Genomic DNA, 72089 nt, shown 5'->3' with positions numbered 1-72089 from the left:
ACTATTTACAGGTTACGTTACTACAATAATTACTATTTACAGAATTTGTAACATTGCCCCCTTCCAAAGGACTGCACGTCCCGGGCAGTACAATCCCCAGAAAGGGTACAAACTTCTATCACAAGTTCACAAATACACACATTAAATAATAACCAATAATGCATAGGAAACACAATAATAACAAGAAATATTACTAAACATTAAAAGCAAAAAAAAAAAAAAAAATATCTACAACTTTTATGTTATCAACCATGGTTGTTTACGTAATACTCATGAACTATGGCCATAGTATGGGGCTAACCGATCATAATGTACAACCCCAGGTTTTGCATTAGGTGATTTTTGGATCCTCACTACGACGTCATTTAGTCGGTTAAGGACTTTGTAGGGTCCATCCCAATGCGACTGCAACTTGGGTGACAGACCTTTCCGTCGGATGGGATTCCATAACCAAACCTTGTCGCCTTCGTTGAATTCATGTCCAGTAGACCTTGTGTCGTATCGGGTCTTCATCTTCTCCGCCGCGATGTTGATTCACTCTCGTGCGAAGTTATGAACGTCTTCCAATCGGGCCTGGAAATCCTGGATGTACTCCTCAGGCGATGCAGGCGCATCCGGAGGACGACCGAAGACGAGATCACAAAGTAGCCTTAGCTCTCGTCCGAAGAGCATCTGAGATGGAGCATATCCGGTAGTCTCGTGGACAGCACTGCGGTAGGCCAGCAGGAACAAAGGTAGCTTCCTGTCCCAATCCTGTTGATTTCTGGATACCATAAGCGAGAGATTATTTAGGATTGTGCGGTTAAATCTCTCCACCATGCCGTCCGATTGTGGGTGTAATGGTGTTGTCCTAGTTTTCTCAATTCCGAAAATTTGACATAGGCCCTTAAACACAGCAGAGATGAAATTCCTCCCTTGATCGGAATGAATCTGCAAAGGTGTTCCATATCTCGAGATCCAGTGTTGGACTAGAGTCTCTGCTACGGTGGTAGCTTCTTGATCTGGAATGGGATACGCTTCGGGCCATTTGGTGAAGTAGTCGATGGAAACAAGAATGTATTTGTTCTCATCAGCAGTTCTTGGTAGAGGACCCAGGATGTCGATCCCAATTCGTTCGAAAGGAGCTCCAACGTTGTACAGATGTAGCTTCCCTCCGCTTCTCTTCTTCGGTCCTTTACGAGCAGCACAGGCGTCACAAGAATGGCACCACTTCTCCACGTCATCCTTCGCCTTGCTCCAGAAGAAGCGCTCCCGAACTTTATTGAGGGTTTTCAAGACACCAAAATGTCCTCCAGTCGCACTACTATGTATTTCTTTCAGAACATCTGAAATCCTTGATCGGGGAAGTAGTAACTGCCACCTAGATGTTTTGCCGTCGTCAGATTCCCATTTTCGGTGTAGTACGCCGTTCCGTAAGTGGAGCGAGTTCCATAAAGCCCAGTATCTTTTTGTTGCAGGACTGAAAATGGAAACGTCCTGCCAGCTAGGTCGCCGACTGTCACTTTCCATGAACTCCAAAATTGGTTTTATGTCGGGGTCTTCAAGTTGATCTTTTCGAACTTGGTCGTCACTCCATGGATCACGTTCTGATGATATTGGAGTCACTGTCACCTGATAGGCGGTAGGGCTAGTAGTTCCATACTGTTTCTCGATTCGGGAACAATAGTGGCAGTTCTCAGGACAGGGTCTTCTTGATAAAGCGTCAGCATTACCGTGAGATAACCCTTTTCGATGCTTGATCTCCATGTCATATTCCTGGAGCCGCTGTATCCACCTGGCTATCTGGCCTTCTGGATTCCTGAAGTTCAAAAGCCAAGTTAACGAGGCATGATCTGTCCGAGGCAGAAATTTTCGGCCGTAGAGGTAATGATGGAAGTGTTCTACAGCTTTCACTATGGCCAGTAACTCCTTTCTGGTGACGCAGTAATTTCGCTCCGACTTTGATAAGCATTTGCTCCAGTAAGCGATGACATGTTCATTGCCGTCAATTTCTTTGGGATAAAAGAGCTCCGATGCCCTCGTGGCTCGCATCAGTGTCCAGGATGAAGGATTTTTCAGGCTGAGGATAGGCGAGGATAGGCGTTGATGTTAAAGCCTCCTTCAGTCGTAGAAATGCATCTTCGCATTCTTTGGACCATTCAAACTTTTGCTTGCTCTCCGTCAGCTTATACAAAGGTCGTGCAATGTTGGAAAAACCCTTTACAAACTTCCTGTAGTACGTGCAAAGCCACAGGAAACTTCGCAGCTGATGAATGTTTTCGGGACGACTCCAACTCTTGATCGCAGATACCTTTTCTGGATCGGTTTGTACACCTTCAGAAGAGATTATGTGACCAAGGTAGTTCACTTCTCGGCGGAACAAATTACATTTGGACGGGCTTAACTTCAGATTGGCTTCCTTAAGCTTCTGCAGCACCTTCCTAAGATTTGCCAGATGTTCTTCGAAACTGCGTCCCACGATGATGATATCGTCTAAGTAGACCAGACAGGATTCGTAGGAAAGTCCTCTTAACACTGTAAAACGCTCGAGTAACGCTCCTAAGACGCTCGAACGTAGCTGGTGCATTGCAGAGGCCGAAGGGCATCACTTTAAACTGCCATAAGCCTTGTCCAGTTGTAAACGCTGTCTTCCCTCGGTCATCAGGGTGTATCTCAACCTGCCAGTAACCGCTCTTCAAGTCCAGGGTCGAAAACCACTTGTGTCCGGAAAGAGTATCCAAGGTGTCGTCTATCCGTGGAAGAGGGTAACTGTCTTTCTTGGTGATTTCATTCAGTCGTCGGTAATCGACACAAAATCTGGTGGAGCCATCTTTCTTTCGGACCAAGACGATGGGAGAGGCCCAAGGACTGGATGAAGGTTCGATTACATCATTCTCCTTCATCTCTTTCAGGAGGGTCTCAACCTCTTCCTTCTTGGCGATCGGTAGTCGTCTTGGATGCTGTTTAATCGGGGAGTGTTCTCCAGTGTAAATCCTATGCTGCGTTAAATTCGTACGGCCAACATCCTCCGATGTAGATGAAAACAGATGCTTGAAGTCGTCCACCAATTGTTCCGCAGCAGTTCTTTGATCTTTCGATAATGACGCACTCCCAATTAACTTCGATGTCAAGGACCCAGAAGACACAGTCTCGGGGAAATTGATTCTTCTAATGATGCAGTTTACTGGAGTACAAGTTGCCAACACTTCACCCTTTCGGATATTCCTTGGCCTTTCACTCACGTTGGTGACTCTCACAGGAATTACATCCTTAGAAAGGTTCACAAGCATCGATGCTACCAGCACTCCTTTTAGGTTATTGTTTAGGTTAGGGTATTCAATGAGGCCGAATCTAAAGCTGTTGTTTTCTTCAATGGAGCCAGGTATCAATGATTCTGACCTTGAGGGAACCGATAAATCTGTTTGGGCTATTATTTGATGAGCGGACTTTACATCACTTTCTGCGGGGAAAACGGCTATGTCTTCTCTCGTCGAGTGCAGCTCATTAGTCTTGAAGTCGAGGTTGAAGTCATACTTCTTTAAAAAGTCCAATCCGAGAATGAAGGGGTCCGTGATATCAGCAACGAATGCCGTATGATGGTAAGTGGCATTTCCAAACACAATTTCTAAGTTTACTTTACCTTCAATCTCGATCTTGTCACCTGTCACACTTTGGAGGGTAACACAGGGCGGCGTCCATAGAATGTTGAGTCCAAATTGACAAGCCACATCTGTTCTAATGATTGTAACATTGGCTACAGTGTCAATAATCAGTTCGCAGGGAAACCCGTTTACATATGCGTAAACAAACAGTCCATTACTGCCGCCACTCGTCGATGAAAGCTGGAAAACTTTAAGATGGGGCTCATTCCAATTTGGCGACCTCCGCCCCGCGAGATTGCCATGGCTTAGTTTTCCTGGACCTGAGAGGGAGAGGTGCTCCTCCCTCTGGTTTCTTGGCGAGCTTCACAGTTTCTTCGTAAGTGACCCTCGCCGCCGCATTTCCAGCACTTAAGTGGTTGTCGATTTTGGTCCTTGGGAGCCGAAATCCTTTTGAGGGTTCCTGCAATTTCTTTCATTTGCTTTTCAAGTTCATCAAAACGTGACGAAACCGGATCAAGCTCATCAGTTTTCACGCCGCGGATTGAATGGCGATCCTTGCGGGTTGCTTTCTGAGCGGCCTCCAACTTCATCACATACACAACAGCAGAATTCGGGTCTTTGACATCCGCCATCCGTAGCGCTTTCTGGATTTCCGGATCTCGAACCCCGTCGATGTAGTAATTGAGTGCCAGGTTGTCTCGAACATCCGCAGGGCAGTCGCAAAACGCAAGATGAGACAGTCTCTCGATGTCCGCCGCAAGCTCTTGCAGGGTTTCCCCGGTTTTCTGGAAACGGGACTTCAACTGGAGTCGGCCGAAATCTTTCTGGCACTTCTCACCGAAGCAAAGCTCCAACGCAGATGTGAGGGCGGCGAAATCCAGGCGCTGACCGTCCGGAAGCAGGGGCGGCAAATAGAGGGGTCAAGAGGGGGCGGTCGCACCCCCAAATTTTTTGAGAGGAGTGATAAAAAACGAGCAACTTCAATTTATGTAAATCGCAAAACAATGTTCATAAAAATAGAATCTTGCTGGTTCTCCATAATTATTGATGAAACTTGACCCATTTCCAAACATGAGCAAGTGTTTTCCGTTTTTTGAATGATTTATTAGAAACACATCAATCCTTTATCGGCCTTCTCAGAACAGAAAAAACTGATGAAGAATCACGGTTAATTTTTAACTAAAGACGTAATTTCCTCATATAGGCTAAATATTTCATTCTTGTGTGCTCTGTGCAATTATGATTATGAGGCCCGTGCAGTGGTGCGACTGCATGATTTTCACTATAAAATGCCTTGGTGTCTTACATTCATTGTTACGCTCATATTTTAAGTGTGTCTATTTAATGAGTGTTCACCACTATTTTCTTTTTCCAGAAACACATTTCAGCTACTCAATGCATAGTATGATTTCATATTATACTTCTTAAAAATACATACTAATGTTGAAAAAAATATCTCACATCAACAAATATCTTTCCTGCGGGCTCTTTGAATATGCAATCTCGAAGTGACACAAGAGGGTCTTCAAGAGACAACACAAAAATTCCGAAACGTTGCTGGTTATTTCCGTGGAACGTCTCGGGATTTCACACGTTTTCACCTATTTCCCTGTAAAAACAAGTATCATCACAAAAAGGTTTCCTGAATCGCTACTAGTTTCACGCGTGCAGACTTTTCACTGTTGTGGAAAATATTTTTAGCAACCAGTTTAAAGATTGAATGAGCGTGTTTATTAAGTGTATCGGCCTAAGGTTGCTTACGACTTGCCCAGATTGACTAAAACTCCCAATGAGAGCGAAAATGTCAATGGATAGCTACAGCTTTGCAAGGCAGGAATTGCAGGCAAGAGGTATGCTTGGTTCCTTCTTGCATAGCTTTGGCCGTGGTCGCTCTGATTTTTATGGAGCCTTCTTAGTAAATCAGGAAGGTTCTAATCAATTACACTAAACCTACTTAATTTTTCCAGAAGGTTCTGGAGATATGACTGACTTAAACAGGAGAGATTCGGCACTTCTTCAGAAAGTTTCAAGGTTAATTTCGGAGAGGTTACTGACTTTTAGCGGAAAACGTTCCTGATTTTTCCAAGATATGTTACTGGTTGAAATTGGGCACATCAGCTGCCTTATTATCTTACAGGAACGTTTCTGAATCGTTTTTACAGTGAAGATGGTCTTTTAAACTATAAAGATCCTCCTCGATAATTTCAAAGCAGTGATTTTGGAAAACGACTTTTTCAGTAATGAAAAAGTTACTATCCTTTAACACGTCTTCGTTTGAATGCTTATTCGCTTTTGAACAATGCCTTACTCTATCAAAACATCTTCGATCAGCTAAAATTAATTTTTGGAATGTTGAAGCTACACTGTAAAAACGATTCAGAAACGTTCCTGGAAAATAATGGGCAGCTGATGTGCCCAATTTCTTCCAGTAACATATCTTGGAAAAATCAGGAACGCTTTCCGCTAAAAGTCAGTAACCTTTCGGAAATTAACCTTGAAACTTTATGAACACGTGCGAAATCTGCCCTGTTAAAGCCAGGAACCTTCTAGAAAAATTAAGTAGGCTTAGTGTAATTGATTAGAACCTTCCTAATTTACCAAGAAGGCTCCATAAAAATCAGAGCGACCACGGCCAAAGCTATGCAAGAAGGAGTCTTGCATATCTCTTGCCTGCATTTCCTGCCTTGCAAAGCTGTAGCTATCCATTGATATTTTCGCTCTCATTGGGAGCTTAGTCAATCTGGGAAAGCCGTAAGCAACCTTAGGCCGATACACTTAATAAACACACTCATTCAATCTTTAAACTGGTTGCTAAAAATATTTTCCACAACAGTGAAAAAAGTCTGCACGCGTGAAACTAGTAGCGATTCAGGAAACTTTTTTGTGATGATACTTGTTTTTGCAGGGAAATAGTTGAAAACGTGTGAAATCCCGAGACGTTCCACGGAAATAACCAGCAACGTTTCAGAATTTTTTTACAGTGTACAATTGAAACTATTAATAAATTTCACGCAGATGTACATTTCATCCAAGTGTGTGGATCATTTCAACAAAATTCTTACTCCAAGATAATTTTTTAAAAACGCAAAAAATATTCAAATGACTTGAGAAGAGGTGATCAAAATGCATATTTATTTAAAATATTGTATAAAATAACAGAATCAGTTTCTAATAAAATTAGCACAAGATTTGATGATAAATATTTTCCTGTATTGTTAGCTCCCTGTTATCTGAGTTGGATATTGAAAACAAAAAATAAAATGTTTCAATTATGAGTAAAATTTATAGCATGAGGCAAGAAGAATTGTTTAAAGACTAGACTAGACTAGACTGTTCAATGATGAAAAATGAAGACCATAACAATTTTTAAAGTTACCAGGGTGATTTTGACGAGCAAGATGTGAAACGTATGTTTTCATACGTAACTTCGTTTTAATTATTTTTCAACTATTCCAATCAGTTCAGCTAGTAGAAAATTAGTAACCAGATTTCCTGTTCTTCCGTATTTTAAAGATCAGGCATCAAAACTTTATTAAAAGATTGAAACTGTAGTATCAAGATACTTTGTATGATAACATATTACAAAATAAATTACAAATTTTGTCACAAAAATTTAAATTGTTTTTTAACACTAATTTTTATTAATTCTAAGCCCATATCATGATTGCCAATTGCTGTTAATCTTGCTGTTAGCCAATATGTGTTTTGTTCCATACTGAGGTAATTCATACTTAAGAAACTCGACCCTCCAAATGAAATGCTGGAATGCCGCCCCTGTCCGGAAGGGTCTGAAGAATGTCCGCTGCGTCACCTCTCAGGGATGCTGCAAGATGGCAGGCCTTGGTAGCAGAGTCCCATCCGTTCGCTTCCGCCACTATCATGCATTGAGTTTTGTAAACCTGCCACGAAGTTTTCCCATCATATGTGGCAAGTTTAATGGACGGTCGAGCAACCGATGTGGGAGCGCCAAACTGTACAGAGCAGCTTTCCGCGGTCGCCAATCTCCTTTCCAGGTCTTTAAAGATGTCTTCTTTAAGTTGATGAAATTTTCTATCTTCTTCTTCCAATTCATTTTCTACAGCATTGTATCGGCCTTCAACGGTACTCAATTTTTCTTCAAATTTCTCTTCGATTTTATTTTCCACTGCGATGAATCGGCCTTCAACTGCTTCAAACTTCTCTTCAATAGCATCAACTCGATGCTCTATCTCATTAAATTTATTTTCCATCACAGTCTTTACCGAAGTAAGGTCGTTTTTAATTTCCTCTTGGTTAGAAGCTAAATCATTTTTCAGCACCATTAAATCACTTTTCAATTGTTCTTGATTAGCCGCAATGTCATTTTTTAATTGTTCTTGATTAGCCGCCATATCATTTTTTAATTGCTCTTGATTTGCAGTGAAACTTGCAGTCAAATCACTTTTTAATTGTTCTTGATTAGCCACCATATCATTTTTTAATTGTTCTTGATTAGCCGCCATATCACCCTTCACAGAGTTGATTGCGTCAAGAAGTTGTTTTAATTGTTCATCCATTGCGCGAGTAATCACCATAAAAATAAAGTCCAAATTCAAAAAGTTTTTATGAAAAAAATGTCCAAAGTCACACTTACTCCAAGAAAGTCAAGAAGAAGCCCCGCGTTGGGCGCCAAATTGTAACGGATTCGGTACGGCTTCCAATTTTCTTGAAAGGATGACACAGTTCTTGATTAAAAAAAATACAGGAAATTTATTTACACTATGTACAGGAAAGAGCGTCAACAACTGCTAAATTATTCATCAGCAATTAAACCAATACTAGCTGCGTGCCCGGCGTTGCACGGGCTACCTAAAAAATGTAAGAGCAGTCCAGTTGATGCTTTTGTAGTACACTGACACTAGTTTCTAGACAAATGTGTCAGGGGCTGTAATAAATGCACTGAGAATCCTACTGGTCAGAAAACAAATTGCAGTAAAATTATAAGCTTGTCATTATTTTCCGTTAAAACACAAAATATGATGTCTTAATTGAATATTTATGACTTGAATTTCTCAATGAGGTTGTTTCCTTTAGTCAAAAGTAATTAATTTGCAGATTACGGCAAAATAATCGAAAAGTAAGCAACTTAAACACCCTAATTACAGGAAAAGCCTCAAAACAAAAACAAGAATTTTACCTGTTCATATTCGAGAAAAAGAAATGGCAACAGATCTTTCATCTCAATGATTTTCTTCACGCTGTAAATTTTAATAAAAGCGTTGTTGCGGAAAGTTGAGATGAAGCACTGAATAATCATTTGAATGGAGGAAAGCCTTCGAAAAATAGGGATTTGATTTTGTAATCTAAGAGTCATAATTAATAGTTTTTAATTGATATCTCCGCTAATTATTATCGGAGGATTATGTTAAATAGCCAAACATGAAGACGGGAAGATGACGAATCCATCGATACCTGGTTCGATGGTCAGTTCACTGTCGTTCGGGAGAAGAAGCTTGGACATAGATAGATAGATAGATAGATACTCAGATTTTATATGTATAAGAGCACTCAACACCGTAAACTCAATGTTTACACACGTATTTACTTCCAAATACGAAAACAACACAGCGAAATGCCTCGCTATAAACAGAGCTAATACACACTCTCAGTACAAATTCTCAATCGAAACTAACTCTTTATCCATCGCTAACGGCTTATATACACACCGAAAAGAAATCTCAGATTCCAGAAAATGCTACAACGTTCTACAACTACACTTTCATTGATAGAATCAGTGAATGAAATAAGAAAAAAAAGAATAGGGGGTTATATACTTTAGCCATATGTTAAGGGGTTGTATATTCATTACGGGAAACTATTTACAGGTTACGTTACTACAATAATTACTATTTACAGAATTTGTAACAATATAATTCTAGATGGAAACGTGTTGTTTTGAGATTTGGATAGCAGCCAAAAAAAATCCCTTTTAAAACAATTATTAGAATTTTATTATTTGCTCACCCATATGCAAAATGGCAACAGGAAAGAAATAAAAATTCCTGAATAACGTAATGTTAATTAACATTTTGATTAATATCTCCGCTAATTAAAGTCGTATAATTACGAGATTGGTCCTATTGTTTTCCGTGAAAATTTTCGAATTGATCGGTATCTCGTTCAACTATCGACTCGCATCGATTCTCGAGAAGATCTACATATCTTCAGATGGACAGACAGACCATGGCTTTCTCCGATCAGTCGGAGAAAGTCATGGACAGACAGACGGACGCGAACAGATTTTAATAGTATGGATTAGAATACTCTAAATTTTAATGATCCATGAATTCACTTTCTTTTAACATGCATATTTTAACACAAATTCCAAGTATGATTAATAAAAAAATGATTAAATAATTTTTTAAGTATACGGATTTTTTCCTTAAAATTTGTTTTATGTTTCTAAGGGCAATTTTTGCTTTTTGTACTAAAACGTTTTAGGACATGAAAATTCGAATTTTCGGTAATGCATTTGATGCCATGATTATGTATTTGTGATTCGTGCTGGTACGTTGTTGGCTGATAAAAAATATCCTTGACTGTTATGACTTCTGAAATTTCACCACTCTAGTTTCGGTTCATCATTAAGTTCAACAGTATTCACAGCACTGGGTTTTGTGAATTGTTTTATGTTGTTTTTGAAACTAATAAATATTAATTATAAATGCTTAGCTTTAACATTGAAGTACAGTAAAACCAGCGTAAGTTGATCACTTGCGGTGCAGTTCTTTGGTGGCCAACTCAGACAGGTGGTTAACTTATAAATTGCGGCAATGAATTTTTTTTTTTTTTTTTTGTCATTTCTTGCACCATGCATTTATTTTTCAACTATTTGAAATATTTTAAACTCACTTTCATTGTTTAACATTACTTAAAAAACAATTAGTACAAATGTTATTTACATATTTTTTGAGATTTTTAACCAGAATGACATATGAAGTATCATACAAATTCAAAATTTCTGTAAATCTATTTTTTTTTTTTTAATGTCTTATTGTGTATGAAAAACTACTTACTTGATATTAATAATTCCTAAATAATCATAACCAGATGAAAAGTTACTTGAATTCTTTGTTTTATTTTTTTTTATATACATTTGTTGCCATGGTAATCTACTTTTCAACAAAATAGCTCCTTATCCCAGGTGTTTGGCGCATTCAGGGGCGTCGGGGCACTTGCCAACGGATCCAAGTACAAGGGCGCCAAGTGCAAGGGCAAGCAGTGATAAAATAAATAAATAAATAAACAAAGAAAGGAATGGAGAATTTTTTTTTTTTGGGGGGGGGGGGAGGCGGTCACGAAATGCATGTTTCATAAGGAAAAAATAAGTAAAACTGGGGCCGCATCGAAACACAAGCTTCATAAGAAAAAAAGATGATAAGAATCATTTGTTTTGATCGTTGATTTTTTTCAATTTTCTTGAAAATTTCAAGTTGTGTTTGTTGTACTATGATAAGAAAAAGTGAAGTTTTCTTTTTAAATCTTTGTTTATCCCTGAGTAGAGGTCAAAGTTTAAGGTCGTGAATATATAGTACTAAATATATGATCGCTTTGACAATGACCAATATAACTTCATGCCCAATTCACCTGTATTCTTTGTTATTGTCTAACAAATCTGTTTTTTTTTTTTTTGTCGCTATATTAATATTTTTTTACTTTTCAATCTTATTTCACTTGTTTATTTCAAAAAGTTTATCACTAAGTAGCGTAAATGTAAAATTTCCACCAATTTGTAGAAAAAAAAAGCTGTATAATTTATAACATGTTTTTCAGGCACTGAAGAAATTTCAAGACGCTTGTATGCAGTTAATGCTTTGTTATGTAATTATTCTTCATTATCTTTTGAGACCCTCGAAACTATAACTCTTGCTATAAAAAGCAAAGCGTCTTAAAAACTGCGTTTTAAAAGCTAATTTGGAAAATTTTCCATGGAAGGGTCTCCCGTCTCTTCTCACCAAAATCGTTAAAAATCGGCGTAAACTTTGTTTTAAGCGCTTGAATTTCGAAAATTTCCGGGAAAAGCTCCCGACAACTCCCTTCTATCTAACATGATTAAAATTCACCAAGAAGTACGTTTTTGGAGCTTCAATTTTGAAAAATTGCCTGTCCTCTAAAAGTTACTCATGAATCATGATGCCTTACGTTCGCAATTTTAAAAGTTCAATTTTGAAGGGGAAAAAAAAAACCGAGCTGATGATTCAGCTCATATGAAGCATATGATTTCCTTTTACTCCAATTTAATGTCATTTCCCCATTATTGGCAATTTTAATGTGATTCAATTGTTTAGTCTCTAAATATCACCAACAGTGGCCAAATTGAAACCAAATTAAAAATAAAAAGAATAAAAATCGCCAAATAATTCGTCAAGTTGGCGACGGAAATACTAGCGATATATCGCCAGGTGTCCGAGAAATTATAACACCACTTGAGTTTACATCAAAATTAACAATGATTTCCCTCCTTAAGGCAAAGACCCCCTTAAGAGCATCCGAATGCAACCAAAAGGGAAGGTGCGCAACAAGGCCCCACTAGGAGTCTACGTACCAAATTTCAACTCTCTAGGATATACCGTTTTTGAGTTATGCGAGATACATACGCACATACATATACGTACATACGGACGTCACGAGAAAATTCGTTGTAATTAACTCGGGGGGTCGTCAAAATGGATCTGTCGGGTGTCTGTAGGTTCCTAGTCATATATCTACGCGTGGTCGGGTCGAAAAAAAAAAAATACTCAACATTCATTCGGGGCTGCGAAAAATGGAAATTAAGGCCGATTTTTGGGTGGAAATACTTCCTTTTTTGTTAAAGGAAGTAAAAAACGGAGTTGACACCCGAATCTCTTCAGCCCCTAACGTTACCAAAAATAGTCTAAAATGCGTTTTTTAGGCTAAAAATTAGAAATAATTCCTAGGATGGGCGGGCCCTGTAAATCTCTCAGCTACCACCCAACATCTCCAAAATCGTCTAAAACTATTTTTAGAGCTACAATTTTAAACAATTTAAAGGGGGCCCCCAAAGCCTCTTCTCCCGAGCCATTACCAAAGATAATTAATATGCAATTTTAAGACTATATGTTTGATTTGTGACTATGAACATCACTTTAGTATTGGATGGTTTTTTTTTTCATTTAAAGTACTTTTTTTATTATAAAAGTACTTTTATTTATAAGTTACTTCATTGAAAGACTTTGCACTGAGGTGTCGTACACATCCTCGTTTTGATGAAACAAAACTTACATTCATGTTCAAGTAACGTGCTTGCTAATAGCAAGGAAAAACGAGGGGCGTAGCTTTAACGGCGTAGCCTCCGTTACTTTCGCGGCGGCCCCGAGACAGTCCTGGTTTTTAGAATATTTCACATCCCGGAAAAAGATAAATTTTGATTACAGATGACCAAAAAGCTTTTAAAATAATTATTAAGTGTAAAGCAAAATTTGAGATAATTACTTATCATTTGTAACATTGACTTATAAAATTAAAACCGTATTTGTTTGTGATTATTTTTACAACAAGATTTAAACCAAAAAAAACTGTCTAAAAAAGTCCTACAAAATAAGGAGTATAACTCAATGGTGTTCAAATTTTTATTCCTCTAAGTGTTTTTTTCTAACTAAAATAAATAGTAATTATTTTCATCTAGGAAGTGAAAATTTTATCGCTTTTGCAATTTTGTACTACCCCTATGTACGGCGCGTGGTTGGCGCCAGTTATTAGCCTGTATTTTCACGTGCATACGTTCTTTTGTCTTTTTTTTTTTTTTTTTTGATATAACACACGCCAATTTCAACAAAAAACTGAAGCAAGAAAAGTAGTGTGGCAGGGCACAAAGGAAAGACTCGGGCAGTATGCGGTTTTTTAGCTGCACAGCTTTGGCAAACAGCTTTTCAAGGTCAATCCTACCCTTTCATTATATCAGTGCTTTGCTTTTCTTGCCGAGGTTTTTGGGAAAGAAAGGAAATTCAAAAAGTTTCGTAGTCGTAAACAGCGATGTGGATTTGTATTGTTCTTGCATTGAGGTCTCGATTATATTTGCTGAGGTTGCCACGAAAGTCGAAAAAGATGGACAATCGAATATTGCCCCGGTCAGGGCCGATCCTAACAGGTGTGCAGAGTGTGCACCGCACAAGGGCGGCCAAAGCAAGGGGCGGCCGCAGACCGCATCATATAGTTCTTTTAATCAAGCAAAATTCCTCAAGAATTTCTCAAAAGATAACTTATAATAAGTCAAATAAATATGCTGAATTTTAAATGTTCAATTATCAAAGAAGTGCCGATTTCCCGACAGCATAGCATAGTTTAAGAAAAATAGATTGTTAGGGAACATTGTGTTGGTTCATTGTCCATTAATATCTACTCTTTACACACATGCTTCATTTGGTTGAAAAATTTATTACAGAACCGGTAATCAAGCTTGTATACAGGGGAAGGGAGATGAGGGAAATGGCCCCCTCCTGAAGCATGAAAGGGTGCCTTCTAAAAAGAACAATCAGGGCCCAGAGCGGCCACTAATTTTTACCCATCAAGCTTTTATAGAGCTAAACAATGAAGACATATTTCATGTTATATTTAAAAAAAGCTGTGTACTGATTAGATACTCTCGCAAGCATTTCAAACAACAAATTCTGTTTTCAACAATTGCGGATGCGTGGAGAGACAGTGGAAAATTGCGACTCCCCTGAGAGTCAGACATATATGAATGACAAACTAAAATTTTGTAGTTTTCCCCCTCTACAGCATTTTTTTCGAATTAAAATCACGAATAAACTGCCCCGGGTAGTAAATTTAAACGTGGCTCCAAAACGAAGATTCAAAAGGATGACATGACCTCTTTGATGAGACTAAAGAATGCTTAAAATGGCGTTTTTAGGACATTAGTTTCGGGAAATTTAGCTGTTTGAACCACCGATCCTAAGGACACAATTATATCTCTGATTCACCCCTTCCAACTTAATTTAATCAAACATAGCCTGAAAATGTTGATTTTAAAATCCAAAATGGGTTTTCAGAGGACAGCCCTTCTTAATGACATCAAAAATTGCTTAAGGACGTTTTTCGTATTTCTTTTTCGAAATTTTTGCGATGGAGGGCCCCGAAATCCATTCCCAAACATTACTACAAAAGATAGTCTCAATTAGCGTCTTTAGAGAGGCCCCTAATTTCACCCCCTCAGTTTGAAATTGACTTCAGTTTCAAAAAACAGTTCGTGAGGGCACATTGAACCTTCCTCCGCTCTTTCTTCCATTGTTATCAGACAATGCATTAAATACGATTTTGGGGTTTCAATTTCTAAAAAACTCTGGAAGAGAACTGCCTGTCTTATGTAACTTTTCTAGGCGCTAGGGCATATACCCATCAATCGTTGAAGTGAGGCGGACAAAAATCTATAGTTTTGTTTTTCAGATATTAATCTCAATATCGAAAAATATCCAAAGATCCGCCGAAGCTTCCCAGTTTTGTTAACGTTACCAAAGATAGCATAAAATTGCGCTTTTAGAAATATCCTCTTGGGAGCTCCAAAACCCTTCCTTCCCAAAAATAGCCTAAAATACTTTTTAGTTCCGAAAAATATTTTGGTTCGGAATATTTTCACGTTCCCCTATCGTTTTCAAATGTAGCCAAAAATAGGTTTTTGAAACAATAGTGCCGAGAAATTACCGGAGGAAAGCCGCCAGATCCCCTCCGCCACCAAAGACAGCCTAAATTTGCGTTTTAAACTTCAGTTTCGAAACCTTTCAAATTCTCCCTCTAGCAACGTCAACAAAAATAGCACAAAACTGCTTGTTAAAAACTTTCTGTTTCGGAAAATTTTCGGGAAGAGTGCCGATCTTTCCTAAGCTACGGTTACAAATAAAGCTTCGAATTGATTTCAATTTTGAAAGAATTTAGAAGAAAACTCCAACATTACTTATCCCCTGAAGTCTCGAAAAAGTTCCTAAAACAGCGATATTTGACGTCAATTTCGAAAATTTCTCCATGCACCTTGAATATACCCGACTCTTTTTTCCTTGCAACCAAACACAACCAAAGATTACTAAAACTATTTTTGGTACGCCAATTTCGATAATTTTCTGGGAACAATCCCCCTCCCCTGATTTTTCCTCCTCCGTCCTTTCTCTGATGTCACCGAAGCTAGACTACAAAATGCGTTTTTACGACTAGTGAATTTGGTATCTATTATTTTCTTCGAAGATATAAATTGTATCTAAGGAGTTTCTTATTACAGTAGACCCTCGTTTTACGCGGGTTCATTTTACGCGGTTTCAATTATACACGGTTTAAGATTTGACACTTTTTTTTTTTTTTTTTTTTACGCGGATGCGGCAATGCAAACAGATAAAATTTCCCCTCTCCAAGATCCAAACTCCTAAATATTGCAGATTGCACGTAATAAACTGCGTTTTGGCGTGCTAATAATCGAGCTTGGGCCAATGGAGACATTTTATGCGATTGGTTCCAGAGCTCTTTCCAGAAGTAAAGTTATTAAACTCACACAGTTCAGAACTCACTGGAAGAAGAGCTTTTAGGAGTGACAAAGGCGATCAAAACCAACGAGGGTACCGACATCAATGACACACAACCAAAAACGTTCACATTGAAAAATTTGAGCCATTCCTAGACAATAGAAATGATCTGTCTGATTTGTTAGTAAAAGAAGAAATATAGATATAGTAAAAAGCTATTCGTATAAACTTGTATGCCGCCGCATTTTGTGTAAAATTAGCTCCTGACGTATATGTGCCCTATTTTAGTTGAAATTTTATTGATAAAATATAATTCAAAATATATTCGTGAAAATTTTCAGGATTAAAATATTTATATTTTTTATAAAGTCTGAAATTAACTTTGGGTGTCATCTACCAGATGGGTGTCACCCGGAGCAAACCACCCCCTCTCAAGAACTTGGATTTAGAAAAAAAGCTTTTTTTCTCTTAAGTTACAGATTTCAAAAATTGAAAGCACACGATTTGATCAATATCTATTTGTTAAACATTAAAAGGGGGAAAATTACAGATAATCCTTTTCAAATTTTTTAAAAGGGATTTTTAAGTCATCTCACTTTTTTACTCGTAACTATTGAAAAATTTGATTTTTAAATTGAATTTCTAACGTTGTATGCGTCTTGGGTTTACAATAAAAAACAAAATGCGAAATTTTCATGAAAAGGAATTAATATTTCAATCTTTGTTTAGAGGTTTTCCCCCTTCCCCTGAAGGGAGAGAGCGAGTTGAAAAAATACAATTAAATTTTTTTTTTCAAAAATCCGGAGTCGGAATCGGGCGTTTCAAAATCCAGGAGTCGGAGTCGGGGTCGGAGTCGACCATTTTCCTTCCGACTCTGCAGCCCTGTGTAAAATAAGCGACTTAGAAGTCGTGAAGTAAATTAAAAATAAAGCCAAATCAATATAAATGGCAGTTGATAGGGATGAAAACAAAATAAAGTGATGAAGGGTATTTTTAGAAGGATTTTAGCATTTGCGTGGGAAGTGAGCATTTTGTTAGTAATCAAAACAAGTTACACAAAACTTTAATAATGGATAATTGCAAATGAACTGCAACCTGCAACGGTTAAAGAAAAATGATGAACAAAAAACAGAAAGTAAAAAGGTTTGAAATGAATGTTGTACTGCACTGAGTAAAAGAAAATTAGGAGATTGAAAGAGAGTTAAAAATTTGAAGATGAATGTATTTAAAAAAAAAAATGCAATTTTATCATAAGTGCATCCATGCAATGTTCCAAACTGCCCCCCGTTCAAAAGAACGGTCGTTCATTTTTTAAGTGAACGTGCGTTTAAGTGCGTTCACGTACGACACATCTCTATTTCCTAGTAGCTTTAAATATAGCTGCATACCACCAGGGGTGCCCATCCCCCCCCCCCAAGCTCAATGGCGCAAATTCCCCCCCCCCCCAAATTTTCTCGCTTTCGAATTGGGTTAAACATAACAGTTTTTAGAGTGTTTAATTTCCAGTCAAATTCACGGGGGGGGGGGGGGGGAGCGCTAACAAATACCATTTGAACTGAAATGTTGTTGGATTGTTGACCCGCCTTGCCTTCCCTAATTTTGAAACGTGGACCTTGAGTAAACAAATTTTGGGTACCCATGAATTTTGCTACACTTTTTTTTTTTTTTTTCAAACGTATGAATAATTACAGGGACAACTTTCTGGCTTGGGATGGAGTTATTACTAGATGTATTCAACATGAACCGTGAAACGGAAGTTTATTGTCAATTAGATAGGGGGTCCGGGGAGTTTCTCCCCCAGAAAATTTTTGAAATTATAATTTTAAAACCAGTTTTATACGATCTCTGGTGATGTTAGGAAAATAAAAGGTTTGGTGGCCCCTTCCCGGTAATTTTTCAATATTGAAACTTTAAACGTGCAACTGTAAATAGTCTACCTTTGTGTTAAGGAGAGCTTTCCTTTATTTTCAAAATCGTAGTTCTAAAAACGCAGTTTTAGACTATCTGTGGTAATGTTAAGAAAAGAAGAGATCCTAGGGCTCGCCCCTGGAAAAATTTCAAAATTAAAGTCTTAAAAACGCTATCTATGGTTAGGAGATAAACTGTTTTCTGAAATTGAAGTTCTAAAATCGCAATTGTAGCCACCTTTGTGACGTTAAGAAAAAGAGTTTTCGAATGCTCTCCCGGAATTTTCTCGATATTGAAGCTTTAAAAACCAAATTTAGGACGACTTTTTAATAATGTTGACGTGAGGGGGGAGGAGGAAGAGGAGCACTCCACTGAAATTTCCAAACTTGTAACTTTAGAAACACTTTTGATATATCTTGATAATGTTAGTGGAAGGTGAATTTCGGTGCCATTCCTCCGGCAATTTTTTGAAATTGATACTCCAAAAACGCAATTCTAGGCTTGTCTTTGATCGTGCTAAGGAAAAAGGGGGGGGGGATCAGGGGCTCTCTCCTATAAATTTTTCAAAATTGCATGACGAGAAACGCAGTTTTAGATGACTCTTGATAATAAAGAGGATGTTATTCTGGCGTTACAGTGGGGGCGCTCTCCTGGAAGTTTTCCAAAATTGAAGTCGCATAGCCAAAAAAAGATGGATCACACACACCATGACAGATATTTTTCAGAAATCCTAAAAAAATAGATTCAACTATTCTGCACACATCGAAAATCAGAACTCGAGAATTCTAACGTTTCAAATATCCTTCTATACATATCAGATATAGATGGATATTATGTTTCGTAAATATGATTTACGAAAAATAATTTAAACAACTTAAGAACAGACTGTTCTACTTCCATCAGCGAAAAGCAACATCACTGAAAGTTTTAATAAAAATCATCTAATGATAAATTGAAACAATGAATTTAAAAATGGTTGAGACGATGGGAGTAAAGTGAAATGAGAGAGAGAGAGAGAGTGATATTCTTTATAAGCTTAAGCTAGTTATGGAAGAAAATATATTAATTGTCGATTGCAGGAACTTTAAAACTAGTTCTTAACGATTGTCAAGGTGCAAAAGGAATTAATGAAAGAGCATACGGGTCAGAATTATTACAAACAATAAAACATTTTTGACCTCCCTCCCTCTCATCACTATCACACGTATTCATCACGCAGAATTGTGCTGCTTCCAGAAAATTTATAAGATATTGAAAAGAAATCAAATCTTCTGATCCAACTTTGAAATGGACACCAACTCCATGTCGTCTGTGATGCTCCTTTCATTGAAAAAGAGACACGGTTATTAAATTTTGGAAAGAGCACCACGGCTGTCGCTATTTCTAAAAAACTGGGGGGGGGGGACTTTTGTCGGCCCCTTAATTTTTTCAAACGCATGTTCGAATGTGCAGAGAGAGAGAGAGAGAGATTTGGGTTCTGGTTTAGCAGGGATTTACTAGACCTTAGTACTAGTAATATAAATAATCGTTAGGATAATATTCAATCAGAATTAGGGGGTGTCGGAGGGCTACCTTCTTGCATTATTTCGCAATTTGAAGACATAAAAACGCAGTTTTGAACTATATTTTAAGTTTGGGAGGAAGGGGAAAAGAGTTCTAGAGGATAGCATCTCACGATAATTTTTCCAAATTTAAGTTCCCAACACAATCGTTATATTTAATTATGTTCAGAAGAGGGGTCCAGGGGCTCTTCCTCGGGAATTTTCAAGACTGTTATTTGAAAAACATTTTTAGACGATCTATGATGATTTTAAGGGAGGAAGAGACTCGAGGTCATCATTCTATAATTTTTCAAAATGCAAACTTGAAGCACGCATTCCCAATTGTGAATTAGTTCTGATTGTGACACGTAAAGGGGAATCCGGGGGCTCTCCCCCGAGAAAAATTTGAAAATTGTAGATCGAAAATGCAGTTTTAGACAATCTATGGTGATATTAAGGGGATGAGAGATGCGTCCTCCCCCATCGAAATTTTTTGAAATTTTGAAGTCTTAAAAACGCGATTGTAGACTTTTTTGTTAAAATTTAGTGCACCGCCAGTTTCTTGAAATCAAAGCTCCGGAAACGTAATTTAAGCCAACCTTCGATGAAAGGCGGAGGGGGGGGGGAGTTTTGAAGGGGCTCGCGACCAGAAATGTTTCGTAATTGAAGCACTAAAAGCGAGATTTAAGACATTTTTCGATGATGTTGGCGAGAGAGAGAGAGAGACATTTTCTCGAAAAAAATTTCGATCCGTAGAAACCGCAGTTTTAGAAGATTCGGAGTCCTCACCTGGCAAATTTTCAAAATTGAAATTCAATTAAAGTAATCGTAGACGATTTATTAATACTGTTAGAGGGGTAGAAGGTTTTGGAGATCTCTCCCCTGAAAATTTTTCTAAATTGAAGCCTCAACAATGATATTTTTGAGGATCTCCGGTAATATTTGGAGGACGACAGTTTCGGAACATCTCAGGGAGTATTTTTTAAATTAAAGTCCAAAAGACGTAATTTATTCGACCTTGAATGAGGATGAATAATTAATTGAGAGGGCATTTCTCGGAGGTTACGTTGGGAGCACTCTCATGGTTTTTCGAAATTGCAGTCCTAAATACTCAGGTGTAGGCCAGCTTTAATGACGTTAGGCTAAAGGATGGGGTTTGAGAATAATTTTTCCGGGATTTTTTCAAAACCTAAATTTTAAAAACTCACTTCCAGGCCAGCTTTGGGGACGTAAAAAGAAGGGTTTGGAGTTCCCTACCCTTCTTTTGAGTTTGGCTACGTCCCTCCTATCTTCATTATCAATTTTAATTACTGATAAACATATTGTGGTAATATTTTCTTCCAATTTTCCTTTGCCAAACACGATTATTTGCTTGGATTTTCCATGATAAAACTTTCAATTCCCCCCCCCCTAATATTTTTGTTTTCTTGCAATACAAGCGTTTGCGGCCTTGGAAAAAGGACTTTTAACATTTTGAACGGATGTGGTAATTTTCTGCGATACTTTAGGTCTCTATTCCACTTCATTTTATTTTAAATATGCCACCTGCATCTCTTGATTAAGCTGTGATTTAATTACGATTTTTACATTCGAAAATTTAGAACTTTTGGTGTGAGTATTCATTACAATACATTGAATCTCTATTTACATTTAACTGTTGTATTATTTTTTTCCTCTCTATTTCACATTTATTTCGCCGACCCATACATTTTTCTCCACTTAGCAATGATTTTTAGGACAATATTTTTCATCGAAAAAAAATATATACAGTAAAACCTGTAAAGTTGACCACCTTTGTAAGTTGACCACCTGTCTATGTTGACCGCTTTTGTCAGGAACGGAATTAGTCCTATCTCGTATAATGAAGGAAAACCTCTGTAACTTGACCACCTTTCTATCTTGACCACCTGTCTATCTTGACCACTAATGTACCTCAAATTTGGTTTGGAGTATTGTAAAAAACCCTTTGTAAGTTGACCACTTGGATTGTTTTTTAAAACTTAATTTAGCAAATTATTTTATTTTTTTATAGCTTTCCAAGAATATTTTTGATGCCAGACCAGCATTTTACCAACTAAATAAAACAGCAGCATAACTAAAGCTCCTTGTAAGTTTAACCCACATTGGAAAAATACTAAGAGCCCTTTTATTCTCCAAACTTGTTTTTCTTTTGTTGTTCTATTTGAGATTACCTTTTGTACTCTCTGTTCAATGAAAACATGTGTCAGTAGAAAAGTACAAAGTATTTTTTTTCCAGTCGCAATATTTTGTGGCAGCACTGGAATTGTGCTAGAGTAAAAGTTACTTGCATTGCAGTATTTCTGGTGCAAGGGATTAAGAACTAGGATATTTATTTTCAACTGCCTTTTAGAACTATTAAGAGTCCAGCTTGTTGCTCTTTGTGTTATAGTTTTACATAAAATGGCTTCAAAAAGAAAGTTAGTTGAACTTGAGATTGATAAAAAAATATGAAGTATTAAAATTAATTGAAAAGGGAGAAATCTAGAGAAAATTAGCTGACACATATGGAATTTCCAAAACTACAAACTTCAATAGGGAGTTATTTTGTTGAAAAGTAGGTCATCATGGTTATAAATGTATTAAATGTATATGAGGAAAAAAATAATAAGCAAAAAATTTGTTATTTTTGATTAGCAATAATTTTTTAGGAACTATTAATACCAAATAACATTTTATAAACAATGATTTATTTTTGTTTATTTATTTATTTTTTTTTTCGATCAATTTACTGAAATTTTAAATTTACATGACACATTATGCGTCATTCTGAGAAAATAATCTCTAAAAATATTTGAATAGCATTTTAAATTATTGTTTCAAAGTAATGTTAAACAATGAAAGTGAGTTGAGCGCAAAGAGTAAGTGTCAATTAGTCAAAAAAAGAATACGTGGTGCAAGAAATGACAAAAAAAAATCATTACCCCTCTTCATAAGTTGACCACCTGTATAAGTTGACCACCAAAGTACTGCACCACAAATGGTCAACTTACACAGGTTTCACTGTATATAGGAATGTTTTGGCGAACCCTATCCTATGGGCTGTTCGTTCTAATAAAGCTGTCATAGTTATTTATGTTTTTTTTTTTTTTTTTTGAACTGAAGAACGATCTATCTTCTATACATATAATAAAGTAAGATGTTTGTGTGTGAATGTGTGTTTGTGGCGCGCATCCCAGGAAAACGGTAAGGCCTAGAAAGATGGAATTTGGTATACTGGTGCAGTTTTTGCCGAAAAAGTGCACCTCGGGCTTCGATTTTTGATATTTTTATTAGAAAAAAAGTTATTTAATGTTTTATGCTTTTTTTTTGCACTTTTTAGTAATTTTTACCTCACAGACCCCCGAACCAATCGCACCACACAAATATTTTTTTGTACTATAATGTAGGAAATTTAGTTTTAAATATGATGATTGAAAAAATTTTGAAGATATTGCAATTTTTGTATTTTTTATAAATTTTTTTAAAAAACCTTTATTTCGCATTTTTTTCTGGGTTTAGTTTTTTCGAAACCCACCCTGCAAAAAGTATTGAGCTCTCGATTCCAAAATTTTAGTTGGTAATAGTAAAAACATTCCGCCCCCTTTAGAAGAAAAAAGTTTTTAAAAATACGAAAAAGTTTTTTTTTTACAATTTTTTAAATGCAGAACGCGACGCGACCTGTAAGCATTGCCGGCTGAGTTCCGCACTTCCTCATCACGTGACCTAACTGAAATCGTTTGCTTTCGCTTCACTTTTTTTTTTCCCTTTAACTTTCAGAGATTTCATACCTTTATTTTTCCAACTTTTTTTTTCTGGACGTTTTGCTATATTTATATTTGGTCAAATATTTGTGCGCAGTTTAATTCAGTAAAAGCGGTGTTTTTTTTTTTTTTTTAAATTCTTTTGCAAGCGCTGCTTTTTGCACACTACGGAGAACACAGGGCCTTTTTTTTGCGTGCAGTTTTAAGTAAATAATTAAAGCCCGCGGTTTTTTGCATGATTTTTGTAGGGATTGGTGGTTAGGTTTGGTAGATAGAGAGATGATATTAAGTGGGCAAAAAAATTTTTTTTTACATTGAAAAAGGATTGTTAATTACTATCAGAGATAGATATGCATGGATCGTATAGATAGATAGATAGAGAGAAATAAGGTTGGACAAATATAGAGGTGGATACAGTAGATAGACAGTAAGAAATAGAGGAACTTCAACGGGGGATCAATAACCGTCCCCCCCCCCCACACACAAACACATACCATGACTTTGAAAAAAACAATGCTTTCACATAAAAGTTGAAGTGCTTTTTGTTATTTTCCGACAAAATTTGCATGAAGAGTATGCTCTTTGTGCCTCCCCCCCCCCCCTTTAAAAATATTCCAAAGGACATATAACTGGAGATAGATCTAGAAAATACTTTATTCAACACAAAATTTATTTAAGCAGCCGCCGATAGTGGCAACCTTGGCGTAAAAAGGCGAATGATAATATTGATGTATAAAGAAAAAGATTGATTAATACCATCGACACAATTTTTTAAGCAGCCGCCGAAGAAGCCAACATTGGTGTAAAAAGGCGAATGATAATATTGATATATAAAGAAAAACATTGATTAATACCGTCGCTAAATTGTCTAAGCTGCCGCCGAAGGCGGCAACCCTGGCGCAAAAAGGCGAATGGCGTAAAAAGGTGGACCAGCTGGTCGCCGAAGGCGGCTAGTACAGAATAATTTTGTATAACCAGGGCCGTCAAGAGACAAGGCGTGCACCATGTTAGTTTTGTCGCCTTTCCTCCCTCCCATTATGCTAATTTTACTCTATGCACAGTACTTTAATTTGAGCCGAGCCCATAGTTTCCGACTAGGCAGACATACCCACTTTGCGGCCTTGTGAAGAGTGTACTGTACTGAATACTTTTTTTTTTTTTTTGGTTAATAAAAATGTTTGAAGCGTACATTTCCACGACGCTTAATAAATGAGAATCATGGATGTTCCTAAATGGTATTTTAAGATTACATTTTCCATTCAAATTTTACAGAAAAAATACTTTTTGTTACTATCATTTTAATTGTTCATTTATAATTACCATTTTAATTTTTTAAAACAGCGAAGAGTTTCCCTTTCTCTTCTTTCGTTTTCATCGCTAAAATGAAATTGGCGGCCCCACTTCTGAAAAACTGGGGGGTGTAGCATCTCCCCCCCCCGGTCTTGGCGACGGCCCTGAAGAGAACGTGAAAAAAGTATTACTAATGCATCTATTTCTTGTTCAATAAGTTTAAATATTTTTTTTCCCCAAAATTCAAGAATTTCATGTTCTAAAGAAAAAAATGTTCTGGGGGAAAAAATCCCCCCCAAAATTTTTGATGGCGCAATTTGCGCCATAATCCCTTCCTGTGGGCACCCCTGTCATACCGAGACCCACGTGATAACAGGCCAGACAACTCCCCTCCCCCCGCTTCGTTACGCCACCAGTAGTCGATCTTTGAACTTGGCGCGAAACTTTGAAAGCAGTGCAGTCTACCAGTTAAACAATAGTGCTTCTTGGTCTGGTTGAAATAGATGAAATATGAAATATTAACTTCGGCTGCACATTTTTGAATACAATACTGTTGGATTTATCTCATCCTTTCCACGTACCGGAATGTAGAGGCAATTAAAAAATATATATAATATAAGTGTCTGCTGAGTGAATTTGAGTCAGCGATTTCCGCTTCCGAACAACCTGCATGTGAAGAAAAAAGCTGGGCGTCTCATGGAATAAATTTTAAAGTTCGGAGGTAAGTACTTTTCTCAGATAAACAAATTTACATTTTATGCAGTTAAGATTACTTAAGTTTTCCTCCATTACACGAACAATTGCCAGTTTCCTTTCTGATATCTTTGTCTGTAATTTGTAATTTTAGTATACTGCTTTAATATTTGAAACGGTTAACTTGCAACTTTTTATTTCTTTATTTTTTCAACTTTGTACACGCATTTATTCGAAATGGATTTTCCAAGCTGACAATATACATATGTCAAAATTTTCTGCAAATATACTTGTTGCTATCAGAAGCAACGTAACTTGGTGTTGATATTCAGTTAATATGTAAACAAGTTTATTGAAACAGGCTTTTAACTGAACTAATCTTATATTTTCCGTTTCGATTAAATTGTTTCATACGCTAGCATGTGTTATTTTGATCAAAAAACATTCCTTGATGGGCTTCCGTAGTTTTGAGATAGAAGATTAGATTTGAACGCAGGAGGTCGTGGGTCCGATACTCAAACATTTCCCCCCAACTACGCCCCTGCAATGTTATTCAAACAAGCTGGTTCTGTGCGTAAATTAAAAAAATATATACGGTTTTTTTTCACTGTTGTCTTTAAGTTTTATGATATTTATGCACACATTGTGGTTAAGTTAACGGTATTCATAATTTCTGGGCTTGCGAAAGATTAGTTTTGAGCAGTGGATACACAACGTGTTTTTGCCAAATGCTCTGTGCTTGTTTGTTTATGCTTAAAAAGGGCAAAATATCTTGAACTACATATTTTTTGAACTCCTTGGGTTTTCTGTTAATAAGCTTTCAGGAACTCTGAAAATGTAACATAAATTGAATTAAGGGGCTGTCTATAAAGTATTATGCAAACTTTTGAACAAATTCCCCCCCCCTCCTCCTTGTTACATGTAACGCTGTTCAACATGAGCATATTGTTATAAACAACGCGTGATGTCACACTTCTTGTTATCCCCTCCCTTCCCCCTGTCACAAAACTGTCGTATTGATTTCCTAAAAGAGCATACTCAGCAAAATGTTGATCTAAATTTAACATATATGAGGTTTTAAGTATTAAAGAAAGTTGGTAAAATGGTCATTCTATGAAAAGTTTTTTGAAAAAGGTTACTTTGTCATCAATTAATGCTTTTTAAAATAATTTTTCAAAAGCCTAAAATGATGAACTATTAAAGCCCCCCCCCCACACACACAAGAATCATTAGCAGCAGAAAAAGCTAAAAATGGAAAAGTAGCCGAATTCCAAAAAAAAAAAAAAAAAAAAGCCTGTTTAGATATTGAATACATTTTTTGGATGTACAACATACAGTATTCATGATGTTGTATGATACATTCTTTAATTAACGTTTTTCAAGTTGAATTCCTGTGTAATTTTTCGACCCCACCAAAGGGGGGGGGGGGGTTCGGAATCATAGTCTCATAGTAATGATAGCTTTTTAACGGCTATAGTTATAAATAACTGTTCCCTTGAAATTTTAAGGAAGATGGAGATGTTTTGGGTTTTTTTTTTTTTTTTTTTTTTTCATAATTGAAGGGGGTAGGGCACCGTCTACTTTGGGGGATGGCACCCAAGCATTCACGTCTTTTGAAAAGCATAAATTTGCTCAGCTAAGTTAATGGGTATCATGTACTTTAATTTGATGTTATGTCTTTGAAACATATTGCAGTCATGTTTCCCGTTTTCTTAAGTAAAAATGTTTATTTATTTTTTAAAATTTCATTTAATTCTTATTTAAATACAATAGTAATATTATTTTTTGTTTTGATGTAATTGTAAAATGAAAGTTCATTTATTTATTTGAATACTTCTTAAGACTTAATGTTTCAATACAATATACGAGTAGTTAAAATGCGATTAGTTAAAAAACAATTTCCAATGAAAAATAAAACTGTGTTTATTTATCACTTTGTTTTAACATGATTGTAAAATAAAATCGTGTTTGGTTATTTGAATACTTTGTAATACTTATAAATGTTTTTATGTCAAATACTATGAATTAAGCTCAGTGTATTTTTTAAAGTATGATTATCAGTTCCTTTTTATGTTTTCAAATGAAAAAGTAGAACTTGTAATGCTACTAAAATAACAGAAGTCAATAATAAATAAACCAAATAGTTTTATTTAACCAAAATATTAATCGAAGTGATCATTGTGGATCGACAAACGATGACGTCATTTGCTAGTTGGATGGCCTTCCTATCTCGAAGGCCTCGGTCATACCACATAACAAATAAGAAGCATCAGAAGATAATCTTTTTCTTCGCTTATCATTTCAAGTTGTTATGCAGCATGGAAATGGACGTCGATAACATAACTAGGCCGCGGAACTGGAATCGGACTGATTTTCGAGCAAAGAAGTCAGAGTCGAAGGCTCTAAAATTCCCGGAGTCGGAGGCGGAGCTGGAGTCTCTGTCATCCCCCCACCCCGATCACCCCTGAATTTTAAAATCATAATGTATTTACGTATTTCTGGATTTTTGCCTGTTATTTTCATATTTTACTCCGAAATGCATAAAAGTCTATTTATTCCTTTTGCCCCATTTTCCATGAAAAACTTCGAAATGATGGGACTGCTCTCTGTATTGTTCCATTTCCGAGCCTTGTCTCGTCCAAAAGACTGGTCCCAAGTTTCAGATAAGCCCGTCATTTCAAATTCTCATGGAAGGTGCAAATTATGCCAAAATCACGCCCACTTTATTGGAAGAACATTTCTTTTTTTTCCAAAATCTGGAGAGGGGTAAATTGACTCATCTTTTGACCCCCCTCCCCCCAATGATGGGCCTGGCTTCTAATAACTTAGCTGACGCTGACATAATGATTTGTATTCGCATCTGGCAATCGAGCCAAAATCCAAAATAACTCTAAAAACGAATGAAAAAAAATAATAATTCACACAAAAATGATCGTGCAGGTAAAAATCACAGTTAAAATTGGGGATTAATTAAAATAAATAGATAATTAAGTGAAAATAAAAAAATAAATCAGCAAACTATAAAAAGGTATGCCAAACTTGTAGAAGATACGGTATGGAAGCTGAACCATTAATCAATATGCTGTTATAGGTATGGGCGGATTTATGGGGGGCGAGTTGGGGCAATGCCCCCCCCCCCCCAGTCTTGGGAGGACTCGATACATGGTAACAACACATCTTCCAAAATCACAAAAGAAAAAAATCATGATTTTTTTTTCTTTTTTTTTTAAATAGTTCAGAAGTGAAGATGTAGAGAATTCTCTGATGGGGGGGGGGGGGGGGGTGGCACCGTACACTGTATTACAAGAGAGTAAAGTTGTCACCGGGTTGCTGAAATGTGTTGAAAACGACTACTTTGAATTGAAAACCATTAGGGCAAGTACATGAGTAAAAATATCGGCTGAACAAGCTATGTAATCAGTTGAAAATACATAAAATAATCAACTATTGTTTCAAAAAATTAGAAACTGAAACAAAGATTTAAAAAAGAAAAAAAAAAAACGGATTTACCTATAAAATAAATTAGCTATAGCTTAGGGCACCTGTTTTGTTGAAGGCCCCCAACTCCAGAAAATTTCATCATTTATTCTTTTAAAAAAAAGAAAAGTACTTGAAAAAATAAATTTCTTTTTAAAGTGCTTGAAAACCTTGAAAATTTGGAAAAGTGTCTCTACAAACCATTAACTTAATTTATAACATATGGGAGGGGGTAGGGGAGAAATGTCGATATGTGTCAAATTTAGTTCCTTGCCACATCCTGCATCAAAACTGTAAAAATCATGGTTCTCACGTTTCTGTAACACATTACTTGAGATAAATTTTTGTGACTCACATGTTTCATATATTGCAGTTTCCCAAATGCAGTAATTTTGGAAATTCTTTTGTATTGCTTTGCGTCTACTGACATATTGTTAATCTGCTCAGCGCAGGAGGAGAAAAACACTACCTCTATTTTTTTCGGTTTTTGCACTGCTTTTAATTGAAAAAAAAAAGTTGTTGTAATGAGAAATCTAGTTTTTTTTTTTTTTTTAAACTTAAAATAGAAAACTGTACAATCTAATACTAAATTTCAGGGACTGGAAAGGGCAAATGAAGGGCCTTTGATAATTTTAATTGTTCGCGAGTCCTTGAAGCGGATTATAGATGAGTCTTTGAAATTCCTAAGCAAAGTGTGCTTCAATTTCTTATCAAGTTTATAAATTATGAATTGTCCAAATGGGTAGCATATTGCTCTCTTGTTACCTATATGTATACATCATTTCTTTTAAAGCATTTTTTACTATTGATCATTTTGTATTTAATTCATTGTTGTATTTGTGGGTGGGTTGGAGACAAGATCAAAAACTAATTGAATTGAACCGACAACCAATGCAAGCAAATAACAATGCATGTGATCTTCTCTTCTTCCTCGCTTTTTCTCTCTGAGGACTGCTGTCATTGATTTATCAACCTGAAAACAATTTTTATTGTCTATAATTGCAATTTACGAAAGAATATTTTGCTATTTATTTCCGATATTTTTGTAGTTCCAATTACTCCTTATAAGGCTTCAAAAAGCAGAATTTTATATCTGTTTTACAAAAATTCCTCCGGGGGAGAAACCCCTGGATCCCTTAAAATTGGGGATATTCTATCCCACCTTAGACCTTATGTTTAAAGCATAGTTAGGAGTAGGAGGCTTTAAAAAATGGCCTTTTTTTGTCACCGACAGAAAAGTTGTCCGTACTTATAAAGAGACCCAAATCCTGAAATGGCTTAGGGACACGGGACACGTAGTCTAAATCCAGCCAGTTGTAATCAATACAACTTAAAAAAAAAAAAAAAAAAAAAAAAAAAAAAAAATCCTGCCCCCCCCCCCCCCCCAGGAACTTGGTTCTAAATCCGCCTATGGTTATAGAGGCAAAGCACTAAAATGCTGTTTCTATCAGTGCTGATTTTTCAGTGAATCTGGGATGTCCCCTCGGCCCCTCTTACTCTGAACCTCCCAAAAAATTCCCTACCCCGTAAATTTTAACTGATGATAAGGAAAATTTGGAGGCAATATTGCACTTATTTTCAAATATTTTTTTTAATAATGCCCAATGTACGTTCTCATTAGATGTAGGTTTATATGCATGCACGCGCATGTATATATTTGTATATTTAATAATTCGATTCCGAGTTTCATTCCCTAAACTGAGATTTTGTCCTTTCCAAAATATCAAGGCTCAGGAAGCTCCTGACAGGGGGCCTCAATATTTATAGCTCCGATCTGTTGCTGAAACTTCAGAAAAAAAAAGTCAAACTATCGCTTCCTAAATTTGGCTTCTCTTTGGCTAAATTTTCCTGGCCGTTTCTGTGTCGTTCAAATGCAAGAGAGCACTTTGGATACCAATACATTCCCATTTCTTTCATAGAGAAAGATTCTATCATTCAAGGGAAAAGTTAATCACGTCTATCAAAAATTTAATTTCTCCATCACAGCTTAGCATTTTTGAATATCATTGTAGATCTCATTTCGTTTTTTTGCATTGAAAAATTACCAAACAATTTAAATAATGCTCAAGAAGATCATAGTTTGAAGACACTACACTTCAACTTTAACTATCGATACGGAGGACATGTTCCAAACCTGTTTTTTAACAATGCTCCACATGCACTTTTCGTCCACCACAGCATTCAGTTCCGGCAGTGTTAGCTTTGTTGAAATGTTGTAGTTTACGCGTGTACGTCGAGTTTTTGTTTTGTAATTGTTTGTTGGAACCTTTTTTGGATTTTAGTTGATGTGTTAAAGCAGGTAAATGATTTTAGTATTTGTACTAAACATTACAATTTTTCTCGAAAGTTTTCTTTATTCTATTTCAAAGCGCGGGACTAAATGAGCAGCTCGCTTTGGTTCTTAGTATTCCTCCATTTTGTTTTGTTTTTTTATCAACACTGCACGTTGCCGTTCTATTTATTCCATTTTTAATTTTGTTTAAGGAAAACGCTAAATTTTAGTGTTTACCGTTTTAAGTTATCATTGTAAAAAAGCTGTTCTGGTTTATGAAACATTTTTTTTTTAATTATTGAAAGATATAGGATACGAATTGGGAACGACAATTCAAATGCAGTCAAGTTGGCGAAATGAAACTCTCATGTTTTATTCATAACGTTTTTGCTACAGTTTTTCCTTTTTTTTTAATCGGAAAGAACCTTTTTTTTTCCACTTGAAAAGGAAAGAGAATATTTCGAATTCGCATTGTGTTCTAATTTTAGCTACTACATGTGCTCTTGTTTGCAATGGTTTTGGAGACATCTGTAATAAATTTGACATTTGCATCGAATGAACTGTTCAGTTTTTGCGTGTTTTCGAAAGCTTCTGTGTTCTGTGCCTAATTTAATTTTGAAAATTATAATAGCCTGCATTGTTAAGAGCCATTATTTTGAAGTTCAGACAAGGTGTGGCAGTGACCCTTTCTGATTTTTCTAATTTTTTTGTGTCAAAGAAGGTAATGCGAAGTGAACATTCTGAACTTTTTAGCCTTCTAAAAAAAATTTTTCGCTCGTTAAAAAATTCCCAAAGTTTGAGGTTTTGCAGCGCTTTTTTAGAAAAATTCTAAAAGTCTCATTTCAGTGCGCTTTCGCTCTTTACATAAACACCACCTCACGGTTATGTTTATATTTATTGGTTGGACTGTATCTAGTCATGACGACTTCATAGTTATTTTGGTTGGGGGTTGCTTTCTTCAGATAAGGGGTCGCAAAGTATGGATTTTATCCGTTTCCACGCAAGTTTAACCTGCGTTATTTCCCCCTAAAAGCCACTCCCCGAAAAAAATGTAACATATAGTATACTGAAAGTTTATGAATTTAAAAATCAGAAAAAGTATTGCTAGTCTTTTTCTTCTCTATACACACATGCATTCTTACTACATCCTTTAAGTTGTAGCAGATCTAATCTGCATACTGGACACGTTTCACGTGTGAGAAAAAGCATACAATGAGCTTAAAAAAAAATATTTTCTAGAAAACAAGCGATTCCAAGCTGCTTTTTCATGATGTTTTACACATAGCCAGGTACCATTATTCCCTAGTGATGAGCTGTTTTGAGTTAATTGCAATCAAAAAAGCACAATTTTTGTAAATTTGAAAAATATCAGGGTATTTTCCTCCTAAACAAATTAAACCTCAAACAAATACCTCATAAAAATGCGACAAAATGTTGCTTACTATTAAACTTTAGAGTAAAGTTATAGCATGATATTTTTTAACATAGTTTTTTTAAAACCCCAAACAGTGTTGGGACGGCCGCTAGTGCTAAATAAAAGCTTGTCTTCCTTGACTTAAAACTTCCATTAGAATTTTTTTCTATTCCCATTGAATGTCTTAAATTGACGTTCTTGACTGCTGTAACCAATTAGCCTTGTTAAACTTTCTCTAAAACTCTATATTTTTTTGTGTGAAACTGACTTTGTGCTTCAAGTTTGATAAAGGATAAAAATTCTACAGGCAAAACCATACTGTATGTATTTCTCCATTGTAACCATAAATAAGCAGTAAAGACGTACCAAGTCAGGGGTCTGGTCAGATGATATTTGGGTCCGTTAACGGACCCTTCACAAAAATCCGATCAACCAAAACGGACCTTTCACAAAATCCCGATCAAACAAAACGGACCTTTCACAAAATCCGGATCAACCAAAACGGACCCTTCACAAAATTCTGATAAACAAGAACTGATCTTTCACAAATTGTTTATTGAAAGAGCAAATCTGAAAGCAAAATAAGGCATATTAAACCGATAATTTTTCAAACCTTTTTGAAGTCAAATTAGAGGGATCAGCTATACAAAACCTGCTAATTTTGCAAAGAAAAAAAAATCCGCAGTCTTGCAAGCGATAAATTGCTACTGCCAAATAAATATAATGCTTGTTATTTGTTTCTTGGAAAGAAATTAACAGCTGAAAATAAGTTTGGTTTTAAATAATTTTGTTTGTTTTATCACAGCTAAGTAGCAGTGGTGTTGTTGTAAACTTTTCTGAAAAGGCGTTGGTAAGCACTTTTCTCCCTGCTGATGATTTAATAAACTATAATAACGAAATGAACTTAGAACTGCAAAGAGATAGTAAGGGTGGGGGAAAAATATGATCGCTTCAAATAGGGTTACCAACTTCAAAATTAATCGCCATTTAGCATCTGACGTTAATCCTTTATAATGACTTGATTAGAAATTATTCTCATCATTTTACCAGCTAGTTAATATTTGCGTTTTTATGGTGCTGTACAATGTTTAACTGTTATTTTGGGAGAAAATTATATGGGTTTGATTTTTTAATGCTAACAAGGATGATTAACTTAAATAAACTGTTTTACTTGCTGTTTTTTTTTTTTTTCGTTAGATGTCTACATTTTGAAAAATACAATCTTTTAACATCCGATATAAGAATCATATTTTGTTCTTTTTTCAAGCTAACTTCGCTTTATTAGGATGCAAATAAATGAAAAGTCTCTATTTTTCTTAGAACATGCATTTCAAGTTTTTAAAGCAAAATTCCATTTTCTTTATGAGTCAAAAATTAAAATGCTGAATCGATGGCTTAATTTTATTTTTGCTTCAGCTGTGTCCACAGTTATTAATGATATGTTTATCATAGGACTCTAAAATGCAATTTAAAAATAATTTAATCAAAAATATTTCTTTTACAAGCCGTTTTTATACCTTTGATGCCTTCACTTTGAGAATTGCGATCTCTTTGCATCCGCTATGGGAATCCGATTTTTTCAATTTTTGATGTTTAATACAAATCGTTAAGAAGTAAACAAAAGAAATCTCTTTTTATTTTTGTTAAAATGACGGAATTTATAAGTTTTAAAGGAAATTCTGTGCTTTTTAAGAGTGTCTTGGGTCAAAAAGTTAAATGCTGCTGAACCCTCGTCTGAATTTTATTTATTTATTATTTTTTTGTTACAATTATTTTAAATGCTGTACCGAAATATTTCTAGTATAATTTAACATAATGTAGACTGGAGATAAATATTGCTACTTGAGGGAGCGATGGCTCCCCCCTGCCAAATACTAGAAAAACACACCAGAATGATATTCTCAGCATAGAAGAGGAAAACACTCTACTTTAAGTTTAAATGATGCAGTTTGTACCCGCTCTAAATTCTAAAATTTCGACTTAACATATTTTTTTTTTTTTGCGAAATTATTTGATTTTTCACAAAATTAATTCACTTTTCACAAAATTATTTTATTTTTCACAAAAAACGGACCCTGCGAAAAATCCTGGACAGACCCCTGCAAGTAGCACTGTGGCATAGTCCTCGGCCTTTCACTATTCGACCAAGTATTCGGTCTTTCGCCACTCGGTTGAGTTATCAAGAACCAATTATGTTTTTAGAAGAACTACCGACACACATGTGATGAATTTTGAACTTAATGGAATAGTAGTATTGATCTCCTTGTCTATATAATAGTTTTTAAAACTAAGTTCCTGTTGAAATTTCATTACGTATTTAAAAAATTTTAATGTGTCAAAAATTTTACAGAAAAATTATTTTTAAAATTAAAATAAATAAAAGGTATGATTAATCAAGTTGGAATTAAAACAAATTATACCAATATATTAAGTAGTTCTTATCCGCCAAACATAAACAATTTAAAAGCAAATAAAACAAATGTGCAGGAACACTGCAGATACGTGTTTCTGCGTTATTAGAGACTTTTTTTTTCAGTGCGTAAAATGTGAGCTAAGGAATGTAAAGACCTTCGAATAAGAAATCTGACTTTTGGCGGATTATTTTAAATCCACGAACTCGCATTTTGTGCATTGAAAAAGGAATTCCTTATAATGTCAAAACACGTGTGGTGCACTTTTGTATTAATTTTAATGTCTTCGACCATATTAAATTTTTTGCAACTACTCGGTATTGGCAGAGTACTGATCAAAATTTGGCAGAGTACTCGGCATATTGGCAGAGTAGGCCCAGTAGTTTTGATTTTGCAGTGTTCGCGCTCAACTATCCGTAACCTGAGTCCCAGGGACCCATTAATGAAACAGATTTGGGTTCTTTGTTGGAAAAAATGAGTCCCTTAAATTTTAAACAGAAAATCTTACCATATAAATGAATAATATAAAAAGGTTAATACTTGGGAAAAAACTATCCACATAGTGATTTAAAAAAGTTATGAAATAAACTAAATTGGTTTTATTTTTTATGATTATCATTGTAAAATTATTTTCAAATAATGCACTTGCAAGACTTAGTTATGTGAGAAACTATTTGGTCAGTTACAATGAGATAATCACACTCAAAATTTACTTTAAAAAAAATTAAAGTTGGATTTTACCATAAAATACTAAACAAGTCCTCTGATTGATCAAGCAGAAAGCACTTCCTTTACCTTTAGTTTCCTGAAATTTTTTCTAGATGAAAAAACCAAAAAGCCCCCTTCCCCCTATCCAGCATGAACTATCATCAAGTATCATTGGGAATTACACAGAAATAGAAGAAAAAAAATCGCAAGCGAATGAACCCAACGCAAAAATCACGATCGCAAAAACCAAACCATTCTCTCACATGAGTGAAAACTGCTCATCTTAAATCAGTACATTTGACTTAATTTTGACTCTTTCAAAATATCTGTTTTGGCTTCCGTGCTATATTTATAATCGCGCCATTTTGAAAATGGCGCGTTCGATTGATACCTGACTTTTGCAAGTCCAAATAAAAAAACCCATCAGAAAGAGATGAATTACTAGAAAGAAGACAAGCTTAAAGTGCTTTTATAAAGTTCAAGTATTCATAAGCAATTTAAGAAGAAAAATGTGTGAAGTTCAGAACTTTGTTCAGCGCGATCGGGAAAATGTTCGCCATTTTTTTTTCTCCTATCCTGTTATTGGGGATGCATGATTTTCAAAAAATAATTCTGGTTACATGAGTGCCAAATAGATATATGCTTTTACTGTACAGTTGTCTTGTATTAATCCTGAAGGTTACATTGAAACCACACTCTTACTTTTAGTCTTGATTGCTGTTTTCAGGAAAGATAAAAGTTGAGGGAGAGCTTGTACAGTTTACAGTACAATGGACTATTTATGAATCTGCAATATTTTGCTCCCTGAGCTCAGCCCAGGAGGTCACTGTAAGTTCCAGTCTTATCACTAATAAAACTCCATTGACTGGTCAACAATAGGGGTGTGTTTGAATAGCTGATAGAGATAGGGTCATTATAATTCCTTTCTGCTTATTCTCCTGATTATTGAAGCTTAAAAGCAATTTGTAAGAGTGAAGGCTTTCACGGCCGGTGTCAATATTATGAAAGGATTCCGGGCTGTTGTGCCGTGGTCTGAGTGTATATTCTCCAAACGTTTCGGCTGCATCTGCGGCAGCCATCCTAAGTGGTTCCGAGTTCGTAACTTCCAGGGAAGAGACTTCTTGGCAACTGATGAAAGTGTCGAAGTGCTGTCAACATTTATAGGGTATGGGTCCTCTTGGTTCTGGACTGGGATTGGCTGGTGAACGTCTGTCTTCATAGCTTCCTGATTGGAGCTTAGGCTCTCCTTTTCCTGCTCGGGGATTGGCTGCTGGGGATTCAGCTGAAGGTCCGTCCTTGTTTCTGATTGGCTGGAGGTTCTTGTTTTGATCCTTTTCAGTATGGGATGCCAGAGCTTGTTTATCTTTATTCCTTCTTCTTTTTTGTTGAAATTATTTGGATGTTTGAATATCTCGATGGCTTCTCTGTTCAATCTCGCATAATAATGGCAAGTCCTTGAAAGTATTTTTGTCTCTTTGAATTTGATGTCGTGGTTCCCCTCACTAAAAGTGTGTTCTGCGACTGCTGACTTCTGAGTGTGGCCTAGTCGGCAATTTCTTTGATGTTCTTTGATTCTAGTGTTGACGCTTCTCTTAGTAGTTCCAATATAGGTAGATCCGCAGGAACAGGGAATCTTGTAAACACCTGCAGCGGACAAGGGATCTCTTGCATCTTTCACAGATCGTAATAAGTCGCTGGTTCAGTGGGTGGGTTTGAAAACAGTCTTGATATTGTGGCGTCGCAGAAGTCTTTCGATTCTATCAGTGACGTCCTCAACGTAGGGGAGGTAGGCTGTGGCCTTGATCGGATCTTCTTTAAGTGGCTGTTTTTTTATTTTGGGGTGGAAGGCTCTTTTGATCTCTTGCTTTGAAAAACCGTTGGCTTGGAAAACATTTGTGAGGTGGGAAATTTCATGCTCGATAGCAGTCGGTTCGCAGATTCTGTTGGCTCTCACGAATAAAGTTTTCATTACACCTCTCTTCTGTCAAGGATGGTGATTAGAGTCCTTGTGTAGATAGCGATCAGTATGTGTAGGCCATCGTGTTTATCGCAAACCTCTTGTATTAAGCTCAAAAAAAAAAAAATCTTTCAGCGGTTTTATAGTCTTGGTTAAAAAGAAATTTTCTCATTTTTTTTTCGATAGACAACAAAAAGAGATATCCTTCCTTCTTTATTGCGGGGCGCCATGCAGAAACATTTTATTAAGCTGTGGCAGGGATCACGATGACCTTAAAAAGACGCCATCGCGTGGAGTCAATCAAACAATATACATAATATACATATGTCGAAAAAAATAAAGAATTCTCAAACAATGCATCATAGGGGTATTATTTCTAATCTGGTTGAAATATAACTCGGGAATTTCCGTCGAATTCAGTCATTGAATAGCAGACATGACAGCAAAAGGCCCGAAACTTAAAATTTATTACTGGATTTTACCCATCTGTTCGTTTTCAAAAATATATAACATCAGCATGCTCATAGTTCTGGGGAAATAGTTGTTAACAGACGTATTTAGAGATACTTTAGAGATGCTTGAAAACAAGTGATTTTGTTTGCAATTGGTTTTGTTCCGTGAACTTGCTACTCTGTTTGTGAAGTTATAATCGTGTTGGTAATTTGTATGATTTAATAACTTTCTGCTGTTATGGATCGATGGTTGAAAACTGGTAGTTTTGTTGAGCGACAAATGGACAAGCAGTCAATCGATCAACCCTCAACATCAGCAGTAACTTTCGAATCAACACAGGATATTGAAATAGATAGCTGTAATGAACTGCCGCCTCCCCTGACTAAACAGAAAAGTGAACTAGGGGGGAAAGAAGCGAAAATATGACAGTGACTATTTACAAATGGGCTTTTATTTTATTGGAGAAGAGTCTGAACCTATACCGTTTTGTCTTCTCTGCAACGAAGTTCTAGCGAACAGCAGTTTGAAACCGTCACTTCTGAGAAGACACCTCGAAACAAAGCATCCGACACACAAGGACAAACCTATCGAATATTTTAAAAGAAAATTGGAATATAATAAAAAGTGTAGCGTCTCTACGTTCTTGTTAGAATCCAACGAAGATAGTAAAATGGCCCTTGAAGCTTCATATCGAGTCAGTTATAGAATTGCAAGATCTGGGCAGCCACATACAATTGCGGAAAATTTAATTGGACTGTGTGCTAAAGATATTGTTAAGTGTATGCTGGGAGAAAAGTCAGCAAAAAAAATTGACCTGGTTCCGCTATCAAGCAACACAGTATCACGCAGAATTACTGATTTGGCAAGTAATGTGGAGAAAGAACTTGTGAATAGAATAAAAGAGAATAATTTTGCTGCTACTGCAATATTACTTGTCTATGTTAGGTATATTTTTAACGATACAATTAAAGAAGATGTATTATTTGCAAAACCTTTGAAAACCAACACAACTGGAGAAGTAATTTTGAACTGGTCAACAGTTACTTTGAAGAAAATGGAATAGATTGGTCTTTGTGTGTGGGTGTGTGCACGGATGGTGCAAAATCAGTGACAGGAAAATTTGTTGGCTTTGTGGTGCGAGTAAAGAAGATCAACGAGAAAATTGAATGGACTCATTGTTGCATTCATAGACAAGCATTAGCATGTAAGCGTATTCCCGCAGAATTATCCACTACTTTGAATGATGCGGTAAAAATTGTAAATTTCATAAAATCACGTGCCACAAACTGCCGTCTATTTCACGCGCTTTGTGAGGAATTAGGAAGCCTTCATGTTACTTTACTTCTTCACACAGAAGTTAGATGGCTTTCCCGTGGCAAAATTTTGACACGCTTATTTGAATTGAAGTCAGAAGTCGAAGCATTTTTTGTTGATCATCCATTTCACTTGTCAACTTGCATATTCGTATTCGATCCTCTTTGGATGCAAAGGCTTGCATATTTAGCTGACATCTTTTCAAAATTAAATGAATTAAATCTATCCTTGCAAGGTGCAGTTGTTAATATTTTCGTTGTATATGATAAAATTGAAGCTATGGTAAAAAAAATTGAATTTCTGGATCCAATGCCTGGAAATGGGTGAGTTTTCTTGTTTCACTTCTCTTAGTAGTTTTTTATCAGAAAACTCAATGAAACTTGATGAAAGCGTTAAAAGAAATGTATGTGAACATCTGCAACATCTTGAACTAACTTTTGACGAGTATTTTCCTAATAGGCGTAACGTCCCTCTCTCAAACAATTGGATACGCAATCCTTTTGAAGGAAATCCATGCTTAGAGAACCCCCTTTTGTGTACGGAGTGTATTGCGTGTAGCACTATTCATTAGCAGCAGACGAATGATCAAGGCTTGCAAGTATATTACGATAAATTTATTAACACGTAAACACACGCGGCCGAAGCCGTTCGAACTTTTTGAGGACTGACTAACTACAGTGAACAAGTTACGGTTACAGTTACACATACAAATACGGTTACAATTACAAACATAAATACATAACATTCCTCCCCCCTAAGTTTTATAGTCTTTAAACCATTCTGGTGGACGCCTGTTCCTAACAGGCCTCTGAGACTGTGGCCCAGGACCGGGGCCGCTTGCAGTCACTGCGCCAGGATCATCATTAGTCGAAGACTGCACTGGGTCGTTGTCGACATCATCTACTAAAGGCAAATCATCAGACATTGTAGGAGAGTCCTGAGAAGAACCTGAAGATTGAGCTCGCACTGGTGATCTCGGTAGAATATCCGAGTAGATTTCATCGGAATTATCAGAAATATCGGACTGAGAAGTCGGAACAATCCGGCTCCTTAGTTGATCAACATGTCTTCGCCAGACCATGCCCTCATCCGTTTGTACTAGGTATGTAGTCATACCAAGAACTTCTGTAACTGTAGCGGGAACCCACTTCCGATGAGGAGGGAATCAGAGTGCATAAACAGCTTCTAAGGGAGCGAACATTTTTACCCTTGTGCGATTATTTAAGTTGTCCCGTTCTTGTTTAGTGTTAATGGTTTCTGATAAGTCAGGATGCAATTTGTCAAGACAAGTTTTTAATCTTCGATTCATCAGCAGCTCTGCAGGAGACACGCCTGTAGTAGAATTTGGTGTCGCGTGTTGAGAAAGTAAGAATGCTGCAAGTCTGTATTCCCAATTTCCTGTAATAATTCTCTTTAAGCCATTCTTAGTCGTCTGCACCATGCGTTCCGCTTGTCCATTTGAAGATGGATGATGCGGTGCAGTAGGAACAAATTTAATACCGTTCCTAACCAAAAAATCTTGAAATGCTTCAGAAGTGAAGGATGGACCATTATCCGAGACTAGTATATTGGGTATACCATGAGTAGCAAATAATTTTCTTAATGCATTTATCGTTGCCGCGGACTCGGTGGAAGGAACCCGCACTACTTCCAACCACTTAGAAAATGAGTCAACAACAATAAGGAATAACGAATTTTGAAATGGACCCGCATGGTCGATGTGGATTCGAGCCCATGGAGTCTTCGTGTTTTCCCACGGAATAACCGTTTTTGGAGGTACATTTCTTGTCTATTGACACGTTTCACATGAGTTGACCACCTTTTCTACATCTTAGTCGATGCCAGGCCACCAGACATAGCTTCTAGCAAGAGCTTTAGTTTTAACAATACCCTGATGAGTATTATGTAATATTCCCAACAGGTCAGCTTGAGCTTTTTTTGGAATAATTACCCTTGCTCCCCATAGCAAGCAACCTTTGTGTACAGACAGTTCTAACTTCCTTGTGTAAAACGGTTCAAATACCTTATCGGGATTTTGTTCGGGCCATCCCCTCCATGTCCAGTTGAGAACTCGAGATAATATGGGATCTAGGGCTGTAAGACGAGCTAAATCGGCACATTTTAAAAGCGGCTTCTTCAAAGCTTCCAACAACAAAATTTCCATTGGAGAATTTTCTTCGTTGGACGACATTGGCTGTGGAAGGCGACTTAGACCGTCAGCGTTGGTTATTTCCTTTCCTGGTTTATAGACTAAATTGTAATCATATGAACTTAACATGATCGACCATCTCTGCATTCTTGGTGAGAGCATTGAAGGTATAGGTTTGTTCGGAGCTAAAAGTCCTAACAACGGTTTGTGATTGCTGCGAATTTCAAATTTCTGTCCAAATAAGAAGTTATGGAACTTCTTTACACCTTGAATAATAGCCAATGCTTCTTTGTCGATTTGTGCATATCGACGTTCTGTTTTATTCATCGTTCGTGAATAATATGCTATTGGAGCTTCGGTGCCATCTTCTAGTTGATGACTTAACACAGCTCCGATTCCAAATTGAGATGCGTCACAAGTTAAAATGATGGGCTTCTTTTCGTCAAAATGAGTAAGTAGAGTTTCCGCCGACAGGAGTCGCTTTATCTTTTCAAATGCAGACTGATGAGTGTTTGTCCACGTCCAGTGAGCATCCTTGTCTAAGAGACGATGAAGTGGTTCGGCTATGTCAGCCTTGTTTTTCAAAAACACATGATAAAAGTTTAAAAGTCCTAAAAATGCTTGAAGCTCTTCCTTGGACTTGGGAGTTGGAGCATTGCGAATAGCATCAACCTTGTCTTTGGTTGACTAAATTCCATCTTTATCAATGTGAAATCCTAAATATTGAATACTTGAAGCTCCGATGATGCACTTTTCTTTGTTGAGTCTTAAGCCAGATTCTGAAAACTTCTTTAAAACTTGCCTGAATCTGTCTGTAAGTTCTTCCATAGTTGATCCTTTTATTAAAACATCATCAAAATACGGCAGCACGCCTGGAATACTCGATAACAGCCTTTCAATGAACTGTTGAAAAATTCCGGGAGCAGAAGATATTCCAAATTGCAAGCGTTTACATTTAAATGCACCCTTGTGAGTTACGATTGTCTGGGCCATAGCACTGTCTTCATCAACGGTGAGTTGTAGGTAAGCTTGCGAAAGATCTAGTTTGATGAAATAACGACTACCTGCAAGTTCAGCTAACACTTGACTCACAGCAGGAACTGGATATGGGTATTGACCCAAAGCTCTGTTTAATGTGCATTTATAATCACCGCAAAGTCGAATTTCTCCATTGGATTTTAGAATCGGGACCACAGGAGTTGTCCATTCTGCATAATCCACCGGCTCAATTGCCCCTTGTTCTTGCAACCGTTGCAATTCCTTCTCGATTTTTTGTTTTAGTGCATATGGTACCGTTCTCGCTTTTAATTGGATTGGACGAAAGGTAGGATCTAATTTGAGTGTTATAGGTGCACCTTTGTAAGTCCCTAACTCATCTTTAAAAAGTCTGAAAATTCTTTCACCACACTGTCCAGAGTTAAGTTACTGATCCTATGAACTCCAGTCAAACATATTCCTAATGGCTCAAACCAATTTGTGCCTAGCAAGCTTTCTCTAGGCTCCTTAGCAATTAAAATTGGAAGTTTTCCTTTGAAAGATGAATAACGCACGTCAACGTCACACTGTCCTAAAATTTTGACAGCATTCTTATTGTAATCTCTAATTATGTAAGGACAATTTTCTAATCTCGGAGGATTAGTAGGGAACAGTTCTTTAAATGTAAAATTATCAATAATTGTAACTTTAGCACCCGAGTCTACTTCCATAATAACTGGCGATTCATTTATATGAACAGTAGCTTTCAATTTTGAACAGCTAACATTGTTTATACATAAGTATTTTAACTGCAGAGACTCAACATCAGGAACAGTGTCTATTAAATTTGCAGAATTAGTGATAAAATTTTTCTTAAACACTTGCTTATTATTTGGAAAATTATTAGATTTACTTCTACATACCCTTGCAATATGTCCTTTCCTCTTACAGACATGGCATTCAGCATCTTTAAATTTACATTGTATTCTAGGATGATTACCCCCACAGCCAGAACATTTCTTAGATTTTGAACGATCTTTGTTTACCTTCTGTTTCTGATTCCACTTGTGAGTTGAGTTGTTATTCCTGACTTGAATCGGTTTCACGGATAACGAATCAGAATTTCGTATTTCTTTTACGTTTCTACTAGCGGTTTCCGCTGCAATTGCTTTATCCAGGGCATCCGAAAACGTTCAGAGAGTAATCTTCGTTGTAGATTTTCATCTTTTATTCCGCAAACCAATCTATCTCTTAACATTACTTCTAGCGATGCTCCGAAATTGCAATGTTCTGCCAATCTTCTTAATTCAGAAACAAATGAAGAAATTGTTTCTTCGTTTTGTTGTTTCCTACGATAAAATAAATGTCGCTGAAATATTTCGGATGGTTTGGGCGAAAAATGAGCTTTAACAGTTTTAATCAAATCTGCGAACTTGATACTTGTTGGGACGCTCGGTGATACCAAGGAACGTATTACAGAGTATGTGTCAGGACCACATACGCTTAAAAAAACAGCACGTTTTTGTTCATCTTTTTCAATAGAATTTGCTTCAAAAAAACATTCCAATCTTTCGTAGTAAGAGTCCCACGACAAAGGTTTCGATACGTCAAAATGTTCCAGAGTTCCGATAGTAGACATGATGGCGCAAATTTTGCACACAATTTCAAAAATTAACACTCGTAAATGCTTTTAATACTAGCAATTGGTCTTGATATAGGCGAAAACAACTTACAGAACATGCAGAATTGCATCGGCGTCAGTTTCAATTTTGTTCACAAAGAACACAAAAGTTCGTTCTGCTGATTCGGCGATGATTCATCATCCGGTCCTCGTCGCCAAAATTTTTGTGTACGGAGTGTATTGCGTGTAGCACTATTCATTAGCAGCAGACGAATGATCAAGGCTTGCAAGTATATTACGATACATTTATTAACACGTAAACACACACGCGGCTGAAGCCGTTCGAACTTTTTGAGGACTGACTAACTACAGTGAACAAGTTACGGTTACAGTTACACATACAAATACGGTTACGATTACAAACTTAAATACATAACACCCCCTGACATTACCTGAAAAGGAAATGCTCATCGAGTTATCCTGTGATAATTCATTGAAAACTACCTTTAAAGAGCTCTCGTTAATTGACTTCTGGCTCAGTGTAAGAAATGACTATACCGTTTTGTCCAAAAAAGCAATTCGAATTTTGTTACCATTTTGTACAACATATCTGTGCGAGAAGGAATTTTCCTCCTATACTTATCTCAAAGATAAATACCGAAGCAGATTGAATGCAGAGCCTGATTTAAGACTCAAACTGTCAGACATTGAACGAAACTTTCAGTTTCTTTGTTCCGTCAAACAGCCACAAATATCGCATTAAGGATATTTTCCCCAATTTAAAGTATGCTTAAAAAAATAGTTGGTTCATAAAACTTCTTGTTTATAATTTTTCTTGTAGATGTAGTTTTAACTTTTTATTAATGTTTGCACTTAATGATATTTTACAATTATATTTTTGTTTATTGCAATCAAATGCTGCAAAAAATGGAAAGCAAACATGCTGTTTTTTTATTGTTTCTTGCATGTTACTAATTTCAACATCAGGGGGTTCGCGAACTTTTTTGCCTGTTCCAAGGGGTTCGCAAAGAGAAAAAGGTTGAGGAACCGCTGATCTAAAGCAATGAGGATAATATGTTAATTTAAAGGATAAAAAATATGGATTTTTCAAGAAAATAAGTTATAAAAAAGGTAAATTTCGAGTTATTTTCACTAGTTTACATAGCAAATTTCTAATTCCCTTTTAGAAAACTTATGCATTTTGTCTTGTCTACTTCCATCTTGGATATAAATGAAGACTATGCAAATCATTAAGATCTAGATTTTCTAGTAGTGTAAAAATAATTGAAAAATAAAAAATCTTCATGAAACCATACATGAGTCTAGCCTAAAGAAATTTAGGTTTGTTTATCAATTCTTCACAAAAATACAATCAACCAAAACAGACTTTTCAGAAAATTCTTCAGGGTTCTTCAATTTAAATCAGCTTATTTCAAATTTCTATTAAAATTAGATTAAAATTGATTTGAGTCGAATGATTTTTTAATTTCATTTTTATAAATTTCGCGTTTTTAGAACATATTGCTCTAAATTTAATACTGCATTATATTTAACTTCAACAGGCAAAACTACATAGATCCTTCTTTCTGTGTGTAACAGATTTTCTGATTTTTATTCCAGAATTTAGTCAGAGATCAAAAGTTAAGAACAAAATAAATATTTAGTTTTTCTTATATGCCATGGCTAATATAGTTTAAAAAAATTGTTTATTGTTCAATGTATTATTTTACATTAAAAACCACATGATGATGGAAACCTTGTAAGCATGAAACAAAATAGTGTCTTATCTAAGCATTATAACCAGGGGCAGATACAAGATTTCATTTTAGGAGGTGGGGGGGGGGAGTCACGCTCAAGAATGTAGTCTCACGTACAACAATTATCTTGAACTTAGGTCTCATTAGGTGTCAACAAAAGCACAAAATCGGCCATTTAAATATTGAGTTATTAAATAAGTAATATTATAGCCTGTGGTTGGCAAAAACCCGGGTTTTTCTACAAAAACCCAACCCACCCGGATTTTTGTGGGTTTTTCTGGGTTTTTGTGGGCTTTTCTGGGTTTTTGTGGTTTTAAGTTTTATTTCTCTATACAGGTACTGTTATATGGTATTTGTATTCATTACTGAAAAAATATATTCATCTAGTTAAATTTCTGAATCACATTTGATTAGTATCAATGTATTACTTATTAATATTATCAATAATTTTAATTATTACATACATTAACAATAATATTGATTTCAATTATTAAAATTAATTCTAAAGTTAAACTAATTTTTTATTACTGCAAACATTTTAGAATATGTTTTAGTAGCCATAATAAATAGTTTTTGTAGTTACAATAATAATTAAAACCATTTTTAAAGCAGTAATGCAAAATAAATTAGATCCAGAACCAGAACTTGCCTAATTAAAAAAATGTTTAGTTCTTGATCAAAGCACTAGATGGCATGACTGTTTCTAGTGGAAAGGTCAAGAACAAGACACTGGTCATCCAATCAGAGATTATTGCTGAGGCTGACCAATGAAAATAATCTTTAGCCATTTCTTGGTTGAATGTACACAGTAGCAGTAGCACATGGTTTTAAATCTAAAGTTAGGTTAGTATTCCCTTTTTTCCTCTTGTCTTAAATTTCATGCTTTGAGTTAAGTTATTCAAAATGTCAAAAAATGGTGGAGGTAGGAAAGTAGCTACTGAATGGTCTGAAGTTTTAAATTTAGAGAATGACACAAGAGTAATGTGCAAATATTGCAAAGAAAAGATATCCAGGAAAGTTGAAAGGGTGAGAAATCACTTGAAAAAATGCATGGCCAGAGAAAGGCAGCAACATGGAGCACATAATGCAGATATTAGCTCTATTGATGATCAAAATGGATCTGCTCCTGATTCTTCTGATGCTGATTGTATTGTTTCTGCTGAATTTTTGAATCCCATTCAGAAAAAACCACGTATTCAAGGTTCAATGACCAACTTCGTACTGAAAACTTCAAAAGAAGAACAATGCATTATTGATAGAAAAGTTGCTGCGTTTTTCTACTCTGCCAATGTTCCCTTTAGTGTAGTTGAAAGTCCCGAATTCATTGACATGGTAGCTGCATTAAGACCAGGGTACTCTTTGCCTAACCGTAAACAGTTAGGAGGGACTTTGCTTAATGAAGCATCAGAAAAAATCGAACAAAAGATGAAGGAAGAAATGGCTGGAGCTTCTATCACTGTTATACAAGATGGATGGTCAAGCATAAAAAATGATCCTATCATCGGTTCGAGCTTACATACAGGTAAGAATATCTATCTTTTAAATATTGTAGACGCGGGATCTAAAAAAAAAACTGCTGAATGTTGTGCAGAAATTGCTTTGAAGTCCATCGAAGAATGCAAGTCAAAATTTGGAAAAGATGTTTTTGCTGTGTGCACAGACAATGAATCAAAAATGGAAAAAATGAGAGATATTGTTAAGGAACACCATTCTAATGTACTCACGTTTGGTTGCTCTTCACATTTTTTAAACTTAGTGGCGAAAGAAATTTCACCTACAATCATTTTGAACCAAGTCATTGAGGTACAAAAATATTTCCGTAATCATCATCAACCGCATGGATGGCTCAAAGATTATGATTGTTTGATGCCTCAAATACCTAATACTACTCGCTGGAATTCACACAAAGAGTGCATTTCAAGCTTTTTGAAAAACTATCATAAATATGTGACAATTGCATCTGAGCACCAAAATGACTTTGAGAAATGAATTTCAAAAATATTGGATAATGTTGCAATTTACAAGGAGTGCTTAAATTTAGACAAGCAGCTCACGGCCATATCCTCAGCTCTTGATGAACTCCAAAAAGACTCGACTACACTGTCACGTTCTGTGGAAATTTGGAAAAATTTGATGGAGTCGGATGATTTAAAACCGCACAAAGAAGTTGTAAAAAAAACGGTACAAACAGATAATTGGCCCTGAGCACTTTTGGCCAATATAATGGATGCAAAGTATAGAGGGGAAAGACTTGATTCAGAGGAAGAGGAAGAAGCTGAAGCATGGGTAATGCATTACCATGCAGAGTGGTTACCTGCAATAATGGCTTTTAAAATTAAAGACAGACTATTTTCCTAAATCACTTTTCTCAGAAAATATTGTGTCAGTTTTCAGCTGCAAAATGGTGGGAAATTCTGAAACAAAGTACAAAAGAACAACAAGGTAGATTCTGATTTTTTACATTTTTTCCAATCCTTCCACTCTGTTCCATCTAGCTCTGCTTCCATTGAAAGGATCTTCTCTACATTTGGATTTGTATGGTCTAAGTTGCGGAACAGACTAAGCTCAGAACAATGTGAAAAATTAGTTAAGATTTACAAATATTATCACAAAGATAAAAATGAAATTGATTTTGATTGGTAAACTGTAACAATTAGTTACAATTATTTTAAATGTATTACTCTGTAAATTATTTGAAATATATTTTGCATTCAATATTTTTATTTTGTCATCATTTGACTTCTGAGTTTAATCAAAACTATCACCAAGCATTAATTTAGCATTTTTTTTCATTAACAAGAAGTTAATCAATGGTTCATTTTTAAAATTTGTTTTACAATTTGAAATTTGCTATCAAAAAATAAATAATTAAGTATTAGTAACAATAAGTAGTAGCATAAATAGAAAATTTTCTGAATAATGATTTCAAAATTGAAAATTTAAGATTTTTTTTTCTCCTGAATTTTTAAATGTGAAAGTACTAATTGTATGTAATTATACAATTCTACATTCAAAGAATTATTAAGTAATACAAGTAATTAAAATTAGTTAATAACATTTGTGATTCCTTCAAAGTGGAAAAAAATGGTTATTGAGAAGGGTCAAGACTCTGCATTTGACAAAAAGCATTGGTTATTATATTGACAAGAAATTTTTAATAATGAAACTGATTCAATAAATAAATAAATATTCAGGAGATAAATTACTTCAAATACACCTGATTTCATATTTTCATTTACTAGTGATTTATAGATAATTTGGATAAAATATATAATTTTTGAAATGTATATGTTTTACTAACTCAGAAATTATCTTTAACAAAAACCCACTTTTCACAAAAACCCGGGTGGGTTTTTGTTGGTGGACCCGCCCAAAAAAAACCCGGGCGGGTTTTTCTGGGCTGGGTCCACTTTGCCAAAGTTAAGCTTTTGCCTTAAGTTAAGAGTCTTAATAAGACTCTTAACTTAAGACCAGTATCACCAGCCAACACGATACAAAAAGAAAATATTATGAAAATGTAATAAAAATTAAATGTTTTATGAACATAATACATTCAGCTATTGATTAAACATTAGCATAATACTAGACAAGACACACATCCATCTTGTATGCAGAAAAATACAATAAACTTCACTAAATAATAGTAAAATATGCGGCAAAAATGTTCTTTAAAATTTTATGAATATAATTTGGACTATTCAATTGTCGAAAAATCGGAGGCGAATGAAGACCTTTTGGAATCTGAAACAAGAACTCTGGATATATTTCCATCGGTTTTGGTTTCATCAATTTTTTTAACTTTTCGAAAAAGAACATTGTTTTGTCTTCCAAACGCTTAATTATTTTGGTTACAGGTTGTCCTTTTTCTAACAAACATTACTTTTTTGGGCACAATTTCCGTCTGATACAATGGGCTCAGCACGAACAAAAACGAAACGGTCTAAAAATCGCAACAGAAGGTGCGGTCTCTAAATATGTCCCTCATTTCAAGAATGAGAGTTCCTTACGAAAATTCTAGCCCCTCAAAGGCAGGATTACTATTTTGTCCACTTTTCTGTAAATAAAATCCGCGACTCTGAAAGAAACTGGACGAAATGAAAAATAATCTGATTATACGTACATTTATTGTTATGGTGTAATAATATTATATCATTCTAATACATTTTCTATTATGAATTAATCATTTAATTAAAATAGAATCAATCATTAGCTTTAGAATTTCATAAATCTATAAAAAAATAATTACTCATTGTGCCGTGAATTTTAGATCATAATTTACTTAAAAGTAATAAAATTTAACAATGAATAAACTATTGAGCATGATTAGACTATTATATACAATAGTTGAAAATAAACTCCATGAGGGGAAAGTCAAATGAAATGCTTGGATATATACATACAAAAACAGATTTATAAAGTAAAAATATTTTATATCTGTTATATTTTTTGAGTTTTTATTGATGTCACTCCATAGTAAAATATTTATGTACTTGGCATATTTTATGGATATGTTAATGCCATACAAGTCAAGAAAAATTACTACTTGAGTAGGGTTGTGGGTACTCGGAACAGTGCACAAGAGGCTGTAATAGGCAAGAGGGTAGAAAGCTTTAAAAGGGCCATTAATCTTCATTAGGTACTAAAAAATAGACTAGGTGAACAGCCTAGTCAGACTGTTGCTGATCATCACACTTGTATTTGTATTGCAAGAACGGATTTCACTTCATGCCAACATTTCTTTTATTAATATCAAGTAGTTTTTTTTATTAAATATGATTTTTAATGTTTTGAAACCCCAAGCTTTAAAAACTAATTTTTAACTCAAAACTTTCAGTTTGTTGATTAAGTGGACAAAATGACATTTTTTCCGGGATGGTTTTTTTTTTTGGGTGGACAAAATGGGACAACCCTGCTCCCAGGAAAAAATCCTGGGTGCACCACTGAGTGAGAGTAGGGTACATTAGTTTTAGTTCTGTTAAAGCAATTTTGATTATTGTAAATATTCATAGACATGATTGTAAATATAAAAAATTGGTTGTTTTTTGGCTTTTATTAAATGCATTTATGAACTCTACAGATGTAGAAATGATGTTCATTTTCCAATAATGATCACAGTACCAGTAAAAATTAAAGACGTACCTAGTAGCACTTAGGCCGAGTACTCGGCCTTTCACTACTTGGCCGAGTACCGAGTTACCGAGTACTCGGCTTTTTACTACTCGGCCGAGTTACCAAGTACCAGTTATGTTTTAAGAAGAATCACCGACACACGTGATGAATTTTGAACTTATTGGAATAGTAGTATAGACCTCCTTGTCCATATAATAGTTTTTAAAACTAAAATTCCTGCTGAAACTCAATTATGCAATATATAAACAATTTTGTTTGTGTCAAAAATTTTACAAAAAAATTATTTTTAAAAATAAATAAATAAAAGGTATGATTAATCAAGTTGGAATTAAAAAAAATTCTAGTAAAATCCCTCTAATGTGGACACTAACAGGACAATTTTTTTGTCCGCAATAGAGGTGTCCGCAGCACAGGGGTTTAATGTTATTTGCATTGGAACTGGGGAATTAAAAATTGTCAGCATAAGAGGGATGTTCGTCTTTGAGGGGTGTCCGTTAGGAGGGGTTTCACTGTATATATCAATCAAATATAGTTTTATAGTCCGCCAAACATAAATAATTTTAACACAACAAATGTGCAGGAACACTTTTCCTTTTCTTTTTTAAGCAAAGGTATTTTTATATTTTTTATAATTACTTTCTTCTATATCTAATATATAGAAGAAAGTATTGGATTCGTGCAAATTTTCGAATTTCGAAGGATTCGAACGTTTTGAGGTGTGCTGAGTCCATTTCGACTATTTTTGGAAAATGTCTGTCTGTGTGTGTGTATGTGTGTGTGTCACGTCTGTGTGTGACCAGTTTTTTGTGGCCGCTCTACAGCAAAAACTACCGCACGAAATCGAACGAAATTTGGTACATATATGTGTCCCTATGTGAACTTGTGCCCATTGGTTTTTGGCGCGAATTCCTCCAAGGGGAGTGGAGCAATGGGACGTTTTTTGAGTTACGCATGCTTACTGTTCCTCAGAAAGTAACTGGCGGAATCAAACAAAATTTGGACCATATGTTGCCATTAACAGGAACAGGTGCTGATTCAATTTTGGGAAATGTTATCGCAATGATTTAAAATTAATAACTGTTGCCATTTTATGTTTGTTAACAAATAAAACATCTAATTAATTCAAGCAAGGCTTTTAAAATAACTTTCAAGTCGTTCTTTGCTTTGCTTTTGCGAGAATTCAGGAATTCGGACGGTCGTCAAGTTTTTTTTTTTTTTTTTTTTGCTGGGAACATTGCATTCTTTTCAAGCATAGGGATTGATCAGAATTCACAAGAAAGATATAGAAGAAAGTTTCGTGATGGCCACAACATACTAGTTTTTGTTTGTAGCAAAAATCAATTTTTAATATAAAAAATTCCATATTTTCTATTACCTTTTTTGCATATTTTTTAGAGAATAAGTTTTATTAATTTTGGGGACATTGAAGCATTATAAACTTCATTATTCTCAAAATTTAAATTTGACGTATGAATTTTAATTCTAAATGTTAGCAGAATATAATGCTTGCACTTTTTTTTTAAATAAATTTTAGTATCTGTCTTGGACAATATTCAACTTTTTGCAACTACTCGGTATTGGCCGAGTGCCGAGTAGTTACAGAGTGCTCGGTACGTCTCTAGTAAAAATATAACTTTTTGTCTTAACTCTATTGAATTTAACTTTATTTTCTCTTTTGTTCATAAAAATACTTTTTCATGTTGCTGTAACGATCTAATTAGTTTTTTTTGCAGAAAAAATGGCTGATGAAGGATCTGGTCGTGCTAGGGGTAAAGCTAGAGGAAGAGCACGGGGACAACAAGCTGCTGGTGACCAGGCAACTAGGAGACCTGGAGGCGAACCAGTTCAAGAAAGAGCAGCTCCGGTATTGCTTTTTGCCCTAGTTCTTATTTTGAAATTTATTAAATTGTTTAATTTTATTTCTTGAATAAATTATTTTTGCCAGTTTATCAAGCTTGAGAAAATCCGCTTAAGTTTTTTAGGTGGGCCCACTGGGAACATCCTTTAGCATGTTATGACCTTTCTTTAGGTTGCTAAGCATGACTGACCTAAATTCACTCATTATTTAGGCCATAATTGAAATGGCTTAGAGATAAGAAATAAATAATAACAATTCAATAGTCTGGTTGTTTCTTGCTTAATTCTGACCTTTAGTTTTCTATCGTTAGTGTAGGTATTTGGTAGTGAACATAATTGTATGTCAAGATAAAAGCAATATTTAGTACAGAAAAAAAAATGAGTGAAAAAAACCTATAAAAAGAGTGAAAAAACAATATTTTCCCAACTTTCAAGCTGCGCAAATACCCCCTCCCCTCACCTTTCCCCCCCCCCGACCTTCCCATCAGAAAATTTGCTAAGGCAATCTTTCGTTCTTGGATAGAAAGAAGTAAATTGCTGTTGGGGGGGGAGGACGCAGGAAAGTGATCGTGCAATCATTAGATGTAGCTTTTGAAATCGGACTGTATCGACTTCTTTAACAGTCTCATTTTTATCTGCTATGCCATTCTACTGCTTAGACATTAATACCTTTTTGTAGACTATTATTTTCAACCTTTCTTATATATGTACAGTTGGCTCTCTGTTTAACGACACTTTATTTAACGGTTTTCTCTTTTAACTTTCTCTTAACAACGGCTTTTCACAACAAATTTTTTCTATTAATATTTAAGATAGCGTAGTATCAATATATTTGTATAATTTCATGTAAAATTTAAAAAAAAAACTAAATTTTAAGCTACATAATTTTTTTTTGACTTTGGGCTGTTTTCATCCTTGATTATAAAAATAAGTATATTCTGAAAGTACATAGGTTAATACAGTTCTTTTGTACACTACAAAAAGCACTTACATAGTGTTTAAACTTTAATTATAACTTGCTTAAATTGGATCCCGGCTTGTGGACCCTTTTCATACGATGAAACTTTTCTTGATATGGAGGTTTATATGGAACACTACTCTAAACATTAGAGAGGAATTAAAGGAAAATAAAAATTAAAGGATAAATCATTAGAAAAGTAGCAGAGCTCTGGAAAAAAGTTTTATTTTAAATTGGCAGTTTAAAATTTCTGCTGATAAAAAAAATCTGCAAAAAAGGTTGGTACATTATTATACACTATGCATTTCTGTATAACATATTGCTGTATTTTATGCAAGATTTACGCATTTTTATGCAAGAGGCGCGAAACGTGCTTCCTGCACATGTTAATCCATTAGGAGACCTAGAATTATATTCAAAAATAAACCTTTAAGTAAGCACTCTGAAGCACTGGCCACTAACTGTGTTTATCTTGCTGTATCATCACTGTAATACTTTTGATTTTCTTACTGTGACAATCAGGGTTGGCCGGATTGGACCCAATGGGTTTTTTTGAAAAAACCCATTTAAAAAAAACCCATTATTTAGCCCACTTTTGGGTTTTTTTAAATTTTTTGAGAAATTTTTTAAAAAAGTAATTAATTTAAATACTTTTACAATTTAAACTTCTATTTTATTTGTTCTTCACCACAGACTATGGACATAAAAAATTAATTTTGAACTTTAATAGCATTTTTTTACTCTTAACGGCATTAAAAATACTTCAAAGATTTAAAAAATATATATTTAACTTTTATCTTTAACTGGTCAATAAATAACTCAAATTATCTTGACCAAGTCCTGTCACGTCTGGTATTCTCAATATTTGTAGATTGTACAGAGGAAACTAATCTAGCTAAAAGGCTTTCATGTGAATTATTTTCTGCAACCCAACACGTCCCAAATTTCGAATTAACAAGTTATATTTTTTTAGAAATTAACAGGTTTTACAAATGGTCAGACAGAAAACAGAATAGGATGTACAGTATTTTCATTATCTTACAAAAAAGTTTAATATTTCTTAATCTGTACACAGAAATAAAAAAACAGGCAACATAAAATTCAAAGAAATGTCTTGATTAAGCTGGAATTCAGTAAATAGGGATTTAAACTACTTGAGGTTCTACAGTAGTTTTGCATAGAAAAATGAAATACAATAAAGTAAAATGCAAAAAAAAATAGTAGTAATTAAAAACGAACAATAGATTTTATCACTCAAGAAGTAATTTTGCCTTAACTGTTGGTAATAATGGAAACTAAAAAATCTGAAACTTCACCATTCTTGGGTTTCGTCGTCTTTCATACTCTTCTTCAGAAAACGCTGAATTTTAACTAGTTTTCCAGCTTTTTTTACCCCAAGACAATTCTTGTGCTTTGTTCATATACTTACGCTACAATATGCTACAAGTACCCTACATTTTCCCTAAAAAAAGACAAAAAAAACCCACATTTCTTTAAAAAAACCCAGCTTTAGTTGGTTTTTTTGGGTTTTATTTAAAAAAACCCAAAAAATCCTGGGTCCATGGGCTTTTTTAAAAAAACCCGGGTTTTTGCCAACCCTGGTGACAATACAGCAGTCTATGTAAATTACTTTTTATCTTTTTATCCTTTGTATGCTCTCATAAAAGTTCTTGAACCTGTGAAGTAATGGGTGTAAACCACTAATTTGAAAATAATTAGTCGCTTTTCTGATTTTTAAGTGTCTTAACTTTTTGTGCACTCTATTTCAATCTATTCTATATAGCAATTTAGTTCATGATTTCATTTTATTCAGTTTGAGTGCTAAGTTATTTCGTACATCTTGTTTGTAAAAAAATATTGAACTAATAAGTTTTCCTTGAATAAAAGAAATCTAAACTTTTTTTTTTGTATAGGCTGCTGGACATCCTGGGCCTAATGGAGCTGGTGGGCGTAGAACACACAGGGGTGCACCACGCGTCGATCCTGTGGGTCCTGAACGTGTCGAAGCGATAACGGAAGCCATGGCTGCTGCTGCAGTGAGCTCAGAGATGGGAGGTAGAGGACGCAGCCGAAGAGGCATGGATGGAGGTGATGACAATACACGTCCCGCCCATTGTCAGGACAAGAGAGGTAAATATTTTTGTAGTTAGAAAACCTATTCTGTATAATATGTAAATAGATTTTAGTAGAATTGCATGGTAAAAGCAGTTTGAAAGAGAAGTATCAGGGTCTGTATGGGTCATGGAAATCCTGGAAAGTCATGGGGGGGGGGGAAAAATGAGCAAATTTCAGACCTGGAAAAGTTATGGAAAATTATAATTTTCATTACAAGTCATGGAAATCTATTTAAAGTCATGGAAAATTGTCCAGGAAACGAGTAAATAGATAGAATATGAGAGAAAAGAATAAGAGGAAAAAAATAGTAGCTGCAAGAGCAGTAGAAATCTTGAGTAATTCAACAGTATTGTGCATAAAAGCTATTAAAACTGGAAAGTTGATTGACACCAAACCTCAATTTGTTAATGAATCTGAATTTTGAAATCTCGTTACATCCACTTCTGTAGTAGCCACTTGTGTTTTTTTGCTATGCGATTTTATTGCTTGGACACCACTCATTTTGAGTTTTGCTTTGTTTTCAACACTTCATATATTTTATATTCTGTAGTAGCAAACTTGAACATTCTTGATTTTTGCCTTGCCACTCAAAACGCTATTCAATTGCATATTGCCCAACAGGATCGTCCCAGGGAGGGAAGGAGGGTGATTTCGTGTATCGTAGATAGTCATACACACAAAATAGAGAATCATTGCAATGACTCTCTATTTTTTTCCTAGGGCTCTTTCTAAAGCGGTTACTTCCATCTATACATAATTTGTTCAGAGTCGGTAGCGTTCCGTTGTCGGAACTTTGCGTTTCCAAAGCAATATTCCGAGAGTGAAACATGAACTTACTGTGAATGCACCAGAATTCCAGACAGTATTTTTGAGACATCTGGGGGGCAAGGTTACCCAATTTTTGCAGTACCGGACAAGATTCAACCAATCAGAGCTTCTTCATTATTTCGTCTTGTTAACTAACTCAAATGTGGTCTTTGCCTTGTCATCTGTGCTTTGCTGGAAGAAAGTGTTGCAGCAACATAGAATTAAGATTAAAATTAGTCACATATGAAGAAGCGGCAAAAAATAAGCTCTTTTAATATTTCTTAAGTGTATACTTTGATAATCAGTGCTAAATCATTCATATATTTGTCAAGATTATTTATCTAAAGCAGAGTGAGACACAACATGCTAGTTTGGTGTCAATAACAGGAGTGAATTTTTATTAGAGAGATAAGAAATATGTACAGATTGAATGGTGGCGCGATCTGGTGGAGCGAAACAAAAACTAAGTTTAACATTGTTTCAACACTTTCCCTTGTTAAAAAGTTTTTACTTTTAAAACAGTCCCATTTGTTCACATAATGTTAATAGTCTCAACTTCATCAAAGGCTTTGTCAGGATATCTGACACTTGCTTTTCAGTCGACACCTGTTGAACATTTAGCTTTCCTTCAAGGACCTTTTCCCGTACAAAGAAATGTCTTATTTCAATGTGTTTTGTCCGTCGATGGTACTCTGGGTTGTGTGAAAGCTTTACAGCTGCACTATTGTCCACTTGAAGTGTTGGCACTTAGGTTGACAATACCTTGGAAGAGTCTGCGGAGCCAAATCACTTCTTTGGCTGCTTCTGATGCTGCTATTATTTCAGCTTCAGTGGTTGAGGTAGCAACAACGGCTTGTCTTTGACTACGCCAAGAGATAGCTCCTCCAGCATAAATCATTACATATCCACAAGTTGATTTGCCTGTTATAGTGCATCCTCCATAGTCTGAGTCACTATAACAACAGAAGCACGCCCTTCTTAACCGTTTCACGATATGTAATTCCATAGCATCTAAGTAGCGAAACCAGGGGTCTGGCTAGAGGATATTTGGGTCCGTTAACGGACCCTTCACAAAAATCCGATCAACCAAAACGGACCTTTCACAAAATCCCGATCAAACAAAACGGACCCTTCACAAAATTCTGATAAACAAGATCGGATCTGTCACAAATTGTTTATTGCAAGAGCAGATCTGAAAGCAAAATAACGCATATTTCTGTGTATAAACCGATAATTTTTGGAACCTTTTTTTAAGTCAAATTAGAGGGATCAGCTTAAACAAAATTGGCTAATTTTGAAAAAAAAAAAAAAAATCGGCACTCTTGGGATACTCCTGCAAGCGATAAATAATTGCTACTGCCAAATAAATATAATGGTTGTTTGTTTTATCACAGCTAATTAGCAGCGGTGTTGTTGTAAACTTTTCTGAAAAGGCATAAGTCTCTTTATTTCTGTTATGAGTCAAAAATTAAAATGCTGAATAGATGGTTTATTTTATTTTTTGGGTCAACTGTGTCCACAGATATTAATGATATGTTTATCATAGGACTCTGAAATGCAATTTTAAAATAATTTTATCAAAAATATTTCTTTTACAAGCCGTTTTTATACTTTTGATGTCTTCACTTGATCACAGAATTGCGATCTCTTTGCATCCGCTATGGGAATCAGATTTTTCGAATTTTTGATTATTACGCTTTGTTAAGAGGTAAACAACTGAAATATCTTTTTAGTTTTGTTACAATCACGGAATTTATAAGTTTTAAACGAAATTCTCTGCCTTTTAAGAGTGTCTTGGGTCAAAAAGTTGAATGCTGAACCCTATTCTGAATTTTTATTTATATTTTTGTTATAATTATTTTAAATACTGTACAGAAATATATCTAGTATAATTCAACATAATGTAGAATGCTAGATAAATATTGATACTTGAAAGAGCGATGCCCCCCCCCCCTGCCAAATATCAGAAAAAAATTCAGAATGATTTTCTCGACGCAGAAGAGGAAAACGCTCAACTTTAAGTTTAATTGATGCAGTTTGTGCCATCTCTAAATTCGAAAATTTCGTTTTAACAAAAAAAAAAAAATTTTTGCGAAATTTTTTGATTTTTCACAAAATTAATTCATTTTTCACAAAATTATTTTATTTTTCACAAAAAACGAACCCTGTGAAAAAATCCTGGACAGATCCCTGGAAACACACTTTTTACTCTTACTATATCTTCTGCAGATGGGTTTTCAAGGGATCTTGACAGAAATCCTACACTGTAGGATAAATCTGGCCTGGTTCCTACCATGAGGTACATTAGAGCACCAACAGCCTGTCTGTATGGAAAATCAGTCATTGTACTAGATTCTTGTAATCCCGAGTCTTTCAACATTGGTGTAGCGACAGGTTTGCAATTTTCAAATCCAAAACGCTGAAGGATTCTTGTGTATCCCTTCTGACTAACCGTAATTGAATGGTCATTATTGCGATTGATCTCCAGGCCTAAAAAGCAGGACACTTCTCCCTCTGAGATCTTGAATTTTTCTTTTAATTTTCGTAAGAATGTTTCAGCATCTTCTTGGTTAGTTGCTGCAACTAGGCCATCATCTACATATAAAACTATGAGCAATTTGCCCTTTTTGCTTTCCCTGATGTACAAGCATGGGTCAGCTTCGCTTGCTTTGAAGTTCAGATCTGTAAGGAACTGTCCGAAACATTTATTCCAGACTTTCTCTGTGCCGTCTTCAAAACCTTCTGGTTGCTGCATAAAAATTGTTTCTTCTAGGTTTCCATACAAAAATGCTGTTGAAACATCAAATTGTGTCAAATGCATTTTCTCTTCAGCTGCCATGCTTAGTACTGCACGTATTGTTGCCAACTTTGCTACAGGGCTAAATGTTTCGTTGTAATCAACTCCTTGACGTTGAGTGAAACCTTTCACAACAAGTCTAGCTTTATATTTGTTGATGCTTCTTTCTGGATTTGTCTTCAACCTATATACCCATTTACAGGGTATTACTTTTGCTTCCTTTGGTAAATTAGTCAGCTCCCATGTGCTGTTTTCTTCAAGCGAGTGCATTTCATCATGCATTGCCTTCTTCCAGCTCCCACTATCTTTGGAATTAATTGCTTCTGCATAGGTATTTGGATTTTCACATTCATATCCATATGATTCAGCTTCCATCATGTGGTCTTCAAAGCGCTTAGGTTTTTGCAGCTGTGAGCGGTCTCTTAATTGCCTCTCAGGGATAGACTCAACCGCATCTTCTTCACTGTCAGTTTCATGATTTCCAACATCTTGCTTAGAAAATGCCTTAATTTCAACTTGTTTCTCAGGATTCTTTCCCTGGTTGAGCTCTTTTCCGTCTTGCAATAGCTCTAAGTTTTCATTACAGTTACTCGCTTTCTCTTGAAAGATCACATCTCTCGATAGAATCACACGATGATCTCTTTTGATATATATTCTGTAGCGTTCATCTCCATTGTAACTGACTAGATAGCCTTTGATGGCTTTCCTATCCATTTTCTTCCGTTTTTGTTTAGGAATATGAGCGTAACATGTGGATCCTATAACTCTTAGGTGTCTCAGCCGTGGTTTTCTTTTCAGCCAAAGCTCATGAGGACTTGCGTCTTCTATTGAGGACTTGCCTGTCCTATTAAGTATGTAAATAGCAGAACTTACTAATTCAGCCTATATTGCGGGAGGAAAGTCTGCTTCTAAATTTGCATACCTGAAAGTTCTGGCCATTTCAACGATCGTGCGAAATTCACGCTCACTGTGACCATTTTGTTCAGGAGTGAATGGTGCTGTTAGCCGTTGGGTGATGCCTCTGGAACGTAAAATTTTTCGGATATCCTCGTTGTCGAACTCGGCACCGTTATCACTCAGAAATTCTTTTATAGAGTGTCCTAGTACTTTAGCGTGTGCAAGCATTTGTTCCAGTACCTGTTTGACTTCAGATTTCTCTTTCACAACATAGCCATATCGAAAATATGTAAAACTATCTTTGAAGAGCACAAGATACCTTTTCTTCTGAAACGACTCTTCAAAAGGTCCACAAACATCAGCCGTAATAAGCTCACCTGGCTCAGAGACCTTTTTTCTAGTGCCAAAGGATAATCTGTGTGCTTTGCCATAAACACAAGGCTCGCAAAGTTCTTTGTCTAGGTTTACACTAATGCCTAATTCTTTTTCGAGAATGCTTCTAACATGACGCTTGTCTTGTTGACCCCATCTCTCGTGGTATAGCTGTAATAAGGAGCTGTCCACTTCAGCAGTATGCACTTCTATCGCCTTTTCAGGTAAGATGGGCTCAATATCTGCTTTGAATAAAGTACCATTGATGTGCCGAGATCCATAAAGCACTGCTTCTTTGTGGAGTTTTAACCAGCACTCTGTGGGGGTAGACAAAAATGTACTTTCCTGATTTCTGTCTTGTGCAGCGAGTACAGAAAATAAATTCCGACTAATTTGTGGAACGTACCACATCTTTTAGAAAAACTTCTTGACATTTTCCATTTACTGTAAGTTTTATCTTGATAGTACCTTTCCCTAGTGCTTCTAATGTTTTATTTCCAGCAGCTCTAATACCACAAGGATTATTAAATTTCATAAAATCAATAAAGTACCTGGAACAGTTTGTGACATGTTTAGTTGCTCCATTGTCAATCCAGTATGCTGTTGAACTAGTCTCTGCTGCACAGGCTTCCTCACAAATGGACATCGGTGCTATGTTTGCCGATACTGGATCTTTGGATTGGTTCTTTGCAGGTTTTCCGTCAGGAATCCATTTTCTGCAGTCCTTTACCCAGTGGCCCCTGCGCTTACAGTAATTGCAGAAATCTCCTTTTCTTGTTTTAAACTTACTAGGCTTTGCTGCTACTAATGCTTCCTGAACTACTTTGCTATCTTCAGCTTTTGTAAAATTTCTTTCAAACATGCATAACTGTACTGTTAATTCTTCAAAAGATTTATTGTCATCTTTTGCTAATAGCATCCAACTAGATTGAAAAGTTTCAAACTGACTTGGCAAAATATGCAAGATTTTACAAACTAGCATTAAATCAGGCAACTTACTCTCGTTTCTAGCTTTAAGGCCGTTATTTAGGTCATTCCAGAGACTTCTTAATTTTGCTATATGTGTAGAAACATCATCCCCTTGGATCCAACTGAAAGCAAAAACTCTGTGCATATCTTAAACAACTGGTCTTTTGAACTGGCTTCAAACTGTTGTTTTAAGGACTCCCAAGCTTCATAAGCTGTTTCTTTATCCATAATCTTCTGATATACAACATCGGTTACCGTGCTTGCGATCATAGATTTAGCGTAACTGTTCGCTTTTCGATATAAATCGCAGTGTTCTTTATACTGCTTCCTCTCCGACTCCTGTGCAGTGGCATTAATGGCTTCTGGTTTTTCCAATTTTCCTTCTATAACTTCAGTTGCACCTTCATGATAATCTAGCAGATCACATATTTTCCCGTTTCCACATCGGCCAATCTGCTTCACCGGAAAGAGGCTTGATCTGGCGGCTGAAATCCATTCTTCCAAGATGGCGGCGTACTGACGCTGTCTTCTCGCCGAACTACGAAAAGGCGAAAAACTTCCCGCGACGATCGTTGCCTCGTAAGTAGAAAAGAAATATTGCTTCTCTTATATCATGAGCAACTTTAAAGATTTCTTACACGCAGTTGTAAGCTCGTGCGAAGACCCATAACCTGTCAAGATTATTTAACTAAAGCAGAGTGACAGACACAACATGCTAGTTTGGTGTCAATAACAGGAGTGAATTTTTATTAGAGGGATAAGAAATATGTACAGATTGAATGGTGGCGCGATCTGGTGGAGCGAAACAAAAACTAAGTTTAACATTGTTTCAACAATATTTAGTGTTAGCCGAAGCTGTTCTTGAATGTTAGCAGTGAATTTCATACAATATTATAGTTTTAAATTTGTAGTTCATTTAATGTCTTAAATTTGAAAAACTTGTCTCTGCATTTAAAAAAATGCATTTTCAACGAATATTTATGGAACACAAAATCTGTAGGTGCAGCGAATATTTATTTTTTACCAGACTGCATACGCAGCGCAAATGAGGGTAACGTGAGGGTGTGTTTATAAGTATGTATGTCTGTTCCTATTAGGCGTCCTGCAGGCTGAACGACTTGGCCAATTTTGGTAATTCTTACGTCAATTGATTTGTCTTAACCTTGGGTGTCTCACTTAAACACATGACAGTATTCAAAATTCACCATATCAACAACCAGTTGCCATATTTTGTCAGTTTGAGATCAGCGCACGTTGGGTGTTGCATGCTACCTGCGTGCGACAAATGCAGGTAGTTTTCGCTGCCTGAAATTTTTTGTTGACTAAGTCGACGAATAAGGGTCTCATTGGCCGAGTGGTCTAAGCGATTGCTTCTCCCACTTGAGGCGATGGGTCAAGACACCCTCGCTCCGGATGTACTTTCCCCTCTTTCTGATGCAAATTCATGTGTTTATATGTATTCTGTACTGTAATAAAAAATACATTATGCGTAACAAAGGCACGACACTCAGATTGTAGTCCTTATCAAAATAAATCCGTGTAATAAGCAACAAAAGAAAGTTTATAATTAGATTTTCATCTCGAACATGTTGCATTTGTTTTTGCCTTGATTCAAGGGACTGAGTTTCGCAATGTGTACTTTTTGAGGGGCTTTTTTAGTTTTGCGAGAAAGGTTTGATCGACGACCTTTCCGATCTTGCATCATCACGAGTTATGCAGGCACGTTTATATAGCTGTGCTGTGGTTGACTTAAGTTGGCGCATTTTTGCCGAAGGTCAAGCACATGTAGCTTTAAGCAGAGTTAGGTCCCTAGAGGGACTAATTATCAGTAGTTTAGGCCACCCCAAGTTACTTAATAAACCTCACGATAGAAACAAACTATACCAATGAAATGACAAGGTTGCAAAATCGAAACAAAATATCCTAATGAAATGACAAGATTGCATCTTATAATCATAATAACTAAATCATGGAAAATTCACTAAAAAGTGTAAAATAAAAAATTATTAAATAAAATAAAAAAATTATTAAATAAAATATTAAATAAAATAAAAAAACCCAGACTGCGTTAAAACCAAATTATTGAAATTTCTGGAAATGTCAGGGAATCCCTCTTAATTTTTGACCTGATAGGTAAACCGTTGCGTAAAAGTGTTGAAGTGCGCAAAGCCCGACTAACTAAAAGTGGGGCCCAAGGCCCACAATAATTTTGAGGCCTCCTGAAGGCTATTATTTTAAATGTGTGTATTTTTTGTATAGTTGTAATGCCATGCATAATTCTTTAAGTAATTTGGGGCACCTTAGGAAGAGGGGTGCCCAGGCCTAGTAGACTTGTGCGGTAATCGGGCCCTGGAAGTGCTGTAATTGACCCATTGCAGATAAGCGAATTTTCATGATAGTTGAGAAAAAAATTCAAGCTCATTTTAAAGTACTAAATGTAATAAGGCTACAAAAAATATTTAAAATATGCATAAATTATGAAGCTTTGATATACAGGGTCCATTATGAAAGTAACGAGCATAATGTTATTGTGACGCGATAATAGATGGCAGCACGGTAAAACCGGCTGGGAAATGTGGTGGGGCATATGCCCTTTCAATGCATACGGTCGTCAGCGGAGTTTGAGCAGTGTGAGCGGAGATACGTGCCAGCTTGAAGTGTGTTTTCAACTTTTGTAACATAACGCGATGGAGCGTTCGATTAAACAACGATACGCCATCAAGTTTTGCGTGAGGCTTGGAAAAAATGCAATCGAAACATTCCAGATGCTGCAAGAAACCTTCAAGAACAATGGCATTTCAAGATCAGTCTGGGATCATTACCAACCTCAGCCTTCATCATTACCAACTTCCTGGTCCGGAGCAACACCCTGGTTATCCCTCACCCCCCCCCCCCCTTACAGTCTCGACTTAGCTCCATGTGACTTCTTTTTGTTTCCGTGACTAAAGAGAGAGATGAAAGGAAAACATTGGGAAACCGTGGAAAACATCCAACACCATGTTACAACGTTCCTGAAAGGCATTCCCATCGAGGAGTTTCAGGGTGCCTTTCAGGCGTGGCAAACACGTCTCTGCAAGTGTATTGATGCAGGAGAAATGTATTTTGAAGAATATTGAACATTTGTACAAATTACGATTAATATATTTTGCCAGTGAATGCTCATTACTTTCATAATGGACCCTGTAATATTACATTTTATTTTGCATCTTTTCGAAAAAATCAAGCCATGCATTACTAGTATTTTTTGCAAAGTACGTGTGGTCTTAATAATATTTTAATAGCCTTCATTCTACTATTTCTTTCTTTTTCATGAAATGAATGATCATAAAAATTTAAAACCTTCAAAATTTTACGTTTTATAGGTTAAAACTTGTTCTTTCGGAAACATGCCAACATTGAAAGTGACTTTGTCAAAAATTGCTTAGTTTGTTTGAAATTTCAGTCCTTACGCATCCTTCGAACCTTTGCATAATTTCAATGGTTGGTAGTTATTTTAATTCTGGATTAGAATGACTTTATTTTTTGTAAAAATGCTAAATTGTAAAAAAAAAATGAGCATTAAATTTTTTAATTCTTCATCTGCTTTTAAAGCTAAGAATTTTTAAAAAATCTTTTTAAAACAAAAATTAAAGTCAGTGTAATTTTCAGTATTCTTATGTATTAAGAATACGAATTTAAATTGAACAGGGTGGCGACAGATCAGGGAGATCAGGGAACTTTATTAATCAGGGAAAAGTCAGGGAATTTTGAAAAAATAACAAAAATCAGGAAAGATTTATTTTATAAAGAAAATTTTTTTTCTTTACAAAATTAAGTAATCTTAATTCCCCACGCATTTTAGGTCAAAAAAAAAAAAAAAAACAAAAAAAACAAAAAAAAACAGTAAAATTAATGAGGTGCGATTATACACTGCCCAGGCCGAGGAGTCGGTCACCTTTCTCACCTTTAGTCACCTTTTGAAAATTTGGTTACTTTTAGTCACCTTTTGCAACTTTTGTCACCTTTCTTGAAATGTCTTAGGATTTTTTTTAAATAATTAAATCCTTGAAAAGTATCTGAATGATAGCTTTAACAGTGAAATTAATTAAAAAAGTAGCATTAAATATGCCCCCCCCCCACCTTGTTGTTTAAGAAAAATAGCTATGCTACCGGAAAATCCAGGAATTTTTTTTATTGCTTGCAATTGCACCCTATGAGCAGAACCAGTCTTTCTATCCCCCTTCGACTGTCAGACGCATTTTCTGCAAGTCTCGTCTAAACGCCATTTTGTTTCCTATCGTGTTTCTGGCCATAGTGTTCAACTAAAGTTCAGTTGTGCAATTTGTTTCTACACACTTTGTCGAGTGAGCGGCTATCGAATGCAAGTTGTCTTCTGCATTCAAATGACGTCATCTGAAGTCTCTGAATCTTACGCTCATCTCTAGCCAGGCGTGTTACTTGCTTGTTTTACTTTTACTGATTTCGAAAGTCGCGACTTTCCTTTTTTGGTGTTTCTCAGAGAATCTCGGATTTTTTTTAAATTTGGTTTAAATGCTTTACATAGTTAGTTCCAGTAAAGATAAAGCTTTTAGAAGCAGATGCTAGCTAAAAGCTTTATTTTATGTAACGGCGAGATTGATTTTATTAAAGTACGGTTTTAACATGGTTTGGTAACGTAATGATTTGGTTCTTCCACATTCATTTTAAAAAGCTGCTGATTTTATAATCCAGAGATTTTATAAGTGGTGGTTAGTGATTATTTATTTATTGAATTGGAACAAAAAAACTGCTGTAAACCTATTTGAAACAAAATGCACTACGACAATATTTTTGATAAATGTGATATTATTTTCCTAGATTCAATAAGGAATAAATTTATGTTTAAAAAAAAAAAGAAATAAAAAAAAAGCCAACCAATGCATCTAACAAATGAGTCCCGATTGAAAAAAAAAAAAAAACAAAAGTACCCTCACATCGTTATCTTTATCACCCCTATTTTTATCAAATTAGATGAGACCATGACAGCATTCCTGCTTTTTCGGCATTATAGTCCGGTCAATTTAGACAATGGAAATAACAAAAATTCCGGGAAAGCTAAATTTTTGTAGAGACCTTGGGTTTAGCATTACAAATAAAGTGCCAAAAGTCCCCATCGATCCCATGTGCGCTAAAAAAGTTATTCGGGGTCAAAGGTCAAAATTTTAGGTTTTTTGGATTTTTCTCAAAAACGGTAAGTTTTATCGAAAAGTACCGCAGACCAAAGTTGTAGATCTCAAAATTCTCTATAAAAATGGTCCTTATGATTTTTTTCTCCAAGACCAAACCTTACCAAATATTGCGTACTCTCAAAAGACAGCCAGTCATTTACAGAATCCCCTCTACACGCGTAGCCTTGAATAACATCTGGCTATTCTAGTCCGTGTGGCATCGTTCACGTACCCAGAGGTGCCCAACCCACTAAGAGCAAAGGCGCACCCCCTCATTTTCGCGGAATTCCCCTCCCTCCAAAGCATTCCTCCCCCCCAAATGAAAAGTACCCCTCAAAACAATCCCCCTAAAAATTTCGATGGCGCAGTCTGGGCCATGATCCCTCCTGGGGGGGGGGGGGGGGAGGGCACCCCTGACGTACCTGCTTCTTTTAGAGTTAAACGTGCAGTTCGAGTGAATAAACGTATTTATCACAAGGGTCTACTGTTTGTGTTGATCAATATTTAAGAAAAATATCACAATTTCGCTTTATTTGCAATAAACTTTGACTGAAGGTGAAACTGTTGAGCTGGGCAGTTGTGGAATGCCAACTTTAATCGATGCAAGTCTCGGGAGAAGTTATAAGAGTGCTGATTATTTAAGAAGTCAAAAGTCCGTTACAATTCGCGTGGATTGCAGAAAATCATACACCCGGAAAAATTCAATCTCTGCAGCAACGTGAGGATAAAGAGACTAGTACTTCAAAAGTAAGTCCTCCTTGTACTGTAGCGCGATTAAGTGAATTTGAATCCAGCTTTTGTTTCTAAAAACACTGCTTATTTTGTGGCTGTAAAGCGGATGAGGAGGCTGAGAAGAAGAAACACAGAATAATGAAAGAAAAATTCATAAAGCAGCGACTAAATCATACTCAAAATTCAAACGTGCAAGAGCAGCTTTTGACACACCTCAGAATGATCTTTAGCTAATTTTAAAAGGGATTCTTTGAATGTAAGTGTGGAAACTTTATAAATTTTTCTGCGATAATTCTGCGTTTTGCTCTTCTCAGCCTCTTCATCCGCTTCCTCGCCACAAAATAAGCAGTGTTTTTTTACAACAAAAGCTGGATTCAGATTCACTTAATCCCGCTCTTGTTCGAGGTGGACTTACTTTTGAAGTACTGGCCATGCTCATTAGGGTGGATTGAAAAAAATCAAAATCTGATAAACGCTAAGTAATAGCCCGGAAAAGTTGCCTTTTGTAGAGATATTTGGTTCAACAAAAGGATTTCGACCGCAAAAAATATCTTGAGGTGTCGCTCGCGCCTCGAAGTTGACCATAAATGCATAAAAACTGGAAAAAGTTATAATAATTTCATCAAATTTCAAAATTTGAGAAATTTGATGTTATCGATCTTAAGAGCAGGCTTTTTGTGTAGATTACACATTGCATAAGATCATTTTAATAAGAAACTGTATTTTAAAGTTCCACACATGCGTTGAGTCTTGAATTAGACCAATATAGTCAGAATTGAATAACATCGTTTTGCTCCGTACTTAGAGTAAAAAATATTAGAAGTTATGATTTGTAAAAGTTTGCTTTCATATCAATTAATTCTTACATAGATACGAAAAAAAAATAGTAATAAAAGCAATTCTTATCTAGTAAAAAAATGTTTAATTCTCCACTTAGCAGATAACTTTGGCTCAAAATGTCAAATTTACCTATGATAGAGAACAAAGGTAAAGTATAAAAATTTTAAAATAGTGTGGCTTGCAGCAGCCCACATCAGTCACCCTTTGAAACAAAAGACGTTGCTAAAGAAATTTTAATGGGTTTTGAGCCCTCAAACTGTAACCACATTGATTACAATAAAACATAAGTTTGGCATGCGAGTTGAACTGTTTTACTTCTCATAATTTTCAGTCTTGATTGAAATTGTGGCTTGATGGTATTGTGGCTTAATATTTCTAGATTCTAATCTGACTCGAATAAATCCATCCCTTTTGGTTAGGCAGCAAACTGTACCTGACATATATTTTTCTTATTTTACCTATCGTCTCACTGCATTAGTATGACATGTGAGGTTTTGAGTACTTGACACTTCTTTTTCTAATTTTACCTATCGTCTCGCTGCTTTAGTATGACGTGAAGTTTTGAAAACCATACTACTCAGTAGGTACGCCACCAAGCAATTTCTTTCAAAGTTTTATCGGAAGTCCCCTTTTTGAAAGAGGGAGCTGCCGAGTTTTACCAGTTCTGCTTATCGATGAGCTCATAGCAGTCTCTCTGCTTAAAAATTGAAATCTGGAATTATACATTTTCATTGTCCATCTTCGAACTGATCGTCGTAATCCGTCTGGAAACAAGTTCTCTGATGATGGTCATCCGCAATGACTAGTGTTATATTTTTTTAGATTCTCAAAGTAACCAGTTTGCAGAACAAGAGCTGGTGATCCAAACATAATACGATGGCAAATTTAAAAAATTCGATTGTATAGCAAAAATTTACAATTTCAGATTTCAACTTGAGTTCTTTGATAAGCAGACGTGGGAAAACTCGGATCATCTTCTTAAAAAAGGAATATCAGATAAAATTTTAAAAGAAATGGTGCTTGAGGACGTAACTACTGGATTATATGATTTTCAATACCTCACATTATACTAAAGCAGTGAGACGATGCGTAAAATTAGACAAAGAAGCGTCAAACACAGTTTGTTGTCTAACCAAGAGAGATGGATTTCTTAGAGTCAGATTAGAATTCAGAAATCTTACTCACAATGTATCACTAAGGCCAAACATTGTCAGAAGTCAAGATAATAATGCGACTCGCCAGCCAAACTATGTTTTATTGTATGAAATGGTTACAGTTTGAGAGCTCAAAAAACATTTAAAAGGGGGTTGTTTTGAGGGGTATTTTTCTCAGTTTTTGGAGGGGGACTCTTCCTTCTTAGGGGGGGGGGGGGCTCCGCGATATTGAGGGGTGCGCCCATGCCCTTAGTAGGTCCGGTCCCTTTGGGTACGTGAACGATGCCCATGGACTAGAATAGCCAGATGTTATTCAAGGCCATGCAAGTAGAGGGGATTCTGTAAATGACTGGTTGTCTTTTGAGAGTACGCAATATCTGGGAAGGTTTGGTCTTGGAGAAAAAAATCATAAGGACCATTTTTATGGAGAATTTTGAGATCTATAACTTTGGTCTGCGGTACTTTTCGGTAAAACTTACCGTTTTTGAGAAAAATAAAAAAAACCTAAAATTTTCACCTTTGACCCCGAATAACTTTTTTAGCGCACATGGGATCGATGGGGACTTTTGGCACCTTATTTGTAATAGTAAGCCCAAGGTCCCTACAAAAATTTAGCTTTCCCGGAATTTTTGATATTTGATCACTATTTTTATGTCTAAATTGACCGGGCTAAGCCTGATAAGTTGGGGATTGTAAATTGACTAGGAACAGTCTAGCTGGGCCTAGAGCCTGTTGCAGGTTGTCACTTTTGTATTTGTAATTATTAATAACTTGATTTAACACTACATTTTTTACCTCCCATGGAGATGTCATGGAATATTTTCAGAGCTTGCTAAAAAAATAAAAAATAAATAAAACAAGAAAGAAAAAATCATGAACATTTTCAGGCATATGAAATGATATTTTCAGCATCGTTAAAGTCTGATTTTTCAAATTGGTTTTCTCAGTTATTCTCTACTGTCAAGACTTTCGATTTAATATTTATGCTTTGTATTTACTGAGAAAAAAGAAAGAATGCTGATAATTTTTCAAAAAGCTAAAAAAAAGAGAAAAAAAAATACTAAAAATGTGATGGAATAACGTAAATTATATGTTCAAGAAATGTATCATCTTGCCCTTTACTTCACAATTTCAAGCTTTATTATGTTGATTAAATATATATACACATATATATAAGGTTACATAGTTTACCCTGAAAGTTTTTTGAAAATGTCTTAAAATTTTTATTTTACTATTTCTAGCCCTATAATATTAATTTCCAAAATTGTAAAGAAATCTTTACCAGAAATATATAGGCTATTTTGGTAAAAGTCAGTAAAAAGGGATAATCCTTTTCTGTTTTTTGAGTTCTTAACAAATTGCTTTTGGTCACCTTTTAGTCACCTGTTTTCAAATTTGTCACTTTTCTCACTTTTAAAGGCCATCAGCAGTCCTCGGCCTGCACACTGCCTCATATTTGTGCATCTTTTTTCCTCAACGTCAAAGTATTGAATCTTACTTATTAACCATAGGATTTACTTCCTAAGATTGATTCTGTGTCTGTTAGGTTGTTTATTTTACCTAGCTTGAAATTTCCTTTAACCCTTTCAATGCCTGCTACGTAAAATAAACCATACAGGCAAAGACGAAGCCTTCATTAATGCCTTAGCTCCTTTGCCTTTATTCCATTGTCTCGAAGTAATTAGCGTACTGTAATCACGATTTCAAGAAGAAATCTTTGGTTTTTGAATTAATACTATAAAATCTTTAAAGTTATTACTACTTTCCGTTTTTAATTTAATTGCTGAAATTGAACTTTCTTTTGTTGTCACTGCAGATTATAAAGGTTTTCTTCAGACTTAAGTGATTCTTTAATTTTATAACCAAGTTGTATTCTTTTATATATTTTGAAATTGACTAATTGGTTTTTTTTTTTCCTTTTTTTTTTCCTTGCATTTCAAAGTTTGTTACAAAAGCAATCTAAGGTTTTTTCGTTATATATTGAAATCATTTGAAATAGTTAACTTGTGTACTTAAGCAAATATCTTTGATTTTTTATTGTTAAAATGCTGTATTCATTCATTAAAACCTACGTTCTTGATTAGAGTAAAGCTCCCTATGAATGGATGTCAAATGGTTTCATTTGTTTTGCATAAATATGTCAATTAGTTATATAAGAATAACTACATTACTTCTGTTCTTTCACTATTACTTGTTATTCTTGCAACAATTATTATAATGTTTGAAAACTTAGTTCAAAATAATATTAATTACTTTTTAGTTCTATCATAAATACACATGTTTTTAAGAGTAATTTTAATAGTTTCTTAAAATTCTTATGCTACGTGGTTTCTAGAAGTAAACCATTGGAAGTAAAGTATTTTTTTCTTTTTTTAAAAAAAATTTCTATAATCTTTCCATGTAGAAAAATTTAATATACTGTTTTGTAGGGTTTTTTCCGAAAACAATTGACTGGATATGTTTTTTAAAACCATTTTATTAAAAAAGTAGTATCTTTTTAAAATACTG

General features: G+C 35.5%; 1 long non-coding RNA gene across 1 annotated transcript; it reads left to right on the top strand.

Annotated features, from left to right (window-relative positions):
• Positions 1-30902: 30902 nt before the first annotated feature.
• LOC129221467 (uncharacterized) lies at positions 30903-55837 on the top strand. The gene is made up of 3 exons (XR_008580520.1): positions 30903-31035; positions 52631-52761; positions 55626-55837. It is a non-coding gene; the product is annotated as an uncharacterized LOC129221467 (long non-coding RNA).
• The last annotated feature ends 16252 nt before the right edge of the window (positions 55838-72089 follow it).

This window comes from Uloborus diversus, chromosome 4 (genome assembly GCF_026930045.1).
Source record: "Uloborus diversus isolate 005 chromosome 4, Udiv.v.3.1, whole genome shotgun sequence".
Taxonomy (NCBI): domain Eukaryota; kingdom Metazoa; phylum Arthropoda; class Arachnida; order Araneae; family Uloboridae; genus Uloborus; species Uloborus diversus.
The sequence above is the reverse complement of the archived record's forward strand: the minus strand, read 5'-3'. Positions and strand labels throughout refer to the sequence as shown.